The 72,089-nt window shown below is 45.9% G+C and overlaps 1 protein-coding gene across 1 annotated transcript; it reads left to right on the top strand.

The window, feature by feature from the left end:
- The first annotated feature begins 24,950 nt into the window (after nt 1-24,950).
- Nucleotides 24,951-56,858, top strand: LOC143805933 (olfactomedin-4-like). Its single transcript, XM_077285691.1, has 5 exons — nt 24,951-25,023; nt 27,472-27,621; nt 28,533-28,745; nt 30,145-30,310; nt 55,144-56,858. Exons 1-5 carry the CDS (start codon nt 24,967-24,969, stop codon nt 55,938-55,940), a joined length of 1,383 nt encoding a protein of 460 aa, XP_077141806.1. The 5' UTR covers nt 24,951-24,966; the 3' UTR covers nt 55,941-56,858.
- Nucleotides 56,859-72,089: the final 15,231 nt, after the last annotated feature.

The following is a 72,089-nucleotide window of genomic DNA, read 5'->3' on the forward strand; positions in this document are numbered from 1 at the left end:
GTAACTGCAGGTTTGAATAATCTCGCCACGAAGGTACAAAATTTGCAAGATTTTGTTTGTTATGCACCTGTATCTGAGCCGAGAATTCCTTTGCCGGAATTTTTCTCGGGGAATAGATCTGGGTTTCAGAATTTTCGAAATAATTGCAAATTATTTTTGTCCCTGAAATCTCGCTCTGCCGGAGATCCTGCACAGCAGGTCAGGATTGTGATTTCCTTGCTCCGGGGCGACCCTCAAGACTGGGCTTTTTCATTGACACCAGGGGATCCTGTGTTGCTCAATGTGGATGCGTTTTTTCTGGCCTTGGGGTTGCTTTATGACGAACCTCATTTGGAGCTTCAGGCAGAAAAAACTTTGATGTCCCTATCTCAGGGGCAAGATGAAGCGGAAATTTACTGCCAAAGATTCCGTAAATGGTCTGTGCTTACTCAGTGGAATGAGTGCGCCCTGGCGGCGACTTTCAGAGAGGGTCTCTCTGATGCCATTAAGGATGTTATGGTGGGGTTCCCTGTGCCTGCGGGTCTGAATGAGTCCATGACAATGGCTATTCAGATCGATAGGCGTTTGCGGGAGCGCAAACCAGTGCACCATCTGGCGGTGTCCACTGAGAAATCGCCAGAGAGTATGCAGTGTGATGGAGTTCTGTCCCGAAGCGAGCGGCAGAATTTTAGACGGAAAAATGGGTTGTGTTTCTATTGTGGTGATTCTACTCATGTTATATCAGCATGCTCTAAGCGCACTAAGAAGCTTGGTAAATCTGTTTCCATTTGCACCTTACCGTCTAAGTTTATTCTATCTGTGACCCTGATTTGCTCTTTGTCATCTATTACCACGGACGCCTATGTCGACTCTGGCGCCGCTTTGAGTCTTATGGATTGGTCCTTTGCCAAACGCTGTGGGTATGATTTAGAGCCTTTGGAGACTCCTATTCCTCTGAAGGGGATTGACTCCACCCCATTGGCTAATAATAAACCACAATACTGGACACAAGTAACTATGCGTATTAATCCGGATCACCAGGAGATTATTCGCTTTCTGGTGCTGTATAATCTACATGATGATTTGGTGCTAGGATTGCCTTGGCTGCAATCTCACAACCCAGTCCTCGACTGGAGAGCTATGTCTGTGTTGAGCTGGGGATGTAAGGGGGCTCATGGGGATGTACCTGTGGTTTCCATTTCATCATCTATTCCCTCTGAAATTCCTGAGTTCCTGTCTGACTATCGTGACGTCTTTGAAGAATCCAAGCTTGATTCGTTACCTCCGCACCGAGAGTGCGATTGTGCCATAGATTTAATCCCGGGTAGTAAATACCCAAAGGGTCGTTTATTTAATCTGTCTGTGCCTGAACATGCTGCTATGCGTGAATATATAAAGGAGTCCTTGGAAAAGGGACATATTCGTCCATCGTCATCTCCCTTAGGAGCCGGTTTTTTCTTCGTGTCAAAAAAAGACGGCTCTTTGAGACCATGTATTGATTATCGGCTTTTGAATAAAATCACTGTTAAATATCAATACCCATTGCCGTTGCTGACTGATTTGTTTGCTCGCATAAAGGGGGCCAAGTGGTTCTCTAAGATTGACCTTCGTGGGGCGTATAATTTGGTGCGAATCAGGCAGGGGGATGAGTGGAAAACCGCATTTAATACGCCCGAGGGCCACTTTGAGTATTTAGTGATGCCTTTTGGTCTTTCAAATGCTCCGTCAGTTTTCCAGTCCTTTATGCATGATATTTTTCGCGATTATTTGGATAAATTTATGATTGTGCATCTGGATGATATTCTGATTTTTTCGGATGACTGGGACTCTCATGTCCAGCAAGTCAGGAGGGTTTTTCAGGTTTTGCGGTCTAATTCTTTGTGTGTGAAGGGTTCTAAGTGTGTTTTTGGGGTACAGAGGATTTCCTTTTTGGGATATATTTTTTCCCCCTCTTCCATTGAAATGGATCCTGTCAAGGTTCAAGCTATTTGTGATTGGACGCAGCCCTCTTCTCTTAAGAGTCTTCAGAAATTTTTGGGCTTTGCTAACTTTTATCGTCGATTTATTGCTGGTTTTTCGGATATTGCTAAGCCATTGACCGATTTGACTAAGAAGGGTGCTGATGTTGCTGATTGGTCCCCTGATGCTGTGGAGGCCTTTCGGGAGCTTAAGCGCCGTTTTTCCTCTGCCCCTGTGTTGCGTCAGCCTGATGTGGCTCTACCTTTTCAGGTTGAGGTCGACGCTTCTGAGATCGGAGCTTGGGCAGTGTTGTCGCAGAAAAGTTCTGACTGCTCCGTGATGAGGCCTTGTGCCTTCTTTTCCCGTAAATTTTCGCCCGCTGAGCAGAATTATGATGTTGGGAATCGGGAGCTTTTGGCCATGAAGTGGGCTTTTGAGGAGTGGCGCCATTGGCTTGAGGGGGCCAGACATCAGGTGGTGGTATTGACTGACCACAAAAATTTGGTTTATCTTGAGACTGCCAGGCGCCTGAATCCTAGACAGGCGCGCTGGTCATTATTTTTCTCTCGGTTTAATTTTGTGGTGTCATACCTACCGGGTTCTAAGAATGTTAAGGCGGATGCCCTTTCTAGGAGTTTTGAGCCTGACTCGCCTGGTAACTCTGAGCCCACAGGTATCCTTAAGGATGGAGTGGTATTGTCAGCCGTTTCTCCAGACCTGCGGCGGGCCTTGCAGGAGTTTCAGGTGGATAGACCTGATCGTTGCCCACCTGATAAACTGTTTGTTCCTGATGATTGGACCAGTAGAGTCATCTCTGAGGTTCATTCTTCTGCGTTGGCAGGTCATCCTGGCATTTTTGGTACCAGGGATTTGGTGGCAAGGTCCTTCTGGTGGCCTTCCCTGTCACGAGATGTGCGAGGCTTTGTGCAGTCTTGTGACGTTTGTGCTCGGGCCAAGCCTTGTTGTTCTCGGGCTAGTGGATTGTTGTTGCCCTTGCCTATTCCTAAGAGGCCTTGGACGCACATCTCGATGGATTTTATTTCAGATCTGCCTGTTTCTCAGAAGATGTCTGTCATCTGGGTGGTGTGTGACCGTTTCTCTAAGATGGTCCATTTGGTTCCTCTGCCCAAGTTGCCTTCTTCTTCCGAGTTGGTTCCTCTGTTTTTTCAAAATGTTGTTCGTTTGCATGGTATTCCTGAGAATATCGTTTCTGACAGAGGGACCCAATTCGTGTCTAGATTTTGGCGGGCATTCTGTGCTAGGATGGGCATAGATTTATCTTTTTCGTCCGCTTTCCATCCTCAGACGAATGGCCAGACTGAGCGGATTAATCAGACCCTGGAGACATATCTGAGGTGTTTTGTGTCTGCTGACCAGGATGATTGGGTTGCTTTTTTGCCATTGGCGGAGTTCGCTCTCAATAATCGGGCCAGCTCTGCCACTTTGGTGTCCCCGTTTTTCTGTAATTCGGGGTTTCATCCTCGATTTTCCTCTGGTCATGTGGAATCTTCGGATTGTCCTGGAGTGGATGCTGTGGTGGAGAGATTGCATCAGATCTGGGGGCAGGTGGTGGACAATTTGAGGTTGTCCCAGGAGAAGACTCAGCTTTTTGCTAACCGCCGTCGTCGTGTTGGTCCTCGTCTTCATGTTGGGGACTTGGTGTGGTTGTCTTCTCGTTTTGTCCCTATGAGGGTCTCTTCTCCTAAGTTTAAGCCTCGGTTCATCGGCCCGTATAAGATATTGGAGATTCTTAACCCTGTTTCCTTCCGTTTGGACCTCCCTGCATCCTTTTCTATTCATAACGTTTTTCATCGGTCATTATTGCGCAGGTATGAGGTACCGGTTGTGCCTTCCGTTGAGCCTCCTGCTCCGGTGTTGGTTGAGGGTGAGTTGGAGTACGTTGTGGAGAAAATCTTAGACTCTCGTGTTTCCAGACGGAGACTCCAGTATCTGGTCAAGTGGAAGGGATACGGCCAGGAGGATAATTCTTGGGTGAATGCATCTGATGTTCATGCCTCTGATCTGGTTCGTGCCTTTCATAGGGCCCATCCTGATCGCCCTGGTGGTTCGGGTGAGGGTTCGGTGCCCCCTCCTTGAGGGGGGGGTACTGTTGTGAATTTGGATTCTGGGCTCCCCCGGTGGCTACTGGTGGAATTGAACTGGTGTCTTCATCTTCTCTGTTCACCTGTTCCCATCAAGATGTGGGAGTCGCTATATAACCTTGCTGCTCTGTTAGTTGCTTGCCGGTCAACAATGTTATCAGAAGCCTCTCTGTGCTTGTTCCTGCTCCTAGACAACTACTAGATAAGTTGGACTCTTGTCCATGTTTGTTTTTGCATTTTTGTTCCAGTTCACAGCTGTAGTTTCGTTACTGTGTCTGGAAAGCTCTTGTGAACAGGAATTGCCACTCTGGTGTTATGAGTTAATGCCAGAGTTTTAAAGTAATTTCTGGATGGTGTTTTGATAGGGTTTTTAGCTGACCATGAAAGTGTCCTTTCTGTCTTCTGCTATGTAGTAAGTGGACCTCAAATTTGCTAAACCTATTTTCATACTACGTTTGTTATTTCATCTTGATTCACCGCCAATACATGTGGGGGGCCTCTGTCTCCTTTCGGGGTATTTCTCTAGAGGTGAGCTAGGACTAATATTTTCCTCTGCTAGCTTTATTTAGTCCTCCGGCTGGTGCTGGGCATCTAGAATCAACGTAGGCATGCTACCCGGCCACTGCTAGTTGTGCGTTAGGTTTAGTTCATGGTCAGCTCAGTTTCCATCTTCCAAGAGCTAGTTCCTATATATGCTGATGCTATGATCTCTTGCCATTGAGATCATGACAGACATTATAGTCTTTGCGGCTACACTTGAGGAACATCTGCAATGCCTAGAGCAAGTGCTGGCCCGCCTTCAGAAACACGGACTAAAAGTAAAGCCCCAGAAGTGCCATCTGTTCCGCACGCAAATTGAATACTTGGGCCATGTCGCTTCTGCCGAAGGGGTAAAATCCTCCAGAGAGAAGGTCTCCGTGATTCAAGACTGGCCCACTCCGGAGACAGTCAGGTGTTATGATCCCAATGGCAGAGGATCTCTGATATTCCGGCAAGATAGCAAAAATATAAATACTGTTCTAGGGAGGTGGAAACTGGGCTAACCGCATACCTGATCCTGACACAAACAACTAAAAGTAGCCGGTGAACGTGCCTACGTTGGTTCTAGACGTCTCGAGCCAGCCGGAGAACTGACTACCCCTAGAGGGAAAAAATAAGACCTCGCTTGCCTCCAGAGAAATTGACCCCCAAAGATATAGAAAGCCCCCAACAAATAATAACGGTGAGGCAAGAGGAAAACACAAACGTAGAGATGAACTAGATTCAGCAAAGTGAGGCCCAATAGTCTAGATAGCAGAAAATAGATAGTGGACTATGCGGTTAGCAGAAAACCCTACAAAACATCCACGCTGAACATTCAAGAACCCCCACACCGACTGACGGTGTGGAGGGAGAATATCAGCCCCCTAGAGCTTCCAGCGAGTCAAAAATCAAATGTAAAGCAAGCTGGACAAAAACACTGAATAATGCAAACGATCCAAATTGTACAAAACAGACTTAGCTTTTCTTGCATGAGGCAGACTGAAAGGAATCCGGAGGAGACCAAATAGGTCTGGATACAACGATGCCAGGCAAAAGACTGAGTCCAGAGGAGACTCAAATAGGAAACACCCGCTGCTTAACGACACAGCTGGAGCTCAGGCCTGCAACAAGACATACCTAACACAATACCGTTAGTGACCACCAGAGGGAGCCCAGAAACACAGTTCACAACAGTACCCCCCCCCCTTGAGGAGGGGTCACCGAACCCTCACCAAGACCCCCAGGGTGATCAGGATGAGCAGCGTGAAAGGCATGAACCAAATCAGCCGCATGAACATCAGAGGCGACAACCCAGGAATTATCCTCCTGACCATAGCCTTTCCACTTAACTAAATACTGGAGTTTCCGTCTAGAGATACGAGAATCCAGAATCTTCTCCACCACGTACTCCAACTCGCCCTGAACCAAAACCGGGGCAGGAGGCTCAACAGCAGGAACCATAGGCACCACGTACCGCCGCAACAAGGACCTATGGAACACATTATGAATAGCAAAAGATGCTGGAAGGTCCAAGCGAAAAGACACCGGGTTAAGGATTTCCAAAATCTTATAAGGACCGATAAAGCGAGGCTTGAACTTAGGAGAGGAGACTTTCAAAGGAACATGCCGAGAAGACAACCAAACCAAATCCCCAACACGAAGTCGGGGACCCACACCGCGGCGGCGGTTGGCAAACCGCTGGGCCTTGTCTTGTGACAATTTCAAATTGTCCACCACATGGTTCCAAATCCGCTGCAACCTATCCACCACAGAATCAACCCCAGGACAGTCAGAAGGTTCAACCTGACCCGAGGAGAAACGAGGATGAAAACCAGAGTTGCAGAAAAAGGGTGAAACCAAGGTGGCAGAACTAGCCCGATTATTAAGGGCAAACTCGGCCAGTGGCAAAAAGGTAACCCAGTCGTCCTGATCAGCAGAAACAAAACATCTCAAATAAGTCTCTAACGTCTGATTAGTTCGCTCGGTCTGGCCATTAGTCTGAGGATGAAAAGCCGACGAAAAAGACAAATCAATACCCATCTTAGCACAAAAGGATCGCCAGAATCTGGACACAAACTGGGATCCTCTGTCAGATACAATATTCTCAGGGATGCCATGCAAACGAACCACATTCTGAAAGAACAAAGGAACCAAATCAGAGGAGGAAGGCAACTTAGGCAAGGGCACCAAATGGACCATTTTAGAAAAACGATCGCACACCACCCAGATGACAGACATCTTCCGAGACACCGGAAGATCCGAAATGAAATCCATGGAAATGTGCGTCCAAGGCCTCTTTGGGATAGGCAAGGGCAAAAGCAACCCGCTGGCACGAGAACAGCAAGGCTTAGCCCGAGTACAAATCCCACAGGACTGCACAAAAGAACACACATCCCGCGACAAGGAAGGCCACCAAAAGGACCTGGCCACCAAATCTCTGGTACCAAAAATCCCAGGATGTCCCGCCAACACCGAAGAATGAACCTCAGAAATAACTCTGTTGGTCCATCCATCAGGGACAAACAATCTCTCTGGTGGACAACGATCAGGCCTATCAGCCTGAAATTTTTGCAGCCCTCGTCGCAAATCTGGGGAAATGGCAGACAAAATTACTCCCTCTCTGAGAATACCAGCCGGCTCAGAGACTCCCGGAGAATCAGGCACAAAACTCCTAGAAAGTGCATCAGCCTTCACGTTCTTCGAACCAGGCAGGTACGAGACCACAAAGTCAAAACGGGAGAAAAACAACGACCAACGGGCCTGTCTAGGATTCAGGCGCTTGGCAGACTCGAGGTAAATCAGATTTTTATGATCAGTCAAGACCACCACAGGATGTCTAGCTCCCTCGAGCCAATGTCGCCACTCCTCAAATGCCCACTTCATGGCCAACAACTCCCGATTACCAACATCGTAGTTCCGCTCAGCAGGCGAAAATTTCCTTGAAAAGAAGGCGCATGGCTTCATCACGGAGCCATCAGAACTTTTTTGCGACAAAACAGCCCCTGCACCAATTTCAGAAGCATCAACTTCAACCTGGAAGGGAAGAGAGACATCCGGCTGGCACAAGACTGGCGCTGAAGTAAACCGACGCTTCAGCTCCCGAAAGGCCTCCACGGCCGCAGGAGACCAATTCGCAACATCAGAACCCTTCTTGGTCATATCCGTCAAAGGTTTAACCACGCTGGAGAAATTAGCGATAAAACGACGGTAAAAATTAGCAAAGCCCAAGAACTTCTGCAGGCTCTTAACAGACGTGGGCTGAGTCCAGTCATGAATGGCACGGACCTTAACTGGGTCCATCTCCACAGTAGAAGGGGAAAAAATAAAACCCAAAAAAGAAACCTTCTGTACCCCAAAGATACATTTTGAGCCCTTCACAAATAGAGCATTCTCCCGCAAAACCTGAAACACCATCCTGACCTGGTTCACATGGGACTCCCAATCATCAGAAAAAAACAAAATATTATCCAGATAAATAATCATAAATTTATCCAGATATTTCTGGAAGATGTCATGCATGAAGGACTGAAACACAGAAGGAGCATTAGATAATCCGAAAGGCATCACAAGGTACTCAAAATGACCCTCAGGCGTATTAAATGCCGTTTTCCATTCATCTCCCTGCTTTATGCGCACAAGGTTACACGCACCACGAAGATCTATCTTGGTGAACCAACTGGATCCCTTAATCCGAGCAAACAAATCAGACAACAATGGCAAAGGATACTGAAATTTAACAGTGATCTTATTCAGAAGACGATAATCAATACAAGGTCTCAGAGACCCGTCTTTCTTGCCCACAAAAAAGAATCCTGCACCAAGAGGGGACGAGGATGGGCGAATATGTCCCTTCTCCAAAGACTCCTTTATATAACTCCGCATCTCGGCATGCTCTGGCACAGATAAATTAAAGAGTCGTCCCTTAGGAAACTTACTACCAGGAATCAAATCTATAGCACAATCACAGTCCCTATGAGGAGGAAGGGCACTGGACCTGGCCTCATTAAATACATCCTGAAAGTCTGACAAAAACTCAGGGATCTCAGAAGGAGTAGAAGAAGCAATAGACACCAATGGAGAATCGCCATGAATCCCCTGACACCCCCAACTAGACACAGTCATAGCTTTCCAATCTAAAACTGAATTATGGGCCTGTAACCATGGCAGACCCAAAACGACAACATCATGCATTTTATGCAGTACCAAAAAACGAATCACCTCCTGATGTACAGGAGTCATGCACATGGTCACCTGCGTCCAATACTGAGGTTTATTCTCTGCCAATGGCGTAGAATCAATTCCTCTAAGAGGAATAGGATTTTCCAAAGGCTCCAGGACAAAACCGCAGCGCTTGGCAAACGACAAATCCATCAGACTTAAAGCAGCACCAGAATCCACAAAAGCCATAACTGAGTAAGAAGATAATGAACAAATTAAAGTCACAGACAAAATAAACTTAGGCTGAAAAGTACCAATGGCGACAGGATTAACTTTTTTCTTTAAACGTTTAGAGCATGCTGAGATAACATGTGTTGAATCACCACAGTAGAAACACAACCCATTTTGACGTCTATGATTTTGTCGCTCGGCTCTGGTCAGAATTCTGTCACATTGCATAGAATCAGGTGACCGTTCAGACAGCACCGCCAAAGGATTATCAGATTTGCGCTCCCGCAAACGTCGATCAATTTGAATGGCTAGAGCCATTGAATCATTTAGACCTGTAGGGATAGGAAACCCCACCATCACATCTTTAATGGCTTCAGAAAGACCATTTCTGAAATTTGCGGCCAGTGCACACTCATTCCATTGAGTAAGCACGGACCATTTCCGAAATTTTTGGCAATATACCTCAGCTTCGTCCTGACCCTGAGAGATAACCAGCAACATTTTTTCAGCCTGATTTTCAAGATTAGGCTCCTCATAAAGCAAACCAAGTGCCAGAAAAAACGCATCAACATTCACCAATGCAGGATCTCCTGGCGCCAGAGAGAAGGCCCAATCCTGAGGGTCGCCGCGCAAGAAGGAAATAACAATCTGTACTTGCTGAGCGGAATCACCAGAGGAACGAGGTTTCAGAGACAGAAACAATTTACAATTATTCCTAAAATTCAGGAATTTAGATCTATCTCCAAAAAACGGCTCAGGAATAGGTATTTTTGGTTCAGACATAGGGCTATGGATAACAAAATCCTGAATGCTTTGCACCCTAGCAGCAAGCTGATCCACACTAGAAGTCAGAGTCTGGACATTCATATCTGCAGCAGAGTTTCAGCCACTCAGAGAAAAAGGGGATGGAAGAAGCTAGGCAAACTGCAGCAACAAAAAAAAACAAAAAACCTCAGAACTTCTTTTTAATCCCGCTTCTGCGATGCATTAAACATTTTCTTTTGGCCTGGCATTCTGTTATGATCCCAATGGCAGAGGATCTCTGATATTCCGGCAAGATAGCAAAAATATAAATACTGCTCTAGGGAGGTGGAAACTGGGCTAACCGCATACCTGATCCTGACACAAACAACTAAAAGTAGCCGGTGAACGTGCCTACGTTGGTTCTAGACGTCTCGAGCCAGCCGGAGAACTGACTACCCCTAGAGGGAAAAAATAAGACCTCGCTTGCCTCCAGAGAAATTGACCCCCAAAGATATAGAAAGCCCCCAACAAATAATAACGGTGAGGCAAGAGGAAAACACAAACGTAGAGATGAACTAGATTCAGCAAAGTGAGGCCCAATAGTCTAGATAGCAGAAAATAGATAGTGGACTATGCGGTTAGCAGAAAACCCTACAAAACATCCACGCTGAACATTCAAGAACCCCCACACCGACTGACGGTGTGGAGGGAGAATATCAGCCCCCTAGAGCTTCCAGCGAGTCAAAAATCAAATGTAAAGCAAGCTGGACAAAAACACTGAATAATGCAAACGATCCAAATTGTACAAAACAGACTTAGCTTTTCTTGCATGAGGCAGACTGAAAGGAATCCGGAGGAGACCAAATAGGTCTGGATACAATGATGCCAGGCAAGAGACTGAGTCCAGAGGAGACTCAAATAGGAAACACCCGCTGCTTAACGACACAGCTGGAGCTCAGGCCTGCAACAAGACATACCTAACACAATACCGTTAGTGACCAGCAGAGGGAGCCCAGAAACACAGTTCACAACAGTCAGGGATGTGCGGGCATTCCTTGGACTGACCAGTTATTACAGGCGGTTTGTGAAGAACTTTGCTCGATGGGCAAAGCCCTTACAGGAGCTGTTGAAGAAGGTACCCTCGGGAGCCAAGAACTGGAAGATCTACAGGGAGGAATCCCAAGAAGAGGCCTTTCAAGATCTCAAAAAGGCACTCACCGAAGCTCCTATCCTGGCTTATGCAGATTTTTCACAACCGTTCATTCTCCACACCGATGGGAGTCTGCTGGGACTTGGGGCTGCGTTGTCACGGATGCAGGACAGAAGAGAGAGGGTGATTGCTTATGCAAGTCTGTCCCTTCACGATTCCAGATGGTGAACTGGCTTTGTTAAGAAGATGTGTGACTTCTCTGAGACTTCCAAGCTCATCAGAAAGGGGGACCTTGTCCTCGGAGGTGTTGCACGTCCTACGACAGTGGGAACAACTATGGATGAAGAACGGCTTACTATATCGGAATGCACAACTGCGTACTGAGCCAAATGTGACCTGGCAAGTCCTCATTACAACAACGTCATTATTTGAAATTGCTGTCGCTGCACACGAGCAAGGAGCCCACTTTGGTTCAGAAAAAACCTTCCAATGGCTACAGTGGTTCATGTTCCACCCCCAGTTGAAGGCAAAAGTGGATGATGCCTGTAGGAAGTGCTGGGCATGTGAGCTGACTAAGCCGCCAGAACAGAACGCTCCCTGTTCAGTCCATTGTAACCACTGCTCCTCTGGAACTCTTGACAATAGACTATCTAACCATCAGTCCGGCCCATCAAGGCTATGAACATTGCCTGGTAATGGTGGATCACTTCCCAAAATTTGCTGTGGTGACTCCGAGGGATCAGACTGCAGAGTCCGCTGCGTACGCAATATGTAAGAACTTCATTCAACCCTATGGGTGCCTGAAGAGAATTCACTCCAATCAGGGAGCTTGATTCTTGGGAAAAGTAATGGATGAATTGCACCGTCTGTACCAGATTGACAAGTCCCGCACCACACCGTACCACCCTCAAGGAAATGGTGCATGTGAACGATTTAACCATACACTGATTCAGATGTTAAGGACTCTAGAAGAAGATCGGAAGGCCCGGTGGCCAGAGTACATTCCTGAACTGGTGTGGGTATATAATAATCGAATACATCAAACCATGGGATATACACCTTACTCTCTTCTGTTCGGCCGAAAAGGAAAAGCAATCACTGAGTTGGCATTGGACCCGGAGGAGGACTACCCACGGACGGGGGTATCTTCCTGGTTTCGAGAACATCGACACCACCTGCAGACCTTACACCAGTTGGTCCAGACCAGATTACAGTAGCTAGAACATGCGGAGAAGACCTCATCCGGAGCAACAGAGTTTCAAGTAGGAGACAGTGCCTTAGTGTGGGAGAAGCGCCTTTGAGACAAGATGGAAAATCGTTGGGAGAAAGACCCGTATCGGGTGAAGAAAAGAGTTAGTCCAGAGGGACCTGTCTACGAAGTCCAACCTGAGGGAAAAGAAGATGCCCCCAATCGAACTCTTCATCAGAATATGCTCGGACCCTGCATATCTAAGAACCCTATTCGAGTAGAAGAGGAGCCCGAGTGTTGTGAACTGTGTTTCTGGGCTCCCTCTGGTGGTCACTAACGGTATTGTGTTGGGTATGTCTTGTTGCAGGCCTGAGCTCCAGCTGTGTCATTAAGCAGCGGGTGTTTCCTATTTGAGTCTCCTCTGGACTCAGTCTCTTGCCTGGCATCATTGTATCCAGACCTATTTGGTCTCCTCCGGATTCCTTTCAGTCTGCCTCATGCAAGAAAAGCTAAGTCTGTTTTGTACAATTTGGATCGTTTGCATTATTCAGTGTTTTTGTCCAGCTTGCTTTACACTTGATTTTTGACTCGCTGGTAGCTTTAGGGGGCTGATATTCTCCCTCCACACCGTCAGTCGGTGTGGGGGTTCTTGAATGTTCAGCGTGGATGTTTTGTAGGGTTTTCTGCTAACCGCATAGTCCACTATCTATTTTCTGCTATCTAGACTATTGGGCCTCACTTTGCTGAATCTAGTTCATCTCTACGTTTGTGTTTTCCTCTTGCCTCACCGTTATTATTTGTTGGGGGCTTTCTATATCTTTGGGGTTCAATTTCTCTGGAGGCAAGCGAGGTCTTATTTTTTCCCTCTAGGGGTAGTCAGTTCTCCGGCTGGCTCGAGACGTCTAGAACCAACGTAGGCACGTTCACCGGCTACTTTTAGTTGTTTGTGTCAGGATCAGGTATGCGGTTAGCCCAGTTTCCACCTCCCTAGAGCAGTATTTATATTTTTGCTATCTTGCCGGAATATCAGAGATCCTCTGCCATTGGGATCATATCAGAATGCCAGGCCAAAAGAAAATGTTTAATGCATCGCAGAAGCGGGATTAAAAAGAAGTTCTGAGGTTTTTTTTTTTGCTTTTTTTTTGCTGCAGTTTGCCTAGCTTCTTCCATCCCCTTTTTCTCTGAGTGGCTGAAACTCTGCTGCAGATATGAATGTCCAGACTCTGACTTCTAGTGTGGATCAGCTTGCTGCTAGGGTGCAAAGCATTCAGGATTTTGTTATCCATAGCCCTATGTCTGAACCAAAAATACCTATTCCTGAGCCGTTTTTTGGAGATAGATCTAAATTCCTGAATTTTAGGAATAATTGTAAATTGTTTCTGTCTCTGAAACCTCATTCCTCTGGTGATTCCGCTCAGCAAGTACAGATTGTTATTTCCTTCTTGCGCAGCGACCCTCAGGATTGGGCCTTCTCTCTGGCGCCAGGAGATCCTGCATTGGTGAATGTTGATGCGTTTTTTCTGGCACTTGGTTTGCTTTATGAGGAGCCTAATCTTGAAAATCAGGCTGAAAAAATGTTGCTGGTTATCTCTCAGGGTCAGGACGAAGCTGAGGTATATTGCCAAAAATTTCGGAAATGTCCGTGCTTACTCAATGGAATGAGTGTGCACTGGCCGCAAATTTCAGAAATGGTCTTTCTGAAGCCATTAAAGATGTGATGGTGGGGTTTCCTATCCCTACAGGTCTAAATGATTCAATGGCTCTAGCCATTCAAATTGATCGACGTCTGCGGGAGCGCAAATCTGATAATCCTTTGGCGGTGCTGTCTGAACGGTCACCTGATTCTATGCAATGTGACAGAATTCTGACCAGAGCCGAGCGACAAAATCATAGACGTCAAAATGGGTTGTGTTTCTACTGTGGTGATTCAACACATGTTATCTCAGCATGCTCTAAACGTTTAAAGAAAAAAGTTAATCCTGTCGCCATTAGTACTTTTCAGCCTAAGTTTATTTTGTCTGTGACTTTAATTTGTTCATTATCTTCTTACTCAGTTATGGCTTTTGTGGATTCTGGTGCTGCTTTAAGTCTGATGGATTTTTCGTTTGCAAAGCGCTGCGGTTTTGTCCTGGAGCCTTTGGAAAATCCTATTCCTCTTAGAGGAATTGATTCTACGCCATTGGCAGAGAATAAACCTCAGTATTGGACGCAGGTGACCATGTGCATGACTCCTGTACATCAGGACGTGATTCGTTTTCTGGTACTGCATAAAATGCATGATGTTGTCGTTTTGGGTCTGCCATGGTTACAGGCCCATAATCCAGTTTTAGATTGGAAAGCTATGACTGTGTCTAGTTGGGGGTGTCAGGGGATTCATGGCGATTCTCCATTGGTGTCTATTGCTTCTTCTACTCCTTCTGAGATCCCTGAGTTTTTGTCAGACTTTCAGGATGTATTTAATGAGGCCAGGTCCAGTGCCCTTCCTCCTCATAGGGACTGTGATTGTGCTATATTCGCCCATCCTCGTCCCCTCTTGGTGCAGGATTCTTTTTTGTGGGCAAGAAAGACGGGTCTCTGAGACCTTGTATTGATTATCGTCTTCTGAATAAGATCACTGTTAAATTTCAGTATCCTTTGCCATTGTTGTCTGATTTGTTTGCTCGGATTAAGGGATCCAGTTGGTTCACCAAGATAGATCTTCGTGGTGCGTATAACCTTGTGCGCATAAAGCAGGGAGATGAATGGAAAACGGCATTTAATACGCCTGAGGGTCATTTTGAGTACCTGGTGATGCCTTTCGGATTATCTAATGCTCCTTCTGTGTTTCAGTCCTTCATGCATGACATCTTCCGGAAATATCTGGATAAATTTATGATTATTTATCTGGATGATATTTTGTTTTTTTCTGATGATTAGGAGTCCCATGTGAACCAGGTCAGGATGGTGTTTCAGGTTTTGCGGGAGAATGCTCTATTTGTGAAGGGCTCAAAATGTATCTTTGGGGTACAGAAGGTTTCTTTTTTGGGTTTTATTTTTTCCCCTTCTACTGTGGAGATGGACCCAGTTAAGGTCAGTGCCATTCATGACTGGACTCAGCCCACGTCTGTTAAGAGCCTGCAGAAGTTCTTGGGCTTTGCTAATTTTTACCTTCGTTTTATCGCTAATTTCTCCAGCGTGGTTAAACCTTTGACGGATATGACCAAGAAGGGTTCTGATGTTGCGAATTGGTCTCCTGCGGCCGTGGAGGCCTTTCGGGAGCTGAAGCGTCGGTTTACTTCAGCGCCAGTCTTGTGCCAGCCGGATGTCTCTCTTCCCTTCCAGGTTGAAGTTGATGCTTCTGAAATTGGTGCAGGGGCTGTTTTGTCGCAAAAAAGTTCTGATGGCTCCGTGATGAAGCCATGCGCCTTCTTTTCAAGGAAATTTTCGCCTGCTGAGCGGAACTACGATGTTGGTAATCGGGAGTTGTTGACCATGAAGTGGGCATTTGAGGAGTGGCGACATTGGCTCGAGGGAGCTAGACATCGTGTGGTGGTCTTGACTGATCATAAAAATCTGATTTACCTCGAGTCTGCCAAGCGCCTGAATCCTAGACAGGCCCGTTGGTCGTTGTTTTTCTCCCGTTTTGACTTTGTGGTCTCGTACCTGCCTGGTTCGAAGAACGTGAAGGCTGATGCACTTTCTAGGAGTTTTGTGCCTGATTCTCCGGGAGTCTCTGAGCCGGCTGGTATTCTCAGAGAGGGAGTAATTTTGTCTGCCATTTCCCCAGATTTGCGACGAGGGCTGCAAAAATTTCAGGCTGATAGGCCTGATCGTTGTCCACCAGAAAGATTGTTTGTCCCTGATGGATGGACCAACAGAGTTATTTCTGAGGTTCATTCTTCGGTGTTGGCGGGACATCCTGGGATTTTTGGTACCAGAGATTTGGTGGCCAGGTCCTTTTGGTGGCCTTCCTTGTCGCGGGATGTGCGTTCTTTTGTGCAGTCCTGTGGGATTTGTGCTTGGGCTAAGCCTTGCTGTTCTCGTGCCAGCGGGTTGCTTTTGCCCTTGCCTATCCCAAAGAGGCCTTGGACGCACATTTCCATGGATTTCATTTCGGATCTTCCGGTGTCTCGGAAGATGTCTGTCATCTGGGTGGTGTGCGATCGTTTTTCTAAAATGGTCCATTTGGTGCCCTTGCCTAAGTTGCCTTCCTCCTCTGATTTGGTTCCTTTGTTCTTTCAGAATGTGGTTCGTTTGCATGGCATCCCTGAGAATATTGTATCTGACAGAGGATCCCAGTTTGTGTCCAGATTCTGGCGATCCTTTTGTGCTAAGATGGGTATTGATTTGTCTTTTTCATCGGCTTTTCATCCTCAGACTAATGGCCAGACCGAGCGAACTAATCAGACGTTAGAGACTTATTTGAGATGTTTTGTTTCTGCTGATCAGGACGACTGGGTTACCTTTTTGCCACTGGCCGAGTTTGCCCTTAATAATCGGGCTAGTTCTGCCACCTTGGTTTCACCCTTTTTCTGCAACTCTGGTTTTCATCCTCGTTTCTCCTCGGGTCAGGTTGAACCTTCTGACTGTCCTGGGGTTGATTCTGTGGTGGATAGGTTGCAGCGGATTTGGAACCATGTGGTGGACAATTTGAAATTGTCACAAGACAAGGCCCAGCGGTTTGCCAACTGCCGCCGCGGTGTAGGTCCCCGACTTCGTGTTGGGGATTTGGTTTGGTTGTCTTCTCGGCATGTTCCTTTGAAAGTCTCCTCTCCTAAGTTCAAGCCTCGCTTTATCGGTCCTTATAAGATTTTGGAAATCCTTAACCCGGTGTCTTTTCGCTTGGACCTTCCAGCGTCTTTTGCTATTCATAATGTGTTCCATAGGTCCTTGTTGCGGCGGTACGTGGTGCCTATGGTTCCTGCTGTTGAGCCTCCTGCCCCGGTTTTGGTTGAGGGCGAGTTGGAGTACATGGTGGAGAAGATTCTGGATTCTCGTATCTCTAGACGGAAACTCCAGTATTTAGTTAAGTGGAAAGGCTATGGTCAGGAGGATAATTCCTGGGTTGTCGCCTCTGATGTTCATGCGGCTGATTTGGTTCATGCTTTTCACGCTGCTCATCCTGATCGCCCTGGGGGTCTTGGTGAGGGTTCGGTGACCCCTCCTCAAGGGGGGGTGTTGTGAATTTGGACTCTGGGCTCCCCCGGTGGCTACTGGTGGAATTGAACTGGTGTTGTCATCTTCTCTGTTCACCTGTTCCCATCAAGATGTGGGAGTCGCTATATAACCTTGCTGCTCTGTTAGTTGCTTGCCGGTCAACAATGTTATCAGAAGCCTCTCTGTGCTTGTTCCTGCTCCTAGACAACTACTAGATAAGTTGGACTCTTGTCCATGTTTGTTTTTGCATTTTGTTCCAGTTCACAGCTGAAGTTTCGTTACTGTGTCTGGAAAGCTCTTGTGAACAGGAATTGCCACTCTGGTGTTATGAGTTAATGCCAGAGTTTTAAAGTAATTCCTGGATGGTGTTTTTGATAGGGTTTTCAGCTGACCATGAAAGTGTCCTTTCTGTCTTCTGCTATGTAGTAAGTGGACCTCAAATTTGCTAAACCTATTTTCATACTACGTTTGTAATTTCATCTTAATTCACCGCCAATACATGTGGGGGGCCTCTGTCTCCTTTCGGGGTATTTCTCTAGAGGTGAGCTAGGACTAATATTTTCCTCTGCTAGCATTATTTAGTCCTCCGGCTGGTGCTGGGCATCTAGAATCAACGTAGGCATGCTACCCGGCCACTGCTAGTTGTGCGTTAGGTTTAGTTCATGGTCAGCTCAGTTTCCATCTTCCAAGAGCTAGTTCCTATATATGCTGATGCTATGTTCTCTTGCCATTGAGAACATGACAGTTTGACCGGCCCACTAAAGGGTTAATATCCTTGGCTAAGAAAGGAGAGAAATAAGAAGTCTGCTGAGAATTTTTTTTTTTTTTTTTTTTTCTCCTTCTAATCTTTGAATGGCTCTGTGTCCACCTGTTTGTAATGGATCTTCAGAGTGTGACTGCAGGTTTGAATAATCTCGCCACGAAGGTACAAAATTTGCAAGACTTTGTTTGTCATGCACCTGTATCAGAGCCGAGAATTCCTTTGCCGGAATTTTTCTCGGGGAATAGATCTGGGTTTCAGAATTTTCGAAATAATTGCAAATTATTTTTGTCCCTGAAATTTCGCTCTGCCGGAGACCCTGCACAGCAGGTCAGGATTGTGATTTCCTTGCTCCGGGGCGACCCTCAAGACTGGGCTTTTTCATTAACACCAGGGGATCCTGTGTTGCTCAATGTGGATGCGTTTTTTCTGGCCTTGGGGTTGCTTTATGACGAACCTCATTTGGAGCTTCAGGCAGAAAAAACTTTGATGTCCCTATCTCAGGGGCAAGATGAAGCGGAAATTTACTGTCAAAGATTCCGTAAATGGTCTGTGCTTACTCAGTGGAATGAGTGCGCCCTGGCGGCGACTTTCAGAGAGGGTCTCTCTGATGCCATTAAGGATGTTATGGTGGGGTTCCCTGTGCCTGCGGGTCTGAATGAGTCCATGACAATGGCTATTCAGATCAATAGGCGTTTGCGGGAGCGCAAACCAGTGCACCATCTGGCGGTGTCCACTGAGAAGTCGCCAGAGAGTATGCAGTGTGATAGAATTCTGTCCCGAAGCGAGCGGCAGAATTTTAGACGGAAAAATGGGTTGTGTTTCTATTGTGGTGATTCTACTCATGTTATATCAGCATGCTCTAAGCGCACTAAAAAGCTTGATAAATCTGTTTCCATTTGCACCTTACCGTCTAAGTTTATTCTATCTGTGACCCTGATTTGCTCTTTGTCATCTATTACTACGGACGCCTATGTCGACTCTGGCGCCGCTTTGAGTCTTATGGATTGGTCCTTTGCTAAACGCTGTGGGTATGATTTAGAGCCTTTGGAGACTCTTATTCCTCTGAAGGGGATTGACTCCACCCCATTGGCTAATAATAAACCACAATACTGGACCCAAGTAACTATGCGTATTAATCCGGATCACCAGGAGATTATTCGCTTTCTGGTGCTGCATAATCTACATAATGATTTGGTGCTAGGATTGCCTTGGCTGCAATCTCACAACCCAGTCCTCGACTGGAAAGCTATGTCTGTGTTGAGCTGGGGATGTAAGGGGGCTCATGGGGATGTACCTGTGGTTTCCATTTCATCATCTATTCCCTCTGAAATTCCTGAGTTCCTGTCTGACTATCGTGACGTCTTTGAAGAATCCAAGCTTGGTTCATTACCTCCGCACCGAGAGTGCGATTGTGCCATAGATTTAATCCCGGGTAGTAAATACCCAAAGGGTCGTTTATTTAATCTGTCTGTGCCTGAACATGCTGCTATGCGAGAATATATAAAGGAGTCCTTGGAAAAGGGACATATTCGTCCATCGTCATCTCCCTTAGGAGCCGGTTTTTTCTTTGTGTCAAAAAAAGACGGCTCTTTGAGACCATGTATCGATTATCGGCTTTTGAATAAAATCACTGTAAAATATCAATACCCATTGCCGTTGCTGACTGATTTGTTTGCTCGCATAAAGGGGGCCAAGTGGTTCTCTAAGATTGACCTTCGTGGGGCGTATAATTTGGTGCGTATCAGGCAGGGGGATGAGTGGAAAACCGCATTTAATACGCCCGAGGGCCACTTTGAGTATTTAGTGATGCCTTTTGGTCTTTCAAATGCTCCGTCAGTTTTCCAGTCCTTTATGCATGATATTTTTCGCGATTATTTGGATAAATTTATGATTGTGTATCTGGATGATATTCTGATTTTTTCGGATGACTGGGACTCTCATGTCCAGCAAGTCAGGAGGGTTTTCCAGGTTTTGCGGTCTAATTCTTTGTGTGTGAAGGGTTCTAAGTGTGTTTTTGGGGTACAGAGGATTTCCTTTTTGGGATATATTTTTTCTCCCTCTTCCATTGAGATGGATCCTGTCAAGGTTCAAGCTATTTGTGATTGGACGCAGCCCTCTTCTCTTAAGAGTCTTCAGAAATTTTTGGGCTTTGCTAACTTTTATCGTCGATTTATTGCTGGTTTTTCGGATATTGCTAAACCATTGACCGATTTGACTAAGAAGGGTGCTGATGTTGCTGATTGGTCCCCTGACGCTGTGGAGGCCTTTCGGGAGCTTAAGCGCCGTTTTTCCTCTGCCCCTGTGTTGCGTCAGCCTGATGTTGCTCTACCTTTTCAGGTTGAGGTCGACGCTTCTGAGATCGGAGCTGGGGCAGTGTTGTCGCAGAAAAGTTCTGACTGCTCCGTGATGAGGCCTTGTGCCTTCTTTTCCCGTAAATTTTCGCCCGCTGAGCGGAATTATGATGTTGGGAATCGGTAGCTTTTGGCCATGAAGTGGGCTTTTGAGGAGTGGCGCCATTGGCTTGAGGGGGCCAGACATCAGGTGGTGGTATTGACTGACCACAAAAACTTGATTTATCTTGAGACCGCCAGGCGCCTGAATCCTAGACAGGCGCGCTGGTCATTATTTTTCTCTCGGTTTAATTTTGTGGTGTCATACCTACCGGGTTCTAAGAATGTTAAGGCGGATGCCCTTTCTAGGAGTTTTGAGCCTGACTCGCCTGGTAACTCTGAGCCCACAGGTATCCTTAAGGATGGAGTGGTATTGTCAGCCGTTTCTCCAGACCTGCGGCGGGCCTTGCAGGAGTTTCAGGCGGATAGACCGGATCGTTGCCCACCTGATAAACTGTTTGTTCCTGATGATTGGACCAGTAGAGTCATCTCTGAGGTTCATTCTTCTGCGTTGGCAGGTCATCCTGGCATTTTTGGAACCAGGGATTTGGTGGCAAGGTCCTTCTGGTGGCCTTCCCTGTCACGAGATGTGCGAGGCTTTGTGCAGTCTTGTGACGTTTGTGCTCGGGCCAAGCCTTGTTGCTCTCGGGCTAGTGGATTATTGTTGCCCTTGCCTATTCCTAAGAGGCCTTGGACGCACATCTCGATGGATTTTATTTCAGATCTGCCTGTTTCTCAGAAGATGTCTGTCATCTGGGTGGTGTGTGACCGTTTCTCTAAGATGGTCCATTTGGTTCCTCTGCCCAAGTTGCCTTCTTCTTCCGAGTTGGTTCCTCTGTTTTTTCAAAATGTTGTTCGTTTGCATGGTATTCCTGAGAATATCATTTCTGACAGAGGGACCCAGTTCGTGTCTAGATTTTGGCGGGCATTCTGTGCTAGGATGGGCATAGATTTGTCTTTTTCGTCCGCTTTCCATCCTCAGACGAATGGCCAGACCGAGCGGACTAATCAGACCCTGGAGACATATCTGAGGTGTTTTGTGTCTGCTGACCAGGATGATTGGGTTGCTTTTTTGCCATTGGCGGAGTTCGCTCTCAATAATCGGGCCAGCTCTGCCACTTTGGTGTCCCCGTTTTTCTGTAATTCGGGGTTTCATCCTCGATTTTCCTCTGGTCAGGTGGAAACTTCGGATTGTCCTGGAGTGGATGCTGTGGTGGAGAGATTGCATCAGATCTGGGGACAGGTGGTGGACAATTTGAGGTTGTCCCAGGAGAAGACTCAGCTTTTTGCCAACCGCCACCGTCGTGTTGGTCCTCGGCTTTGTGTTGGGGATTTGGTGTGGTTGTCTTCTCGTTTTGTCCCTATGAGGGTCTCTTCTCCTAAGTTTAAGCCTCGGTTCATCGGCCCGTATAAGATATTGGAGATTCTTAACCCTGTTTCCTTCCGTTTGGACCTCCCTGCATCCTTTTCTATTCATAACGTTTTTCATCGGTCATTATTGCGCAGGTATGAGGTACCGGTTGTGCCTTCCGTTGAGCCTCCTGCTCCGGTGTTGGTTGAGGGTGAGTTGGAGTACGTTGTGGAGAAAATCTTAGACTCTCGTGTTTCCAGACGGTGACTCCAGTATCTGGTCAAGTGGAAGGGATACGGCCAGGAGGATAATTCTTGGGTGAATGCATCTGATGTTCATGCCTCTGATCTGGTTCGTGCCTTTCATAGGGCCCATCCTGATCGCCCTGGTGGTTCTGGTGAGGGTTCGGTGCCCCCTCCTTGAGGGGGGGGTACTGTTGTGAATTTGGATTCTGGGCTCCCCCGGTGGCTACTGGTGGAATTGAACTGGTGTTGTCATCTTCTCTGTTCACCTGTTCCCATCAAGATGTGGGAGTCGCTATATAACCTTGCTGCTCTGTTAGTTGCTTGCCGGTCAACAATGTTATCAGAAGCCTCTCTGTGCTTGTTCCTGCTCCTAGACAACTACTAGATAAGTTGGACTCTTGTCCATGTTTGTTTTTGCATTTTGTTCCAGTTCACAGCTGAAGTTTCGTTACTGTGTCTGGAAAGCTCTTGTGAACAGGAATTGCCACTCTGGTGTTATGAGTTAATGCCAGAGTTTTAAAGTAATTCCTGGATGGTGTTTTTGATAGGGTTTTCAGCTGACCATGAAAGTGTCCTTTCTGTCTTCTGCTATGTAGTAAGTGGACCTCAAATTTGCTAAACCTATTTTCATACTACGTTTGTAATTTCATCTTAATTCACCGCCAATACATGTGGGGGGCCTCTGTCTCCTTTCGGGGTATTTCTCTAGAGGTGAGCTAGGACTAATATTTTCCTCTGCTAGCATTATTTAGTCCTCCGGCTGGTGCTGGGCATCTAGAATCAACGTAGGCATGCTACCCGGCCACTGCTAGTTGTGCGTTAGGTTTAGTTCATGGTCAGCTCAGTTTCCATCTTCCAAGAGCTAGTTCCTATATATGCTGATGCTATGTTCTCTTGCCATTGAGAACATGACAGGGGGGGTACTGTTGTGAACTGTGTTTCTGGGCTCCCTCTGGTGGTCACTAACGGTATTGTGTTAGGTATGTCTTGTTGCAGGCCTGAGCTCCAGCTGTGTCGTTAAGCAGCGGGTGTTTCCTATTTGAGTCTCCTCTGGACTCAGTCTTTTGCCTGGCATCGTTGTATCCAGACCTATTTGGTCTCCTCCGGATTCCTTTCAGTCTGCCTCATGCAAGAAAAGCTAAGTCTGTTTTGTACAATTTGGATCGTTTGCATTATTCAGTGTTTTTGTCCAGCTTGCTTTACATTTGATTTTTGACTCGCTGGAAGCTCTAGGGGGCTGATATTCTCCCTCCACACCGTCAGTCGGTGTGGGGGTTCTTGAATGTTCAGCGTGGATGTTTTGTAGGGTTTTCTGCTAACCGCATAGTCCACTATCTATTTTCTGCTATCTAGACTATTGGGCCTCACTTTGCTGAATCTAGTTCATCTCTACGTTTGTGTTTTCCTCTTGCCTCACCGTTATTATTTGTTGGGGGCTTTCTATATCTTTGGGGTTCAATTTCTCTGGAGGCAAGCGAGGTCTTATTTTTTCCCTCTAGGGGTAGTCAGTTCTCCGGCTGGCTCGAGACGTCTAGAACCAACGTAGGCACGTTCACCGGCTACTTTTAGTTGTTTGAGTCAGGATCAGGTATGCGGTTAGCCCAGTTTCCACCTCCCTAGAGCAGTATTTATATTTTTGCTATCTTGCCGGAATATCAGAGATCCTCTGCCATTGGGATCATAACACCCGAGGCTCCTGAGATGGACCATACGCCGGTAGAAGCAGAGGGCGAAGAAGGGGGTGAAGGATCCAGAACCAGTTTGGAACCAGAGGATGCAAGCTCACCCTTGGCTTTCCCCCACAGCCGGATTCGGCCCCACAAGAGAGCTCCACCATTTTTCCTGATCTGAGACACTCTGAACGAACAACAGCTGGCAAGCCCTCCAATCGCTATGACCAAGAAAATTTCATCTGGCAACAATCTGCACAGAAAAAGAGAAGACGGTCACACACTCTCGCCTGTGGAATGGTGAGGAAAAAGAACGGGGGAGTGTAGGGAGGAGAGCCAAGCTAACGGTCTCTCCTGCGTATCTGGGCCAGAACCGTCAAGGCTGTCGCCATTGTTTCAGGGGGAAGAGATTGCTGACCGGAGCAGTTCAGGACACCTGACTGATAGGGGCGGGTCTGACATAAATAGGAGTCTCAGCGGGAAGACGGAATACTTGGCATGGAACGAGCTTGTGAGTAGTGACTTGGTTGACTCTCTCTCAACGGACCCACGCCCGCTCGCTGTGCCTATACCCCCAGCTAGCCAGACTGGCGACACATACCTACGCTCAGCCCAGAAAGACTTCCGCACTGGCTAGTGACCAGGAATGAGTACATGCCTTGGCTCCGCTTACCACCACGGAGGCACCGCTTATTCCCAACATTGCGGTGCCTGCACAGGACCGGCCCATGCCTGTGTCCGCTGGACTGTGTGCTTCTACTGCGGCCTTGTCTACTGAACTTTCTGCTTCTTCTACTGTGCCGCCAACCATCATCTTTACCCCACCGTGTGCCTGGATCAGGAGATCAAGTGTCGAAGGACCCGGAGGATTCGTCATCACCCTTCTGTGGGACCGGATTGGAGACATCACGCGCCGCCTGCGGTGCCGCCGAGGGATCTTCCAGCCACCTTCCTCCACCGCACAGAGACTGATAAGTTAACCTGTCATTATTCCCTTCATTCGACTTTTCCCCCAACCGCAAGTTCACATCTTTACCCCCCTGCTTGTACTATCACTGTTCTGACATAAAAATCCTTGTTAACCCTTGCTCTGCCTCCTGTGTGTCACTGCATCCTACGCACCTGCTAGCATCCTACACCAGCAATAAAAATAATAACTCAATTAAAAATATCCATATTTCAAAATCCATATCTCAGGTAACATTTTTTTCCCATCTGTTTATAACAGCAACATTTATCACAAGTCACAGGATTATTGATTTTATTACACATAAATTAAGGCTATGACCAGTGGAAGAGAGGAAGTATACATGTCATAATTGTGTGTATATATAGTGAGTAACAGAAGCCAGTGGGACAGAAGACAAGGAGGACACCATGTTCGCCATCTTCATTTTACTCCTGGGCATCGGCCAGATTCACGCAGCCAACTTGGTAAGCTCAAATGAAAATTGTACTATTTTTAAAGTATAATATGTCAAAATTCTTTTCACTTGGGTGTAGAAAACTAATTTTGAGCTTTCCTGCAAGAACATTCTGAGTTATTATTATTTTTCGTTTTTATAGCACCAACATTTTAGACAATTATCCCATTCAGGTTTCTCAATTATTAACCATAGCATTCATGGAGTAGCCAAAAACAATATTGTATGGTTTTTAACACCTTCAGAAATATTGCTCAATAGTTAAAGACCTACACCTGAAAGGAAAATATATAAAGCTCTCTAAGGATGTGAGAAGTATAGTCTACAGAGCAGTAATGCAATTTATAACTTATCATTTTATTGTTTGCATACATCTTGGCACACATTGAGCTCAGCTGAGGCATTTTTTGTAAGAATCTAATGCTGTGACTGCAGGTTGCATCTGTTCAAACTTGCTTCATTCTGTTAACCCTGCGTCAGGCACATCTCCGGCACACCAGAGTTTGGGTGCAATGCCGCTGACAGGCATATGTTAGAAAATCACCTATGACAGTGATGGTGAACCAACCAGCAACCCAAAAACCCACTTATTTATCACAAAGTGCCAACATGGCTATTTAACCTGGGGCTGAAGCAGACATCATAGAAGACTTGCAAAATACACATACTGCCCCTCTGCAAAATACACACACACTGCCCCTCAGCAAAGTACACACACTGCCCCTCTGCACAATATAAACACTATCCCACTGAATAAAGCAGCCACCCAACCCCACGCGCTACCTCTGACAAAACCATGCACCCTTTCACAATAACACATTTAATGTTCAGTTCCTCCTGGAGCTCTTACCAGTGCCTGCCCACCTGTGCTGTCTCTGCTCCTGTACGGCCCCGGCGCAGGCAGCAGTATGATGAGGTTAGTAGCATGATGATGTGATCACACTGCTGCACATCAGATTCGGGGCTGACAGGCACTCCTCTGCCCCAGTTCAAATAGATCTGTATATTTTAAATGCAAACACATTTGAACAAGGTAAGGGAGCAGCGTCTGTGCAGTGACGGGCCTGGCGTGCGTACCCATAGAGAGGGCTCTGCATGCCCTATCTGGCGCGCGTGCCTAATGTTCACCACCTATGATATCTAATTATCTCAATTTCAGGGCTCTAAATGTAATTAATGACCTTCATATAGCTATATTAAACAAGAGTATATGAAATTCGATGCAAAAAAAAAAAATAATGACCTTAAAAGTAATAAACTAAAAAGTACCCAAATTTCTCAAGCACTGTCAAATAGCCACCAGTTTTCAGGACATAACTATTACTAAACATTAAAATTAGTTGCACACCCCCTGACGAAGCCTTGGGTGAAACATGCGTTGGGGCTTGTGGACCAGGGATATTTTTGGTATGGTCTTTACCTGTTTAGTGTTGTTTCTAATAAATTTTACACTTTATACATTGAACATGTATACTGCTACCACTTTCGGGAACATTCTCACTTTCTGTGTTACCCTTCGTTCACATCCAACATATACATGGTTATGGTTACTAAATACTGAGTGAAAATAACACTTCCAAAAATTTAAGTACAATACCAAAAAATATCTAGGAAAATAAAATATTTTAGAAGATTATAGAAGAAAAAGTTTTAATACAATAATGCAAAATATTCCCTCAACACTTATGATTTATGCTTAGGTCTGAGTTTTATCTAAAGTCAACTCTTAAAGAGATAAAATATTATTTGATTAGATGAACTTAATCTTTGTGCATCAAACATGTAATCATTTCACACTATCATGCCCCAAATATGCAAATATACCCAGTGTACACCTGAAAGTGTTTAAAATTGATATTCGAAAATAACTTTTTAATGGGTTGGGAACTACTAGCAACAGAAATTAGGCACAGCGATAGGGGCAAAGTTCACCCCTAGGTATGCAAATATTTTTTAAATGATAAAATATAAACATTTTGGGCCAAATTTATTAGGACTGGTATTGAATATGTCAGTCTTAATTCCTTAATAAGTGCATGCTACTTCAGAGAATACAGATATTACCCTTGAATTGAGAAGTTTGAATATAAAAGATCAGTCATGTTGGACAGAGATGTAAATTTCTCTAACATGATATATTAAAAAAATTCTTATTTTCACTTATACTATTCATTTATGTAATAAAAATGTAAATGATGGCTAGTCTTTAACTCTGTCACCACATTGATTAATTTGTTTACAACTTTAAATGTCCCTTTTTATTTCTGTTGTGAAATTGGTGAAATGTCATACAATGGTACCATACAATCCATCTACTGTATAGTCAAAAATCCAATCTGCTGTTTCAAGTGCTTATTAAAATAATTAGATAACTACAAATAAGTAAATTTGTATTATTATAGATTATATTATAACCTAATTCTCACAATTAAACACTAACTTTGTCACTTTTCAACAGATTCACAATTTCAAGGGTTATGTGGATGAGTTAGGGGTCTGTCAATGCTCCATTGTTCTCCCAGATTCTACATTCCCAGCAGATCGATTGGAATACCTGGAAAAAGCCAACCAGAACCTGAGTATCACCGTCCAGCAGGAGATCACAAAGGTATAAGAAGAATTGTTCCTCTACGCTCATTGAATATGAATATTGCTATAAAAAATGTAGAGAACTCAAGTCATTTATTCTAAAACATCATATCCACAAAGTTACAAATCCATAATATTTTGCTTTAAGGGTTTTTGTAAATGGAACACTTTTCTATATGCTCTGCAGGAGTACATGTTCAGTTCAGAGTACAGAATTTCCCCAATGTGGACTGGAGAGCCTCCAACAAAAATATACTCTCCAATTGGCAGACATAGTTCACTCATTTATTTTATAGCTGTTCATTCGATTGTATGGCCCTCCATATCTTCTGTAGCCAGAGCAACATCAGTCAACTGTCCACTAGCTTAGCGGTTGCCATTATAAAACAACCACTTTAACCAAATATATTCTTATTGTTCACATTCAAGTTATAGAGTCATTGGCACTAGATGCAAAGCAAGGCATAAAAATATACAGAGACACAACACATTTTTTTTTACATTTATATCATTTTGCAGCTCAGTAACTTAGATGCACCTAAAACCTGTTCCTACATATGTCTCCAGTAACCGTGCTTTTGATTGCCCTTTTTAACACATAAAATGTTTCAAAATTAGGATTCAGCTATTGAATTGGTAAATTTACTTTCTAGGGGGTTGTAGAAGTAGGTATACAGTTTAAATAGTAGTTGTATCATAGTCATGTTATCAACTGTGCATGGTTTTCTGGACTATAGATATAATTTTTGGATAACTACCCAAGAAAAAAAGTCTAGTATGGTGACTGATATGGCCATCCAATCTCTCCTTGTCTACCTATCCTCTTATAATGATAAAAAAATAACACCAATAGGCACTGTATGCTTATTATTTCACAAAGTTCTTTTGCCACCAATGAACAAACATCTTATAAGTCCTATTACCCTACAGATCAACCACTATGAAAGTGCACTGATTGTCTACAAGGAGCGGCTAATTAATTTGACCAAACGTGTAGAGTTGATGGAGATGGGAGGTCTCTCGTACACCGAGCTGGACTTTGAGTTGGTGAAATTAGAGATTAGAGAAATGGAGGCTCTGATACTGCAACTGAAGACTTCTATGAATGGTACCAATGTTCTGGTAGAAGCTCTCTACTTAGAGGTAAGAGAGATGTGGATAGTAAAAAAGACATAAATAAATGCTCTTTGGTCCCAATGTAAAATATGTACAAGGATCTCTATCTACTATACCATATGCCATGGTCTCTCTATGTCCACAGACCACAGTCCACAGTGCAGTTTAGATGAATGTCCCTTTAGTATTTACGCAAACTACTTTACTAGAGCTAGATGACTATACAAATTTCATAAGCAAGTTGAGAAAGCCCCTATGATAATGTCATGTGTTTTGATTAGAAGAGCCTGGAGAGAGTAGATCAGATGTTGGAGTACACTCATATTAAATATATTGCAACTGCCCAACCAGGTGAATGTCGTAGTCTGCCATCTTGGTCAGTCTTAAGTTGAAATTTAGTCTTAATATATTTTTTAAGTCCTTTGGGAACCAGTTCTATATTAAGTAGTGTTAACAGTCATTTTAGAAAGGGAAATAATATTCTGAAATTTGAAAAGACAGAATGATTTTTTAAGTATTGTTATGAGATTAGGGAAGTATATTATAGGGTTGGTAATAATGAAAGCAAGCCTGCATCAACAAAGTTTGCAACCATATGTTGTCCTACCTTCTTGTTCATTCATTTAACATTCCTTGCTGTGAAAGCTATTTTAATTGGGCAGTCTATTCTACATAGCTACAGATCATGTCTGTGATCAGTACACGACATAAGATTTTTTATGCATTAGAAAGTATGATGATATGATTTTTGCACGCAATGTTTTATATCTGTGAGTTTCGTAGTAACAAATTGGAAAAACGTGGATATTACCCGCGTTGCTGTAATAATGATCCATGCATGTAGATGATAAAAGGTGAGGTTTTATTCTATCAACGCGTTTCAAAGTCCATCAGACTTTTTTCTCAGGAGATGCATACATATACAATATCTCTACAAGCTGTTTAAGTAGATTCAGACATTCAAATCTGGCGCCACGAGGGATCACATGTCACATAATGTCAAAGTTCATGGGTCCGACACATGATACAACAAACGGCAGTACAGATTAAAATACACAATTAGATGGAAAAAAAAATGAATATCCATGTTTTTTCCAATTTGTTACTACAAATCTGTCAGTACTCTGACCTGTGGATCTGCGGCAGCTGTCAACTCTGATGAGTCCTATATGCTCTAACACTGTGGAATATCGGGTGAGTGCAAACTGAATATTAATTTTAAAACTACCATCGGATGAGACCCTATTGGCGCTTTTTCTCCTATAGTGTGTCTCTATATCTGTGAGTTTAAAATTCAATGTTGAGCAGATTGGGAAATTATAGTTAAATCATTTTTTGTATATCTCTTTACAATGGAGCCCATGAGACACCAAGGTGACTACATGTTCTATGTATATTTTTCAGTGTAATGTGTTATCTGTTGCAGATACGTAACATCTCCATCATGGTGAACCAGCTGGAAGTCTATGATAAGAACAATGTTCTCGTGATCAGAAGGGAAATGGCAGCCTTACAAAAACGGCTGGAGGATTGTGAGAAGAACCAGACTACTAGACCAACTCCTAATCCTCCACTTCCTCCAGTGGACTATGGTGAGTCTTCAAAATCATATTACTCGTCCACCCTATGCATGCTACTGTCATTCTACAAGGGTACCATAGCTAGGTAGGTCTGGTAGCTGCTTTTTCCAGACTATCGGCATTCCAAAATCAGACTTGCCTGATCAATATTTTCCCCGACAATAAATTGTTTGTGGCTCCCACACACATTAAACTGTCGATCAAACCTGTTGATTATGATTGTTTCGGCCAATATTAGTCTGAGTATGAAGGACTTAACTGTCATTTCTAGTGAACTTACAGCAGAATGTTTGTGTCTGCCTTTGTCCTACCACTCTGCTCACCGTAGAACTTTATGAACACCAATTACCATCCCTTATTTCAGTAATGTGAAAATCTTTATTCACTGGTGACAGATTTTGCCTGTAAATTGACAATATTGAGAGTAAATGATCTATTCAGGAGAAGAGTGAAGCAGATTTCTCTAATAAGATATATTCAAAGTAGCTTATTTTTATATGTGCTCTTCATTTCTGAAAAAATTCTGAAAATTATTCTTATTATTTATTATTATAGTGCCATTTATTCCACGGCACTTTACACGTGGAAAGGGGTGTACATAACATAGACAAGTACAATAATTTTGAACAAAACGAGTCACTGACTGGTACAGAAAGAGAGAGGACCCAGCCCACAAGGGCTCACAATCTACAGGCTGGGCCATGTACATGGATACACCTAACCTGGGAATGGTTGGTGATATCAACTTCCTGTTTGTGGCACATTAGTATATGGGAGGCGAAAACATTTGTAGATGGGTGGTGACCATGGTGGCCATTTTGAAGTCGGCCATTTTGGATCCAACTTTATTTTTTCCAATGTGAAGAGGGTCATGTTTGTCACATCAAACTTATTGAGAATTTCACAAGAAAAACAATGGTGTGCTTGGTTTTAACGCAACTTTATTCTTTAATGAGTTACTTACAAGTTTCTCTTTGTTTACGGCTATTGACATGTCGCAGAGATTAACACGTGAGGAACGGATAAAAATTGTGTTGGTGTCTGGTGAACACAGTACCCGGGTCATTGCAGCAGATTTCAATGCAAGACACCCTACGCAAGAAAACTGTCACCATTCCCATGTTATTTAGGTGTATCCATATAAATGGCCCACCCAAAAAAGTTTGGCTCATCACTGAACATAACGTTCTGTGTAAACTGAGGGTCCTGTTCCAATTTTTGCTTTGCCCATTCTGCAAATTCAGCGCGCTGATCTGGCATCAGTCGAATATCCGTTCGGCGGATATTAGCTACTCACAAATGGCACCCTTACAAAATCCAGCTGCTGCAGCATCTCATTGAGGATGACACAGATCGGCACACTGAAATTGCAGAATGGGCAAAACAAAAATTGTAACAGGACCCTCAGTTTACAGAGAGCATTATGTTCAGTGATGAGGCAAACTTTTTTTTTTCCCGAGCACGCTTTGGTGGTCTCCGAGTATTTGTAAGTGCTCAGAGATTTAGTTTTTGTTGACGCAGCTGCATAATTTACAGCTGCTATCCAGCCTGAGTACATATGGGGGTTGCTTGGTTGCTAGGGAATCCCCTCATGTATTCAAGCTGTCTAGCAGCTGTAAATCATGCAGCTGCCAGGACGAAAAATAAATCTCCAAGCAGTCACAAATACTCGGAGACACCCAATCAACGAGTATACTCGTTCATCACTAGTCACCACCCATCTTGAAAAGTTTTGCCCCTCCCAAATACTAATGTGCCACAAACAGGAAGTTGATATCACCAACCATTCACATTTTATTTAGGTGTATTCATATACATGGCCCACCCTGTGCAAGGGATGGATGAGGATACAATGGGTGAGGGCAGAGCTGGTCGTGCAGTGGTTTGGTAGATCAGTAGTTACTGCAAGTTGTAGGCTTGTCACAAGAGGTGGGTCTTCAGGTTCCATTTGAAGGTTTCCACAGTAGGCGAAAGTTTGATATGTTGGGTAAATCGTTCCAGAGTAGGGGTGATACACAGAAAAAGGAAGAGGAGATAAGAGGGGAGTAGAAAATTAGATCTTTTGAGGATCGGAGGTTGAGTGCAGGCAAGTAAAATAACAGTTTCTCTTTAACCCCTTTCTGACATCACACGTATTATTCCGTCTATGTGACCCAGGACAATTTAACCATGGACGGAATAGTACATCTGAACGATCGGCCGCGATCACGGGGGAGCGCAGCCAATCGCCGCCGGGTGTCAGTTGATTCTGACAGCTGGCACCTGGCACTAGGTGCCAGGAGCAGTCACCGACCACTCCCGGCATTTTAACCCCCAAAATACTGCGATCGAACACGAATGCAGCATTTCAGAAGCCGACACAGGGCCTGACAGCCCCCCTGCCTTGGGATCGGAGTCCCCACGGCATGACGCGGGCTCCTGATTATTGCCATGGTGACCCGATGTCACCAGAGCTAGGAAATTTGGTGATCATGCGCAGTGCATGATCACCAAGTCTCCCTGTCAGTGCAGCGCTGACAGCTTATATGGCATGCAGATGCTGCTTCATCTGCATGCCGTAGAAGCGATCAGCGTGCAAAAAAATGATTGTCCCATAGTGGGACAAAGTAAAAAGGTTAGAAAAAAGTTTTTTAAAAAAGGTAAATAATTGTAAAAAAAAATTAAAAAAAAAATAAAAAATAATAATAAAAAAATCAATATTTATTCTATCTCTAAATAAATATTTTAATGAAAAAAGAATCTAAACAATAAAAGTACACATATTTGGTATTGCCGCGTCCGCAACGACTCGACCTATTAAACTATACCACTAGTTAACCCCTTTAGTGAACACCATAAAAAAGGCAAAAAACATTGCTTTATCATCATACTGCCAAACAAAAAGTTGAATAACACGCAATCAAAAAGATGGATATAAATAAACATGATACTGCTGAAATCATCATCTTGTCCCGCAAAAAACAAGCTCCCAAACAGCTCCATGAGCAGAAAAATAAAAAAGTTATAGCTCTTAGAATAAAGGGATGCCAAAATAATTATTTTTTATGTAAAATAGTTTTTATTGTATAGAAGCGCCAAAACATGAAAAAAGATATAAATGAGGTATTGCTGTAACCATACTAACCCGAAGAATAAATCTGCCTTATCAATTTTACCACACATGGAACAGTATAAATGCCCCCCCAAAGAAATTCATGGATTGCTGGTTTTTGTTCATTCTGCCTCCCAAAAATTGGAATAGAAAGCGATCAAAAAATGTCAAAATGTCATGTACCCGAAAATGGTACCAATAAAAAATGTCAACTCGTCCCGCAAAAACGAGACCTCACATGACTCTGTCGGCCAAAATATGAAAAAATTATAGCTCTCAAAATATGGTGATGTAAAAACTATTTTTTGCAATAAAAAACATTTTAGGGTATGTGCACACATTGCGGATTTTGCTGCGGATTTTTCCGCAGTGGATTTGGAAAATCCGCAGTGCAAAACCACTGCGGTTTTCACTGCGGATTTTCCTGCGGTTTCTTCTGCGGATTCCTCTGCGGGTTTTCAACTGCACTTTCCTATTGGTGCAGGTTGAAAACCGCTGCGGAATCCGCAGAAAGAAATGACATGCTACTTCTTTTTTTCCGCAGGGAATCCTCGCGGAATTTTCAGCAGCGTGTGCACTGCGGTTTTTGTTTTCCATTGGTTAACATTGTACTGTACACTGCATGGAAAACTGCTGCAGATCCGCAGCGTCAAATCCGCTGCGGATCTGCAGCAAAAACCGCAACGTGTGCACATACCCTTAATGTGTGACAGCTGCCAAACAAAAAAACCCACTATAAGGTCTCTTTCACACATCCTGATATTTTCGGTACCGGAGATGTCAGTGTCCGTGTGTGTAATACTTGCGGCACACATGTGGCATGCGTGTGCCGCATCAGTACCACAAGGACAGGTGCCAGGGAAGAAGTGTTACAGTAAGCGCTTTTCCCCGGCAGCGGATGCTGAACAAGGCTCTCATCATTCTCCCCTGCTCTGCCGGCGATTTGGCGCGAGCAGGGTAGAATGATGAGAGATACATTTAAGTAATAAAAGAGACAGCAGGCGGCGGCTGATGGGACTATTACTCCCATCAGCCTACCCCTGCTGCTGCTAATAACAGTGACAGCAAGAGCGGAGGATGGAAGTATTCATCTGCCGCTACTTCACTGTAAATATGGTAATTAAAATAAAAGGTGTCGGTTCCCCCTATTTTTGATAACCAGCCTGACAAAACTCACAGCTGGGGGCTGCAACCCTCAGCTGTCAGCTTCAGCAAGGTTGGATATCAAGAATAGAGGGGTCCCCACACCATATTTTTTAATTATTTAAATAAATAATTAAAAAAAAAACAGCATGGGGTCCCCCACATTTCTGACAACCAGCCTTGCTAAAGCTCACAGCTGGGAGCTAATATTCTCAGGATGGTAAGGGGTCATGGATATTGAGCCCCCCAGCCTAAAAATAGCAGCCCACAGCTGCCCAGAAAAGGCGCATCTATTAGATGCGCCAATACTGGCGCTTTGCCCCGCTCTTCCCACTTGCCCTGAAGCAGTGGAAAGTGGGGTAATATTTATGGGGTTGATGTCACCGGTGACATCAAACCCATGGCTTAGCAATGGAGAAGCGGCTATAAGGTACCTATCCATTACTAATCCTATAGTTGTATGGTAAATAAAGACACAGCCAGAATAAAGTCCTTTATTTGAAAAAAATGACACAGACTCCTTTAATAATCTTAATTAAACCATACATACAACCTCGCCTAATTCCACAGAAGCCCTCGATGTCCTGTAATAAAAGTAAAATAAAAAACCAACAATATACCATACCTGTCTGTCGTTCTGTCTCATGCAGGAATCCATGTCTGGGGGATAATTAGTTTTCAACCTGGACGGAGCCAAGATGCGATAGTCCCGGCTGAAAACCAATGAGCTGCTGGGAATGCAGCGTCAGTGACTGGGGGTGACATCATAGAGGTGACCTCCGAACACTGAGCTCTGTTCCCAGCTGGGCTAAGCTGCAATAAGATCCGGTGAGATTCCCGCTAGCACAGTGAGCGCTCACAACTCACGGTGCTAGCGGGGATCTGAAAGAAGTGTTTGGGCTCTCCATGCATGCCGTGACACATGCAGCTGCGGTGGTGATCAGCTGTTCAGTAGAGATGAGCCACCTCCCTAGTGTTCGGGTTCGGTTCGTCGAACAGGGACGTGTTCGACGAACTGTTCGTCGAACGTTCGACGAAGACCGTCGAACCCCATTGAAACCAATGGCAGGCAAACACAAACACATGGAAAACACTTAGAAAACACCGTAAAAGGTGTCCAAAAGCTGACAAACTGCTCAGAAGACACAACAAACACATGGAAAAGTCACAACTACATTTAGTCATGCGAAAAGAAAAGAGGTTGAGGAGTTAAAGGAGGAGGAGACACAGATATAGGCATGTCATGCCCTTCTAAAATCAAGAAAGGCTGGAGTAAAAATCTAAACTCACTCTACCAACACCTAGACGTCTTGACAAAAAAAAGAAAAAAAGAAATATCTTTAGGTAGAATGGCGGCGGGTCCATTCAGAACACTTTCCTTAGAAGAGGTAGTGGTACCCCCGTTGGGAGTTGTGCCAAAAAATGAACCCAATACATTCAGACTAATCCACCATTTGTCATATCCAAGGGGTAGGTCAGTAAATGACAACATCGACGCGTAACCTTTGACGAGGCAATCAGGCGGGTCAAGAAGTTGGTAAGGGGCACCCTAATGGCCAAAACAGGTATTCAGGGGCCGTTCCGGTTACTACCTGTGCCTCCGAATAGTGTCCTCCCATTGGGCTGCTTCTGTGAAGGAGCATACTACATAGATCGCTGTTTGCCCATGGGGTGCTCCATATCCTGCTCACTATTTGAGGCGTTTAGTTGCTTCCTCGAATGTGTCATCATGAACATTTGTAAGGCGGCACATATCCATTACCTCGATGACTTCTTATGCCTGGGCCCAAAAGATTCGCCACAGTGTGAAAACATGTGGTAGTCCACCTGTGAGAAGGAGAGAGCTGGAGGGAGAGTGGACACCCCAGAGCCGAGGGGTTAGATTGAGAAAGAAAGCAGTGCAGCTTGCTTCATGGGTGGGATACTCTGCTGAGTAGCAGAAATTGCTACTAGGCCCAAAAGGATTTCCTGGGCCAGATGCCATTACAAAATAGTAGTTAGGTAAACAGGTGGTGTAGCTTGCTTCATAGGTGAAGTACGCTGCTGAGTTGCACCAAATTCTACTAGGCCCAAAAGGATTTCCTGGGCCAGATGCCGTTAAAAATAGTACTTAGGTAAACAGGCGGTGTAGCTTGCTTCATGGGTGGAGTACTGAGCTGAGTAGCACAAAATGCTATTAGGTACAAAACGATTTGCTGGGCTAGATGCAGTTAAAAATTAGTAATTAGATCAACAGGGGGTGTAGCTTGCTTCATGGGTGGGGTACGCTGCTGAGTAGCACTAAATTCTACTAGGCCCAAAAGGATTTCCCGGGCTAGATGCCGTTACAAAATAGTAGTTAGGTAAACAGGCGGTGTAGCTTGCTTCATGGGTGGGGTACGCTGCTGAGTAACACCAAATTCTACTAGGCCCAAAAGGATTTCCTGGGCTAGATGCCGTTAAAAAATAGTACTTAGGTAAACAGGCGGTGTAGCTTGCTTCATGGGTGGGGTACGCTGCTGAGTAGCACTAAATTTTACTAGGCCCAAAAGGATTTCCTGGGCCAGATGCCATTAAAAATAGTACTTAGGTAAACAGGCGGTGTAGCTTGCTTCATGGGTGGGGTACGCTGCTGAGTAGCACCAAATTCTACTAGGCCCAAAAGGATTTCCTGGGCTAGATGCCGTTTAAAATAGTACTTAGGTAAACAGGCGGTGTAGCTTACTTCATGGGTGGGGTACGTTGCTGAGTAGCACTAAATTCTACTAGGCCCAAAAGGATTTCCTGGGCTAGATGCCGTTACAAAATAGTAGTTAGGTAAACAGACGGTGTAGCTTGCTTCATGGGTGGGGTACGCTGCTGAGTAGCACTAAATTCTACTAGGCCCAAAAGGATTTCCCGGGCTAGATGCCATTACAAAATAGTAGTTAGGTAAACAGGCGATGTAGCTTGCTTCATGGGTGGGGTACACTGCTGAGTCGCACCAAATTCTACCAGGCCCAAAAGGATTTCCTGGGTCAGATGCCATTAAAAATAGTACTTAGGTAAACAGGCAGTGGGTGGCTGGGCTACTCTGCTGACTAGCAGACACTGAAGCTTTGGAGCAGACCTCTGAATCCCAGGCCATAGTATGAGTAAACAACTCTGCAGACGACCCCACCCACCTGGAATTGACGATGGCAACGTCATGTAAAACTCAGCAAGGGGACTAAATAAAAGAGTGTCCATTTTTTCAAAAAATTTGGCCACAGACGCCACTTAAGTGGCATCAATTTCGCCAGAGTTTTTTAAAACGGTTGGTGAGGTGATTTTCAAAAATCATCAAGCTTTTAGTCTCCCCAAGATTACACAGGGGTTGAAAAGTCCTTGCGGATCCAGGATTTGTTCATCTTGATGAACGTTAGTCTGTCTACATTTTCACTGGACAGCCGCGTGCGCTTATCTGTCAGCACACCACCAGCAGCGCTGAACACACGTTGAGAAAGAACGCTGGCTGCGGGGCACGACAAGATCACCAAGGCGTGAGTGGCGAGCTCAGGCCATTTTTCAAGATTGGAAGCCCAAAATGAGCGAGGGTCCAGTTCCACAGTCATGGCATCGACGTTAACTTGGAGATACTCTTGTACCATCCTCTCTTGGCGTTGGCTGTGCGTCAGACTTCTTGTCTCCTGTGGCCTTGCAAAGGATGGTCTAAAAAAAATCTTGAAACGATTGGAAAAAATTGCTGTTACCACCAGATACGATGTTACTGTTACGGTTAGAGTGATGACTCGATAGTCCCACGGTAGGCAAGTTAGAACTCAGAGATTGACTACGTGCACCACTGGTGTTTTGTGGAAAAGCAGATGTTAGATTCTGTAACAATCTCTGCTGACACTCCTGCATGCGTGAATCCCTTTCTATGGCAGGAATTATTTCGCCAAATTTGCTTTTGTACCGGGGATCTAAGAGAGTGGCAACCCAGTAGTCGGCATTACTTCGGATTCTGACAATCCGAGGGTCATGTTGCAGGTAGTGCAGCAAGAAGGCACTCATGTGTCTTGCGCATCCAGGAGGACCAAGTCCTTGTTGTCTTGGTGGTGGCGAGGTGAGAATCATGTGCAGCGCCCCCACTGTTGCAGAGCCGAGGGGTACCCGGTACCGGGCCTCTGATTCTCTGTTCTGGGGTTGTCACGGTGGCTAGACCCGGTCCGTGACCCTGCTGAGGGGCGCCCAATAAAAGGTGTGGGTATGGTGATGATGTTATGGTGCGGTGAAGTGCCGGTCGCAGTAAATAATGAGGACACCAGGTTGCAGTCTCTTTACCTCTTTACTGAAGGCTTCAGGGTCCTCAGTCTGGAATACGGTAACCCAGGCTGCGCAAGTCCGGCCGGTCCGATGGCACCTCCAGAGTTCCCTTTGCAGGTGGAAATCTGTGCCTACCGTCTAGCGCTTGTGTGTTGTGGTCCTCCCCTGCTGTGCTCTCGGGATAGTACCCCACAACTGTTGTGTCTGTTTCCATATGCTCCCACCAGGCAATGACCTAGTGTAAGTATCACTGCTCCACCTATTGTACTACCCTGCATACCACTCCGGTCCACTGAGTTATGCACTATTGCTCTCTTTTGCTTCCTCTTGTTGCACTTATTTAGGCACCACACATGACCGGTATACAGACAATTGTAGGTGTCTATACGGCAAAAAGACACAATACGGTATGTGTTTCTCCCGAAATATGTCTCGTCCGCCGTTGATCGTTATTTTTGAGCGGGAATATTGTATATGGTTATGCTCCGATATAAGATTTTTCATTATTTTTCTAAAATGGCTCCTTGGATAAATTGTATATACCTTCTTTTGTTTGAATGTACCCGGCTGTTTATACACTGTATTATATTTTGTTTTTTTTGAATGTTGTAGTGACTGACGAAAGCCTAATTGAGGCTGAAACGTTTCCCCAGTGCTACATCAGCACCAAATAAAATCTGCAAATATACTTAAGTTGAGTGCGAGACTTCTTCTTTCTATGTTTCTCGTGTTCCCTCACAACTCGATTCTGATGTTCTTCCACGTCCCCCAGTTCTTATGGTTAGGACGCACCCGTATGACGGGGAGGCTCGGAGCTCTTCCGGGACTCTAGCGTCGCCCCACTCCTGTTGTTACCCCCCTGTGTCTTCCTAGGTCAATTGGGTGAGACAGACCGCCTCTAACTGACTGTCCTGCCGTAGGTTTGAAGTTTGGCTTGGAGCTCTATACTTCCTCGGCGTTCCGGCCACCGGTTATGCGCCTCAATAGGATGTTGCCTCGTCTTACAGCACGACTCCTACTGGTATTCTCCTTGTTGCGTTGATCTCGTTTCTCACTCAGCACAATAAACCTCGCTTCTTATCCTTTCTTGGGGTACCGCCGCTATATCGTGCAGGCGCGGTCCCGTAACGTTCTTTCTGGTTGCTAGGCCTCTGTCAGGATCCCACCCCTGACAGGGACCCCTCTGAATCTTCCCCTACAACACCCTCTGCCACAAGGTGTTGCCTGGTTCCAGCCCAGTCAGCTTTCTCTCTAACTTCCTGCCTAACCCCCAGTTTTACCAGATTGTGAGGAGTGGCCTAATGAATAGAACCCTTAGCTCCCCCTGGAGGCCAGACTGTGAAGTGTATTGGTGTCTGTGATACCTGGTCAGATGAACTCCTTCAGTGCCATCAGACGTACCATAGCCCCCCTTAGCGGCGGAGCATCAGTACTGCAACGACCAGGACTCTGGGGCGCTGCACTCCCCCCCGGTTAAATCCAGTACTCCTGGACTGGGAAGAAAACAACAATACATGTTAGCAAAAAGACATACAATTTTGAAAATGCAAGTACAAGTAAACTTGAACAGAGCTTCCCTTTATGGGAGGTGAGGACACTTGAACGTTACAAACATAGTTAAATACTTTAAATAACCTTGCTATGAATAACTTTTCTTACCCAACCGGGTATTCTACTAAGTGCAAATTCTTTGAACAATAATTTAACTTTGCCTTCAAGGACGTACTCGCTAAATCCACTAAAGACCTTCTTATAACACATTATAAGGCTAATCAACTTTTATGCATTCTCCTTCTTTATATCTGCAGGACCGCCTGTCCTAACTGCTCCAGGCCTACTGCCTCTCCTTTCTGTTACAGGACCGCCCCTTTCTGCCCGGGCCTACTGTCTTTCTACTACTATACACGGTATAAAACATATCATCCATCTTTCAGTTCAGGATTATTGAGCCATCTCTGTATGGCTCCTAGGAGGACTCACTGACTAACCCCGTACGGGTTCACTTTCTGTCCTCATTCTGCTATCAACATTATTAAACATTTCTTACAATTAACTAGCTCGTTACATTTAACTTTTACATATCAGCATTATTACTTCTTCTTTTAAAGCATCATCATTCCTTAAGTGCTATTGATGAACATCCCCTTTAAGAGGGGACCAAGTCTCTATGAGGTAGTGCAACTTCTCAAGCTGCAAGTCCGTATGCAGCAAGGACTCCGGTACTGCTTCCAGGAACAGTTTCTTCGCAAAGAGTCCTTTCTTTTATAAAACCAGTAGAGAGCACCTTTAAGAAGGTGCAAACTATTTACAACATCAGTTTTTGAATCATTCACCGTCCATGATTCGGCAGTCTCTTGATAACTGGGGCAAAAAGTAGAAAACAAACAAAAGGCAATAGGGATCCCGGGTCAACAAAGGGATCCCTTTAAGAGTTAACCCTGGATGGGTTTTAGCAGCATAACAGCAGAAAACAATGAACTATTTACAATCAATAAAGCATTTTTGCTTACTCATTACTCAGTTTCTGGCATCCCCCACCGAGGCTTTACCTGGCAGGTGGCCCTCTGCGGCCCAGACAGGCTGGACTCCAAGTTTACTCCCACGGCCAGGTGTACCCCATGGGTTCGGGTCTTCTGCACGACCAGGTCGTGCGCTGCGATGAGTGTCTGCGTGGGTCGATGGATGATGCTGGCGGCGGCGGAGGCTGCAGCAGCGGCTTCAGCGGCAAGCTCCTCCCCCTCGGTTCGGGATACCGCTAGAACGGCCGTGCAGCGCTGCATATCCCGGGCCCACCAGCTGCTCCCCTTTAGGTGCCGGCGATACGTTACCACATCCCCCGGCTTCAGGAAGGACTTGGTGCCGTCTCCACACAGGCAGGACTCCACTTCGTCCCGGGTGATGCGGACTCTCAGGGCCGTCCCAATCTCCTGCACGAAGCCCTTCCCTGCCTGGGGCTGGTAAACAATTACGACGCCCCACTTCGGCAGGGAGCCCTCCAGCAGCTCACCACGCACCTCCCGCTCCACTTCTCGCTGGAACTCCTCAATCAGGTGGTTCCTGTATTCTCCCCAAGGGAAGGGCCCCATGTCTGGCCCCCCCGGTTCTTTGGGACCAGGCGGCGGGAATGCTGGGGCACCAGTGGCCGCAGCGGCGGCCGGGTCTGGTGCAGAGGTGGGGCGGTCTCCCTGGGGGTTGCGGCACTCAGTACCCCTACCTGGGGTGACTCCTCCGGCGTCACTCCATTCCCCTGGGGGAGGCACACGGGCTGGGGACAGTGCAGGCGAAGGATGCCCCATCGACAGCTCCCACGGATCCAGATCCTCCAGCGGGGACATATCGGAATAATCCTCTGGAGACTGGGGTCGATGCGGGGCCATCCTTTTCTGCAGGCCTTCTCTGGTCTCCAGTCCCACCTCATCTGAGTCATAGTTTCGTTTCTTCGGTCTCCGCCCGCCATAGAAGATCAGGAGGCGGATCTCCCCTGTTGACGGGCACGTCCTCAGGATGCAACAATATTTAAACTGGGCGGTCATTGTCCTTCGCGCTCTCCAGCTTGTCTACGCCCAGTCCACGCCCTCTTCTTCTCCTGCGCTCTCCTCAGCGCTGTAATGGCGGCTGGTTTTGGCGGCAAATGGCAATCCACAGTCCTTGCAATAAGTCACAGTCCAAGTATAATAAATCACAGTTCCAAGGCACACATGACCCGATTCCTCAGGCTTAAGTAGATCCTGTTCGTGACGCCAAGTTTGCAGCGCCCCCACTGTCGCAGGGCCGAGGGGTACCCGGTACCGGGCCTCTGAGTCTCTGTTCTGGGGTTGTCACGGTGGCTAGACCCGCACCTAGGTTTGCAGCATTGTTGCACACAGCCTTCCCTGGCTGCAGGTTGAGTGGAGACAACTGTTATGACCCCAATGGCGAGGGTCTCAGAGGAACGTGGAAGTCTGCAGAATACAAAAATCCAGCTCATAGGGCAGTGGTAACTGGGTTGACCATATATCTACTCCTAACGCCAACACTAGAAGTAGCCGGGAATCATTCCTACGTTGATTCTAGATGACACGCGCCAGCCGGAGAATCTAGCTACCCCTAGTAGAGGAAAACAAAGACCTTTCTTGCCTCCAGAGAAGGGGACCCCAAAGCTGGATAGAAGCCCCCCACAAATAATGACGGTGAGGTAAGAGGAAATGACAAACACAGAAATGAACCAGGTTTAGCACAGAGAGGCCCGCTTACTGATAGCAGAATAAAGAAAGGTAACTTATATGGTCAACAAAAACCCTATCAAAATCCACACTGGAAATTCAAGAACCCCCGAACCGTCTAACGGTCCGGGGGGAGAACACCAGCCCCCTAGAGCTTCCAGCAAAGGTCAGGATATAGATTTGGAACAAGCTGGACAAAAATACAAAACCAAAACAAATAGCAAAAAGCAAAAGGCAGACTTAGCTGATATAACTGGAACCAGGATCAGTAGACAAGAGCACAGCAGACTAGCTCTGATAACTACGTTGCCAGGCATAGAACTGAAGGTCCAGGGAGCTTATATAGCAACACCCCTAACTAACGACCCAGGTGCGGATAAAAGGAATGACAGAAAAACCAGAGTCAAAAAATTAGTAACCACTAGAGGGAGCAAAAAGCAAATTCACAACAGTACCCCCCCCCTTAGTGAGGGGTCACCGAACCCTCACCACGACCACCAGGGCGATCAGGATGAGCGGCATGAAAGGCACGAACTAAATCGGCCGCATGAACATCAGAGGCGACCACCCAGGAATTATCCTCCTGACCATAGCCCTTCCACTTGACCAGGTACTGAAGCCTCCGCCTGGAGAGGCGAGAATCCAAGATCTTCTCCACCACGTACTCCAACTCGCCCTCAACCAACACCGGAGCAGGAGGCTCAGCAGAAGGAACTACAGGCACAATGTACCGCCGCAACAAGGACCTATGAAATACATTGTGAATAGCAAACGACACAGGAAGATCCAGACGAAAAGATACAGGATTAAGGATTTCCAATATCTTGTAAGGCCCAATAAAACGAGGTTTAAATTTGGGAGAGGAGACCTTCATAGGAACAAAGCGGGAAGAAAGCCACACCAAATCCCCAACACGTAGTCGGGGACCCACACCGCGGCGGCGGTTGGCAAAGCGCTGAGCCTTCTCCTGTGACAACTTCAAGTTGTCCACCACATGATTCCAGATCTGCTGCAACCTATCCACCACAGAATCCACCCCAGGACAGTCAGAAGGCTCCACATGACCCGAAGAAAAGCGAGGATGGAAACCAGAGTTGCAGAAAAAAGGCGAAACCAAGGTGGCGGAACTAGCCCGATTATTAAGGGCAAACTCAGCCAACGGCAAGAATGTCACCCAATCGTCCTGATCAGCAGAGACAAAACACCTCAAATAAGCCTCCAAAGTCTGATTGGTTCGCTCCGTCTGTCCATTAGTCTGAGGATGGAAAGCAGACGAAAACGACAAATCAATGCCCATCCTACTACAAAAGGATCGCCAGAACCTGGAAACGAACTGGGATCCTCTGTCTGACACAATATTCTCAGGGATGCCGTGCAAACGAACCACGTTCTGGAAAAACACAGGAACCAGATCGGAAGAGGAAGGCAGCTTAGGCAAAGGAACCAAATGGACCATCTTGGAGAAGCGATCACATATCACCCAGATAACGGACATGCCCTGAGATAGCGGAAGATCAGAAATGAAATCCATGGAGATATGTGTCCAAGGTCTCTTCGGGACAGGCAAGGGCAAGAGCAAACCGCTGGCACGAGAACAGCAAGGCTTAGCTCGAGCACAAGTCCCACAGGACTGCACAAATGACCGCACATCCCTTGACAAGGAAGGCCACCAAAAGGACCTGGCCACCAGATCTCTGGTGCCAAAAATTCCCGGGTGACCTGCCAACACCGAGGAATGAACCTCGGAAATGACTCTGCTGGTCCACTTATCCGGGACAAACAGTCTGTCAGGTGGACAAGACTCAGGCCTATCAGCCTGAAATCTCTGCAACACACGTCGCAGATCCGGAGAAATAGCTGACAAGATAACTCCATCTTTAAGAATACCAACAGGATCAGCGACTCCAGGAGCATCAGGCACAAAGCTCCTAGAAAGAGCATCGGCCTTCACATTCTTTGAACCTGGTAAATACGAGACAACAAAATCAAAGCGGGAGAAAAACAATGACCAGCGGGCCTGTCTCGGATTAAGGCGTTTAGCAGACTCGAGATACATCAGATTTTTGTGATCAGTCAAGACCACCACACGATGCTTAGCACCCTCGAGCCAATGACGCCACTCCTCAAATGCCCATTTCATGGCCAACAACTCCCGATTGCCCACATCATAATTTCGCTCGGCAGGCGAAAATTTCCTAGAGAAAAAGGCACAAGGCTTCATAACAGAGCAACCAGGGCCTCTCTGCGACAAAACGGCCCCTGCCCCAATCTCCGAAGCATCCACCTCAACCTGAAAGGGAAGTGAGACGTCAGGCTGGCACAAAACAGGCGCCGAAGTAAACCGGCGTTTCAACTCCTGGAAAGCCTCCACGGCAGCAGGAGCCCAGTTAGCTACATCGGAGCCCTTCTTGGTCATATCCGTCAAAGGTTTCACAATGCTAGAAAAATTAGCGATAAAACGACGGTAGAAGTTAGCGAAGCCCAAGAACTTCTGAAGACTCTTAACTGACGAGGGCTGAGTCCAATCAAGAATAGCTCGGACCTTGACTGGGTCCATCTCCACAGCAGAAGGGGAAAAAATGAACCCCAAAAAGGGAACCTTCTGTACACCAAAGAGACACTTTGAGCCCTTGACAAACAAAGAATTTTCACGCAAAATTTTAAAGACCAACCTGACCTGCTCCACATGCGAATCCCAATTATCAGAAAAAACCAAAATATCATCCAGATAAACAATCAAAAATTTATCCAGATACTTCCGGAAAATGTCATGCATAAAGGACTGAAAAACTGAAGGCGCATTGGAGAGCCCAAAAGGCATCACCAAGTACTCAAAATGACCTTCGGGCGTATTGAATGCGGTTTTCCATTCATCACCTTGCTTAATGCGCACAAGGTTGTACGCACCACGAAGGTCTATCTTGGTGAACCACTTGGCACCCTTAATCCGGGCAAACAAGTCAGACAACAGCGGTAAAGGATACTGAAATTTGACAGTGATCTTATTTAAAAGCCGATAATCAATACAAGGTCTCAAAGATCCGTCCTTTTTTGCCACAAAAAAGAATCCCGCACCAAGAGGGGAAGAAGACGGACGAATATGTCCTTTTTCCAGAGACTCCTTGATATATGAACGCATAGCGGTATGTTCAGGTACCGACAGATTAAACAGTCTTCCCTTAGGAAATTTACTGCCTGGGATCAAATCTATAGCACAGTCACAGTCCCTATGAGGAGGCAGTGCACTGGACTCAGACTCACTGAAGACATCCTGATAATCAGACAAATACTCCGGAACTTCCGAAGGCGTAGAAGAAGCAATAGACACAGGCAGGGAATCCTCATGAATACCACGACAGCCCCAACTTGAGACTGACATAGCCTTCCAGTCCAGGACTGGATTATGGGTCTGTAACCATGGCAGCCCTAAAACGACCAAATCATGCATTTTATGTAAAACCAGGAAACGTATCACCTCGCGGTGTTCAGGAGTCATGCACATGGTAACCTGAGTCCAATACTGCGGTTTATTTGCTGCCAATGGTGTAGCATCAATACCCCTAAGAGGAATAGGATTTTCTAATGGTTCAAGAGTAAATCCACAGCGCTTAGCAAATGAGAGATCCATGAGACTCAGGGCAGCACCTGAATCTACAAACGCCATGACAGGATAAGATGACAGTGAGCAAATCAAAGTTACAGACAGAATAAATTTAGGTTGCAAATTACCAACGGTGACAGGACTAACAACCTTAGCTATACGTTTAGAGCATGCTGAGATAACATGTGTAGAATCACCACAGTAGTAGCACAAGCCATTCCGGCGTCTATGAATTTTCCGCTCATTTCTAGTCAGGATTCTATCACATTGCATTAAATCAGGTGTCTGTTCAGACAACACCATGAGGGAATTTGCGGTTTTTCTATCACATTGCACCGAATTAGGTGTCTGTTCAGACAACACCATGAGGGAATTTGCGGTTTTGCGCTCCCGCAACCGCCGGTCAATTTGAATAGCCAGTGCCATAGTATCATTCAGACCTGTGGGAATGGGAAAACCCACCATAACATTCTTAATGGCTTCAGAAAGGCCATTTCTAAAATTAGCGGCCAGTGCACACTCGTTCCAATGTGTCAGCACGGACCATTTCCGAAATTTTTGGCAATACACTTCAGCCTCGTCCTGCCCCTGAGACATAGACAGCAAGGCCTTTTCTGCCTGAATCTCAAGATTGGGTTCCTCATAAAGTAAACCGAGCGCCAGAAAAAACGCATCAAGATCAGCCAATGCCGGATCTCCTGGCGCCAGCGAAAAAGCCCAATCCTGAGGGTCGCCCCGTAAGAACGAAATAACAATTTTTACTTGCTGAGCAGAATCTCCTGATGAACAGGGTCTCAGGGACAAAAACAATTTACAATTATTCACGAAATTCCTAAACTTAAACCTGTCTCCGGAAAACAGTTCAGGAATCGGTATTTTAGGTTCTGACCTAGGATTTCTGATAACATAGTCTTGTATGCCCTGCACACGAGTAGTCAGCTGGTCCACACTTGTAATCAAGGTCTGGACATTCATGTCTGCAGCAAGCATAGCCACTCTGAGGTAAAGGGGAAGGAGAAAAAAAAAAACTCAGAATCTTCTTTCTTATAATCCCTCTTCTGCAATGCATTAAACATTTAATACTGGCCTGGCAAACTGTTATGACCCCAATGGCGAGGGTCTCAGAGGAACGTGGAAGTCTGCAGAATACAAAAATCCAGCTCATAGGGCAGTGGTAACTGGGTTGACCATATATCTACTCCTAACGCCAACACTAGAAGTAGCCGGGAATCATTCCTACGTTGATTCTAGATGACACGCGCCAGCCGGAGAATCTAGCTACCCCTAGTAGAGGAAAACAAAGACCTTTCTTGCCTCCAGAGAAGGGGACCCCAAAGCTGGATAGAAGCCCCCCACAAATAATGACGGTGAGGTAAGAGGAAATGACAAACACAGAAATGAACCAGGTTTAGCACAGAGAGGCCCGCTTACTGATAGCCGAATAAAGAAAGGTAACTTATATGGTCAACAAAAACCCTATCAAAATCCACACTGGAAATTCAAGAACCCCCGAACCGTCTAACGGTCCGGGGGGAGAACACCAGCCCCCTAGAGCTTCCAGCAAAGGTCAGGATATAGATTTGGAACAAGCTGGACAAAAATACAAAACCAAAACAAATAGCAAAACGCAAAAGGCAGACTTAGCTGATATAACTGGAACCAGGATCAGTAGACAAGAGCACAGCAGACTAGCTCTGATAACTACGTTGCCAGGCATAGAACTGAAGGTCCAGGGAGCTTATATAGCAACACCCCTAACTAACGACCCAGGTGCGGATAAAAGGAATGACAGAAAAACCAGAGTCAAAAAACTAGTAACCACTAGAGGGAGCAAAAAGCAAATTCACAACAGACAACCATGGATGGAACTCGGTCTCCAGAGCTGACCACAACTCCTCAGCTGTGCAACTCACATTTCCCAGACATTTCTATGTAAACACTGCCTGATGCCGTTGAGCCCTGGTGACAGCATAGTGAGGAGGTGTGCAGGATTCCTTCTGCGCAGTTACAACGCAGGTGGCATTACCAGACAGGCTTTGGGTGCAGGTGGAAGACCGAGAGGAGGTTGAGGAGGCAGAAGCAGTGGAGGAACTTCTAGATGCAGAGGATCGATGAGCAACTCGTGGGGACGGCAAGACTTGGACAGCAGCCCCTTGTCCTGATGTCGCCGTAGTTAGCCAGTGCCCAGTCACTGACATATAACGCCCCTGTCCATGTCTACTCATCCAAGTGTCTGTGGTGAAATGCACCCTGTCACACACAGAGTTTCTCAAGGAAGCGGTGATGTTGTGTGCGACATGTTGGTGTAGCGCAGGCACAGCTTTCTTTGAGAAGTAGTGGCAACTGGGCATCTGGTACTGTGGCACTGCGACGGACATAAGGTCTCGAAAATCCTCTGTGTCCACCAGGCGAAAAGGCAGCATTTCTGTAGCCAACAGCTTGCAGATGGAGAAATTCAACCTCTTAGCTTTGTCATGGCTAGGAGGAAATGGTCTTTTACTTGTCCACATCTGAGGGACTGAGGGCTGGCTGCCGTGCTTAGACGGAGTTGAGTAGGTTGTCCCCGGCAAACTGCTGGTCTGTGAGGAAGGTGCAGGCGGAGATGTTATGTTGCGTTGATCAAAATGTGATGTCGATGTCGGAGAGCGCTCAACACCAGCAGGTGTTTCCACTTGCAAATGTCCTGACACCTGCTAATCACGCTGTTGTGGGTAAAGAGGTGGAAGGTCTGCATCCAAAACCAAATGCGACTGTTGTCCCCACAGTCACAGAGGATGAAGAGGACGCGGATGCACTTGATGGGGCAGACAGTGGTTGACCTGGCCCACTAGGCCGCATTGTAGCACAGTGAGCTTCCCACTGCAACTTATGCCTCATATCCATGTGGCGGTTCATGCATGAAGTACTCAAGCTAGTGATTTTTTGGCCTCTACTGAGATTTTGTTAACAAATCTTACAGACAACATGAGTTGGGTCATCCTTTGCAATGTCAAAAAATACCCAGGCTATGCAAGGCTTATAGCCCGTGCGACCTGAAGAGCCACCATGACTTCTGGTCTGAGGCACAGTTGGGGTTGAGGATGCAGTTGTTGACGTGCTTCCAGTACTCCGTCTCTGTCCAGGAAGGCGCACCATTACTTCGTCGTCAGACTTGTCACTAGCATCCTCCTCCACCTCCTCTGCTGACCTCATGGACTGGCGGACTGGGGGTTGACAGTAAGTGGGGTCTACAACCTCGTCATCATCATCCTGTGTGTTCTCACACCCGTCATCCTCAGAGCCAACCTCTTCCTGCCCCGACCGAAAAGTCAAGTTTTCATTCCAATCAGGTATCTCAGTCTCATCATCATCTTCCTCATTGCCTCCACCAACAGGAGTTACAGTTTGGGAACGAGGGTCTACATTATGCTCAGAACCTTCTTCATCTGGGCCTGGATCTGACTCACAAAGATTCTGGGCATCAGTGCAGATCATTTCCTCGTCTGGATTCACAGAAGCTCTGGAGCAGACCTCTGATTCCCAGGCTATAGTATGTGTAAACAGCTCTACAGACTCAACCATGTGTGTTACCCCATGCTCAGATGGGCAGCTGGAGACTTGGGAGCTGTGAGGAAGCAAGTGCGATTGGGGTGACAACTCTGCGGACTGGAGTAGTTGTGATGTTGAAGTTGACATGGAGGAGAGCCCACTTGAATGAGCACTTGATATCCGTTCAAGCACCTGCTGTTTTTGTGCCTCATCTGGAATTTTTGGCGATGCTTTTAGCGATGGTCGTAAGAAAGGGATCATATCAGATTGTCCACGAAAAGAAGTAGACATCTTACTTTGGCTGGAAGAAGGTCTTTCTTCTGCAGATGTTACTGTTGCTTTACCACCTACCCCACGGACACAACCTTTTTTTCCCTTTCCAACACACCTATTCCACATTCCACCAGCAGAAGGCCTTTTGCCACTCATTTTAGTGCTTATTGCTTAACTAATTGGCAACTCTGTATCTGTAGTTGTTGGCACAACAACCGATGGATGAAAACCGAGCAGAACTGAGTGGCCAAACTGTGCTCCTAGGCCCTAAACTATTAACTGGATTAGATGCAATGAAAATTGAGATACACAGGCGGTATAGTTTGTTTCACAGGCGGGCTACTCTGCTGTCGTGCAGACACAGCTCCCAGGCCCAAAACTATTAACTGGATTAGATGCAGTGAAAATAGAGATACACAGGCGGTGTAGTTAGTTTCATAGGCGGGCTACTCTGCTGACATGCAGACACTGCTCCTAGGCCCAAAACTGTTAACTGGATTAGATGCAGTGAAAATAGAGATACACAGGCGGTGTAGTTAGTTTCACAGGCGGGCTACTCTGCTGACGTGCAGACACTGCTCCTAGGCCCAAAACTATTGACTGGATTAGATGCAGTGAAAACAGAGATACACAGGCGGTGTAGTTAGTTTCACAGGCGGGCTACTCTATTGACGTGCAGACACTGCTCCTAGGCCCAAAACCCCAAAACGATTTGCTGGGTTAGATGCAGTAAAAATTGAGATACACAGGTGGTGTAGCTAGCTTCACAGGCGAGCTACTCTGCTGACGTGCAGACACTGCTACTAAGCCCAAAACCCCAAAATGATTTACTGGGTTAGATGCAGTAAAAATTGAGATACACAGGCGGGGTAGCTAGCTTCACAGGCCGGCTACTCTGCTGACGTGCAGACACTGCTCCTAGGCCCTAAACTATTAACTGGATTAGATGCAGTGAAAATTGAGATACACAGGCGGTATAGTTTGCTTCACAGGCGGGCTACTCTGCTGACGTGCAGACACTGCTCCTAGGCCCTAAACTATTAACTGGATTAGATGCAGTAAAAATTGAGATACACAGGCGGTATAGTTTGTTTCACAGGTGGGCTACTCTGCTGACGTGCAGACACTGCTCCCAGGCCCAAAACTATTAACTGGATTAGATGCAGTGAAAATTGAGATACACAGGCGGTGTAGTTAGTTTCACAGGCGGCCTACTCTGCTGACGTGCAGACACTGCTCCTAGGCCCAAAACCCCAAAACGATTTACTGGGTTAGATGCAGTAAAAATTGAGATACACAGGCGGTGTAGCTAACTTCACAGGCGGGCTACTCTGCTGACGTGCAGACACTGCTCCTAGGCCCTAAACTATTAACTGGATTAGATGCAGTGAAAATAGAGATACACAGGTGGTGTAGTTAGTTTCACAGGCGGGCTACTCTGCTGACGTAGAAAAAAACCATAGAAAACAGAGTACACGTCCAAACCTTTGTTGTAAAAAAGGATATAAAGATACTTTTTATTGAACACAATTCATATATATGTAACGACAGAGTAACAAAAAATTATAAGTGACAATTCAATAAGGGAAAATTAGAAGCACTGAAAAGGCAGTGATAGCCCAGAGGTACAGCTGCAATTGTATCATATGTAAAGTGCAAAATAGTGCATCACAGACCCAAGGCAAGAGAGGAGCAGCGGGTGCCTATCATAAACCCTATAGTAGGGCCAACATCAAGATAGTAAGCATGTATCGTGCACTAGATACCACCACCCACACCCTCCGATCTTACCCATCGTGCAGAGTACCAGGGATCACTGTCCACGCCCCAACGCGCGTTTCGCGTTAGGCTTCGTCAGGGGGCAGCCGAATTTTAAGCAAATTGTTCGGGTTCGTCGAACGACTCGAACACTGCCCAAAACAGCTCGAATTTGAAATTGGCGAACAGTTCGACTCGAACACCGCTCATCTCTACTGTTCAGCTGTAGCTTATTCGGCAAGCGCTATAGCTTGCCGAATAAGCTGGGAATCAAAGATATTTGCTCTACTCTACTTCTGACATCATCTATTAGAAGACAGTCATAAGACCCAAAAATGTTAGATCTTATTGTTGATGAGCTCTAAATGTGTAATAACAAAGTTATAAAAGTAATTGCAAGTGAGACTGGGATTTAGAAAAGCCATTGAGATGCAAAATCCAGTCTGAAGCCACTTCTGCCTCTGTCCAGCACACCACCACCCCACATCCAGGTTTACTCTTTCTTCAGAACTAAACAGCTTATATGCAAGCTCTGCATAGGTGGAAGGGCATGCCCTCAATGTAAATTCCTTTGGTGACTCCAAGGAACCCAAGTCAGACACCGCACTTCCGTATGCTGTGAATTTTTTTTACAGTTTTCCATGAGTTGTGCCGAGTTTAGAAGTTATCTCCTATTTATACACTACTGACAACTTCCTGATCACTGGGTCCTCACCGTTTACTGATCCAGGGCTCTGAAGATTCCCATGTGAATGGAGCAATGGTCGATCATGAATACTGCAGCTCATTCATTCTCTAAGGCACTGAATGAGATAGCTGAGCACTGAGTTTGGTAGATTTTCATCACTCCCATTAAGAATGGAGCAGAAGTGTATATAATTTACCAATATTCACACAAACACTTCAGAGTTGAGATTCTTGTGATTGGTTGGGGCTGCTAGATGTCAAACTCCCAGCAATCAGGAAGTTATCCCCTACTATCCTATTGAAAGGGAGGGGATAATGTCTAAACTTGGTACATCCTAACCCCTTTAAAGATGGCCATCCTATGATGAAAGCATTGTAAATTGAGAAAGCTCTATTGAAAAAAATTAACCAAAATTTTGTTCGAAAGCACTGAAAATGTGATGCCAAAAAAATAAATAATGAAAATGAAAGTAAAAATGAAGACAAATAAAACAGAGAGCAGAACATTAAATTTAAATGTCAAGAAGATGTGCTTGAAGTCTGTACATTCATTTCCATCTAAAGGACAGCAGCTTCTTCATGGTCCCATATAGTAGACAGTGTGTCAGACAAAAATTAGTAAGTGACGTTAACAAAGAAGTGGCTTGTTCTGGTACAAATAAAGAGCTAGACAGAACATGCAGTACTGTGTTATAAAGAGGAGTCACACACAACCATCAGGACTCTTTCGAGAGCTGGTTGCCCTACCAAACTGAGAGAAGAAAAACCTTAGGTAGAAAGGTGACAAAGAACTAAATGATGACTTTAAGAACTAGAGTTATAGTTAGAGAAGTGACTCTGGAAGGTTCCTAGAGTTCCACAGTGAAGACTAGAGAACCTTTAAAATGGACAATCAAGTCCACCAATTCCAATTGTCATGCCTAGAGGAAGCCAAGCAAACCCAAAGATTCCCAATGAAGCCTGTAAATAGACGTGTAGTACTGGTGAAACTCATAAAACCTGACAAAGATTTGCAGTATTTGTAGATAAAATGTCAATAAAGTTTCCATAGCATCATAGAATGATAGAGTTGGAAGGGACCTCCTGGGTCATCTGATCCAATCCCCTGCTCAAAGCAGGATTCACTAAATCATCCCAGACAGATGTCTGTCCAGCCTCTGTTTGAAAACTTCCATGGAAGAAGAACTCACCACCTCTCGTGGAATCCTGTTCAAATTCAAGTGTGCTAGGTTTATAACTCCATGAAGACCCAATGCTGTAATTGCTGCAAATTGTTCCTCAATAAAAAGTCAGAACACATATATGATATTTCATTTTCTTATTTTTACCATATCTGCATGTAAATTAGTTGGCTTCCCGAATAACAAAATTATCTTACTAGTGCCCCAATCCCCATAGCTATTCTTTATGTCAATATATGAGTTTTTAACAATCTTTGCAAAATGATCAGTAATATATGCAAAGGACATTTACTGGCAGAACACTGACTTATAGAGTATGTATCTAATACAGGTAGCACTAACAAAATAATCTTTCCTCCGAGAGAAATCTAATTTGCATGTTAGTTCCATGGATGATAGTCAATAAGACTCTAAACATGATCGGTCTCCTTAGGCCCCTTTCACACATCAGTTTTTTGCAATCAGTCACAATCTGTTGGCTCGACGGATCGACGGATCCATCGCAGATTGTGAAAAACTGATGCGACGGATTCATTTTTTCGTTGGATCCGACTAGCGGATCTGGCTAATTGGATTGGAGCATGCTCAGTAAAAAAAAAAAACTGAATCTGTCACTGGATTCCGTCATTTGACGGATCCGGCGCCCATAGGCTTCCATCTGAGCAAACGACGGACGATGACAGATCCGTCGCTGTCAGATTTTTCGACAGACACAAAAAACGTTACTTTATCCGTTGTCTCCGGCCACCGGACAAACAATTTTCAACGGATCCGGCGAACGATGGATGAAACGTGAGGCCATCCATCGCAATCCATCGCTAATACAAGTCTATGAGATAAAAAACAGATCCGGTGGCATCAGTCGCCGGATCCGTTTTTTTCAAAATTCGACTGATTGTGACTGATAGCAAAAAACTGATGTGTGAAAGGGGCCTTAAAGAGAGATAGTAATCCTCTCAGATTTTGCTTATTGCAGAATAAAACTGTAACATAAGGGAATGTGAAAAAAAACTGAAAATGTCTGAATTTTATTTGTAGTTTTCAGCGAATAAGTTATTGACTGATGTGTGAATACTTTATGAATTTGTTATATGCAATTTTGTTTCTTTGCTAAGGCAAATGTGGCCATGGAGGAATAGCGAATATCAGCAAACCTTTTGTAGTACAACTGAACTTTTGGGGAACCAGCTACAAATCTGGAGGTTGGGGAAGTGACTCGTTTCTTGGAGCTGATCAAGGAATGCAATTTGTGGCTCCTCTCTATACGGATGTAAGGGAAATGAGGAACATACGCTACTACGAAACCTATGATGATCTCTTGATCTACAAACATAAAGAAGAAAAAAGCACTCCAGTAAGTGGACAAGGAGCTGGGATGATCATGTACAACAAATCACTGTACTATAACTGTCATAACTCCCAGAATCTCTGTAAACTGGACATACCAACCAACACTGTGGAGCACAAGGTTCTCGCTGATGCCGCCTATAACAATCGGTTTTCATACTCATCAACTGCTTGGCAGGACATAGATTTTGCAGGTGATGAGGACGGGCTCTGGGTTATTTACACAACTGAAGCCGATGGAGGAAACATTCGCATTGGTAAAGTTAATGGCACTGCTCTTGACTTGATGCAGACATGGTCTACTACCCAGTACAAACGTGGGGCCACCAACGCTTTCATGGTGTGTGGAGTCTTATATGTCACTAGATCCCTCAGTACAAAGAAAGAGGAGATCTTCTACATGTACGACACTAAAACCAGCAAAGAAGCCTACCTGAGCGTACGATTTGATAAGATGATGGACAATATGCACAGTCTCTCCTACAACCCCAATGATCACAAGCTCTACATGTACAATGATGGTTATCTCCTCACATATGATCTCATTTTTAAAGCTCTTAAATGAAATTTATTTTTCAACTAATTGCATCAATCAATAATTAAAAGTCCTATGATATGTTGATGTTTGATGTTTTAAGGACTTGCCTGAGTCTAGAAAAAGTTTGTCTTTTTTTCAAAAATGGCACGAATCCCACCAACAGCCAAGACTGCATTTAATTATGGCGGTTCTTAGAAAAAGAAGAACCTATTGGTTTCATTGATATTCCATATACCCTAGTGATAGATTTATTCTTTTAACTACACTAAGCACTTAGATTTAAAAAAAAATGGAGAATTTTTAGAATTTTGTATTTGATTCATATTTGTTAGTAATGTAATTTCATGCAAATAAAGCTAAATTATATTGCATATCATATGAACTGAAAAGAATAATTACTAAATCAAATGAGTAACTGAAAAAAAATCGACTGATACTTGGAAATCATCACATAAACAGATAAGGAAATTGTGTGCTATTTAACCCCTTCTTGATATTGCCCATAATGGCACGTGAGTGACTTTTTTTAAGAACATTGAAAAACTTAAAAGTCTATCTGCAATTTTTTTAATAGTTTCAAGGAAATTTACAAAACTTTTATTTTTTAGGTACAAATTCACTTAGTGTATATAGTATATAACATTCATCGCACATTCAATAAAACTGTTAACTAGAGATGATGAAATCGATCGATTTTGAATCAATTTTCATTAAATTTGCAGGTCTTAGTTACATAGTTATATGGTTCTTTTTTTTCTGCCTTTGGCTTGATCTGGAGCCTTGACGACTTGATAGATGAATGCTCTGTAGGAAGATCGATCTTGAGCCTAGATAGGTCCACCAGGATCTCCTCCGCTGTTGTCTTGATCGCATCAAGGCATCGGATTGCTGGTCTTACTCTTTGTCTTGTTCCTTCTATTCCTCTGACCATGATGTTCTTCTCCAGTGATTGCTCTCTTTGTATGATGTGTCAATAAGGTTGAAAAAGACAAATGTCCATCAAGTTCAAGCAGTGGATGGGGAAGAAGAAAGAGAAGAGGCACATGTAAAACCACAATGTCAATGCACCAGCAGATTGGTCTTTTTCTATATGCATCTCCTATATGGACCTCAGTTGTGGCACTACTACCACAGCATTGTGGGTAAGATATTGCTAACCCCGCTCGCCTTGGCAAGCCAAGCCCCAGGTCTTATTTTGTTTTCTATTTACTTTTCCATTCCATGAGGTCCAAGGCTATTAGAATACTCATGTTTGCCTCCTTTTATAGCTATACATGTGTCTTTGCCTACTGCTATCTAGTGCTCACTTGTGTGGTCATCTGACATAGTGTCTTATTCCATTGATTCCATGATTGTTACTCTTGTCACTCTTGTTTTCCATTATTTGGTTGGTTTACATGTGGTTGGCTAGGGTTGGAAGACAGTGCAGCGGGTAGAGTTTAGCCAGAGATACTGGATCCAAGCTACTGTAGGTTTTACAAGATAAAAGACTGGGTGCCAACACCATTTTGACTTTTCAAAGACCAAAACACTTATGATTCCTAGTATTATTCACATGTGAGTCTTATTCTCGGCATTGGCATTTTTGGGTGCATTACTGTCATTGGGGTCAACATTTGTCAACATTTGTCAAATGGTGTATTGTTTTCCGACTGTTTTAAGTGGTTTTAAGTCTTGGTGTTTTTTGTATACTTCAATATAGTTATTTGTAATTCTTACGGTGGTCCCTGTTTACTGGCATATTTCTTTTTCTCCTCCTCTTGCAGCATTTTTTGACATGCCTTAGGTAGACCCTGTTTCTTTCAACAATTTATTTCTGGATGGTGCCCACCTTTTTTGTTTTTACATGTGAGTTGATTAGGAGCGTCTAAATGGTCTGTTGGAGCCAGAACTCTTAATGGCTGGTAGGGAATCAAATACTTATTCCTCACTGCAAGGGTCAATACTCTTTATTGATCCATTTAATAAAATATCTGTAGAGCCACACTTTTTTTTCCCTCACCTGATAAATGATAGTGCAGCTATCAGGCGAGGCTTCCACATGTACATGGATTTATTTTTCTGCATGCAGTGAGCACCCTCTAGCAGTCGATGCCAGTAAATGCTATTATGACAATTCTCAGAAATCTATGCTCCTTTGCCAAAGGGATGTGAAGATAGGTATCCCACAGGTCTTGCATCCTAACATCACACTTTAAGGTGTGTGACCTCAGTGCCAACACCGTACCAGAAATTTCTGAGTCCTTAAAGAGGATCTTTCACCACTTCATTTCATGTTAAACTGACTAACTAACGATAAAGAGGCTGAAGAGATGAGTAAAATATAGTTTTAAGTTGTTGTGTTTTTTTTCTCTTCATGGCAAAGATAATTGGATTTTAAATTTTAGGGAGACTAATATGCTAATTTCTCTTTTTTCATTTTGATGTGGTTAGATTCATGCGTCTAACCTTACCATACTGAGATCTAGCTCCTGGCACTTGGGGCGCAGTCAGACAGCCGCAAATTCAGACCTGTCATTTGAAATCACACAGGCCCATTTTGTCCCCGTCCCCAAGCATCAGATGTGGATATATTACTAATATTACCCTGGATGGAGGAAAGGAAGATTTTCTACAATACCAATATTTCTAATGATACCAATGGCCTGCTGGGGTAAGTGATGGAGTCAGCAACTTTATGATCCATCACAACTCTTAACAGTATGGGTGTCTTGAGAACACCGGTTCTGTAAACAACATAGCAGACAAGGCAGCCCATGACCAGACAGGCCCTTCTGGCATTTGCCAGACTTGCCAGATGGCCAGTCCGGCCCTGGACAGCCGTATAAATTAGAATGAGATCAGAACGCAGTGCATGGACTGATCGATGGCTCTTCTGTGACAGCTTCATGTATTTCTATTTAGCTGTCACAGTCAGGTCTGTAGGGTCCTTGGCCAGTCCGTGTATTGCATTCCTATCTTGTTCCAATCTATAAGACTATCCGACTGTGGGAGTGAGGATGAGAGCTGCCCTATATTTCATTACATACAATGATCTATTCCATGTAACAGGGTACAATGCCGGTTATATGTGACAAATACTTTTCTCATGCTACAGCTCTCTTACGTTGGTGCTGTCATGTCATGTTGCATTTATCACATACGACTCTTAGCAGCTATCCCAGGTATTGAGTATTACTCCCCATTACCCGGGATTACTCCCCATTACCCATTACAGTGTAGTTCTCTTTTCCTAATGATGTAATGACAGTAAGCGCTGACAGTGAGGAGATAAGGTCAGACACATCAGTCTCACCATATCACAGTGAAAAAAATGCTTCTGACCTTTTCTGGCGGTGATTTATTTTTTTACCCCTGTATGATGCTTTCTTCTTATGATTCAGCAACGTCATACTGGGGAAAAAGTAAACACCCCCAGAGAACAATTTCTGCTTAATTGAAGGGGAAATTAGTATTCTAATCACCCTAAAATTTAGAATCTAATATCTCTACTTTGAAGAGGAGAAATGAAAAAATAAAACCTACAATTCAATCATCTTTTCAGCCCTCTTATCACATGGTAGACAGTTTAACCTAAAAAAGTGTGAAAGGTCCTCTACAAAGATTCTTGAACTTCTGTTATTCTGTTGATCCTGAGGTAACACTCTGGCTTAAAAGTATGACCTCAGGAAACTCTGCATTATTTCCATTTTTTTCTCTGCTTTTGGGGCCACTCAGTGATGGAATATGGAATCACCTCTCCATACTCTGATGCCATTTCTGCTACATTCTCTCTGCACACACAAGTGTGTCCAGAAACACACTTCTCTGAATATCCTCACAGGTTCTTCTTCTCTGTGCGTCTTCTGAACAATCATTCCACCCCTCTTTGTTGAGTAATGCAGACATGTATAAAACAAAAAACCTGACCAGTACCTCCATACAGTGTGAACAGGCACCTGCTGCAATGACTACATAACTTGCAAAAAGGAGGAACACAGCAGCACTCTGTAGAAACCAATATCTAGGAGAAAACAACATCTAGTGTAACACCCCAGGTACCTGGTTGTTACAGTGGCATTGCTTTCCTCATGGGGAGAGTGATGTCACGCTTGGAAGCAGGGAAGGATCCATTTAACAGGTAATCAGCACATACAACACCATTCTGACTTCAAGCCAGAAGGGGGAGCTCTACACCCGACTTCAGGGGAGCTGCTCTCTCTGGACAGGAGGAGGAGTCAGTTGGTAGGCAGTTGCAAGGTAGTTAGGAAGAGTTAGTAGTTGGTGAGAGGAGAGCGACGTGTGAGGAAGGAAAGCTGGAGCCGGGCAGACGAGTGATTCTGCAGCTCCTGGGAAGGAAAGACAGAGCAGAGCAACTGATAAAGAGACTGAAAGGGAAAAGAGGCAAAGGCGAAGTTAAGACCAGAGGAGAATAGTTACAATTGAGCTACCTCTTGACAGAGCGCAGATACCGGTGGCCGGAAAACCGAGCTTGTGAGGGGCTCTAAGACTCACAGCAGAAACCGGCAGGACAACTGAACTACAGGTCACTTGCCCACCCTAACACCTGAAGACACAGTGGCGTATAGAGCCCCGGTCATGATAGAGACCCTGTGAAAGGGCTCGAGCCACCTGTCATACAGGTTAGTGTCCCACTTACACAAAAGGACACAAACCCCGTGAGGACCTTGTTGGACAGCTATAAGCAGCAGGGAACTACACCACAGAGCTAGAGGGAAGGCTTCTAACCCCACCTGGTATGAGGGAAATTCCAACTTGCTTCCAAGCCGTCCAGACCAACACCAGCACCTGTAATCCAGTACCCTAGACTGTGGCTGCCTGAATTGCTTCAGTAACAAACTTTCCTTATTTCTACAAATCCCTTTAAAGACTATTCCTTTAACATGGTCGCCCAGGGCCACGGACCGGGTCGCCACCGCCGTGACACATCCCTTTAAGTAACGGATCTGGTACCGAGTACCCCACGGCCCTGACGGGCGACTCACTATCACAATTGCTGAGTACACTGTAATAATAAGTAAAAAAAATTAAACATTACATACAAAAGTGAAGGTTCTTAGCGCATAAATTGGTCAATTCATGTGAGCCCATTAACTGTGACAAGGTGACACTTCTCTGATGGGTCCTATCATCTAAAACATGCCTCTCTTGTGCTATAAGTCTACAATGTGAATGGGCAAACATGCCTCTCCTGGGTTACAAACTTGCAAATTTTAGTAAGCTTCTAAGTACAGAGACTTGTGTTGTGAATCTGCTTTTGGGCTCCCCTGGTGGTTGCTGGTGGTACTGGTGACTTGTGTGTGCTTTACGGTCTCAGTTCACCTGCTCCCATCAGTATTTGGGAGTTTCCTATTTAACCTTGCTCTCCAGTCATTTCCTTGCCGGTCATCATTGTAACTAGAGCCATTCGGTTGCATGTTCCTGCTACTAGTCTGCTGATCAGCTAAGTGGACTCTTAGTCCTTTTCTTTTTGTATCTTTTGTCCAGTTCACAGTTCTGTGATTCTCTGTAGCTGGAAGCTCTTGCGGGCTGAAATTGCCACTCCTGTGTCATGAGTTGACACAGGAGTTTTAAAGTAATTTCAGGATGGTATTTTGAAAGGGTTTTCAGCTGACCGTGAAGTCCCCTTTTGTATCCTTCTGCTATCTAGTAAGTGGACCTCTCTTTGCTAAATCTACTTTCATACTGTGTATGTCTTTTCCTCTGAACTCACCGTTATTATATGTGGGGGGCTTCTATCATCTTTGGGGTATTTCACTAGAGGTAAGCCAGGTCTGTTTCTTCCTCTACCAGGCGTAGTTAGTCCTCCGGCTGGCGCGTGGCATCTAGGGTTAATCATAGGTATGCTCCCTGGCTGCTATTAGTTGTGTGGTAGATTTAGCTCACGGTCAGCTCGAGATTCCATCACCCAAGAGCTCGTCCGTTATTTATATGTTTCTGACGTTCCCTTGCCATTGGGAACCATGACAGTATGACCGGCCGAGTGTTAAAGTTATTGGCAGAAGAAAGGAGTGAAAAAGAAGTCTGTAGATTTTTTTTTTTTTTCCCTATGCTTGCTCCATAGTTGAATCAGTTGTATTTCAGCTCTAATTACAGCCTTTGCCTTTCTCTCCTTCTAATCCTTGAATGGCTCTGATCTCATCTGTTTAAAGATGGATCCTCAGAGTTTGGCTGCAGGTTTAAATAATCTTGCTACTAAGGTTCAAAATTTACAAGATTTTGTTATACATGCTCCTATGTCTGAACCTAAAATTCCTACACCAGAGGTGTTTTCCGGAGATAGATCTCGGTTTCTGAATTTCAAATATAATTGTAAATTGTTCCTTTCTCTCAGACCTCACTCCTCTGGAGATCCCGCCCAGCAGGTTAAGATTGTAATTTCTTTGCTGCGAGGCAGGGTGGATAAAAATCAATGTTTTTTTAAAAAAATCAAAAAAATCGGATTTTTTTGATTTAAATCGGATTTTTTTGATTTAAATCGGATTTTTTTCAATAAACTGCTTTTTGAGGAAAATATTTTACCATCCAAAGGTTCTTCCATCATGAGATAAAGCTGAGTTGTTTAACTCAGTAGAATAAAGGCTGTATATGTGTAACATTCACAATGCCATGCTCTTCCAGAGGTTTCTGTAGGATGCTGACTATCCAACAAGTTTGGGCATGTCAACTGAATGGAAAAAGAAACTAAACCAAAAGTGAAACCAAGCTAGAAGTGTGGAATTAAAGGGGCAGTATGAACAAAATGTGGAGGCTATTAATAGTTTATACAATTAAGACATGCTGCTTTTAAACACCTACCTATTGCCATATAGTAAAACAAAAAAGATTTTTACTTACTTTGGGGTCCCCCCCTCACCCTGGCGTTAGATCGTTGCCCCTAGTTTCGTCCGTGTAACTATGGGCGCACATGCGCACTGCTCTCACTTCTCATTTTAATCGTGATTTATATTAAAAAAAACCTTTTGATTTAAATCAGTGATTTAAATCATGATTAAAATCATGATTTAAATCGATCCGATTTAAATAGAAAAAAATCTTTTGATTTAAATCGTGATTTAAATCATGATTTAAATCGGCGTGATTTAAATCAATCCACCCTGCTGCGAGGTGACCCTCAAAATTGGGCATTTTCATTGACACCAGGGGATCCTGCGTTGCTCAATGTGGATGCGTTTTTTCTGGCTTTAGGGTTGCTTTATGAGGAACCCAATTTGGAGATTCAAGCTGAAAAAGCTTTGATAGCCCTATCTCAAGGGCAAGATGAAGCTGAGATATACTGCCAAAAATTTCGTAAATGGTCTGTGCTTACTCAGTGGAATGAGTGCGCCCTAGCGGCAAATTTCAGAGAGGGCCTCTCTGATGCCATTAAGAATGTTATGGTGGGGTTCCCTGCGCCTATAGGTCTGAACAGTGGCGTAACTACAAAGTTATGGGCCCCGGTGCGAACTTCCAAATGGGGCCCCCCCCCTCCCGCCATAAAATTCAATGTAACCCCCGTAGAATACAATGCAGCCCCCCTCATAGTATAATGCAGCCCCTCCATACAGGGGCAGTGAGAAAGACACGAGCAAATGGTGGGGAGAGGGCACAAGGGGGCAAGGAAGACAGGCACAAGGGGACACATGGGGGCTAGGAGGCAGGGGAGAAGGATACAAGGGGACTAGTGGGCAAGGGAGACTGACACAAGGGGAAAATGGAGACTGACACAAGGGGCACACGGGGACAAGTGAGACTGACACAAAGGGCACACGGGGACTAGTGGACAAGGGAGACTGGCACACGGGGACACAGGGACTAGTGGGCAAGGGAGACTGACACGGGGAATAGTGGGCAAGGGAGACTGATACAAGGGGACTAGTGGGCAATGGAGACTGATACAAGGAGACACACGGGGATAAGGGACAAGCACAAGGGGAAAAGGGAGACAGGCACAAGGGGACACACAGGGACTAGTGGGCAAGAGACTGACACAAGGGGACAAGGGATACAAGCACAAGGGGACACACAGGGACAAGTGGGAAAGGGAGACTGACACACAGGGACTAGTGGGCAAAGGAGACTGACACAAGCACAAGGGGACAAAGGAGACTGACACAAGCACAAGGGGACATAGGAGACAGGCACATGGGGACACACAGTGACTAATGGGCAAGGGAGACTGGCACATGGGGACACAAGCATAAGGGAGACAGGCTGAAGGGGACACACGGCCCCCTGACCTGCCAGAGCCGCTTGCAGCTGCGACCGTGGTAGTTACGCCGCTGCCTCACACACACACATACTACAGATATCACACACACACTACAGATATCACACACACACACACATCATACTACAGATATCACACACACATCAGTTATCACACACACTACAGATATCACACACACTACAGATATCACACACACTACAGATATCACACACACTACAGATATCACACACACTACAGATATCACACACACACACACACACACATACAGATATCACACACATACTACAGATATCTCACACACACACACACACACACACACTACAGATATCACACACATCATATTACAGATATCACACACACACTACAAATATCACACACACACTACAGATATCACACACACACACACAGACATACTACAGATATCACACACACATCATACTACAGTTATCACACACACACTACAGATATCACACACACACATACTACAGATATCACACACACACACCAGAGATACCAGCTCATATACACAACTCACAATCTCCTCTCTGGTACAGGGGTGGCTGATGTAAACCGGCTGCAGCTCCTCAGCTTCTCCTGACTAAAGCGGCTCTGTCCCGCACCTCCCCCCTGCTCTCGCCTTCTGTCCCGGGGTTATTTTGGCTTTCTCTTAAATACGATCTCATTCAGACGTACATGAGATGTATGAGGGGGGAAAAATACAGACTGAGAAGCTGTCTCATCGTGATGACTGGAGCTGCTTCCTGTCTCTCACGTGCCCCGGCTGCCCCCTTCCCCTAGATACGCCTCGGACTGTTGCCGTGCAGGAGGAATCTCCTGCACTGCAACATGGTGTTGGGTGCCAGCACAGCCCGCACAGTGGTCTATCCAGCACAGCCCGCACAGTGGTCTATCCAGCACAGCCCGCCCAGTGGTCTATCCAGCACAGCCCGCCCAGTGGTCTATCCAGCACAGCCCGCCCAGTGGTCTATCCAGCACAGCCCGCCCAGTGGTCTATCCAGCACAGCCCGCACAGTGGTCTATCCAGCACAGCCCGCACAGTGGTCTATCCAGCACAGCCCGCACAGTGGTCTATCCAGCACAGCCCGCCCAGTGGTCTATCCAGCACAGCCCGCCCAGTGGTCTATCCAGCACAGCCCGCACAGTGGTCTATTCAGCACAGCCCGCACAGTGGTCTATCCAGCACAGCCCGCACAGTGGTCTATCCAGCACAGCCCGCACAGTGGTCTATCCAGCACAGCCCGCATCTCTCCTTACCTTTCCTCTTGCCAGCGTTGCTTCCTGCTCCGGTCTCAGGCTCGGCTGCAGTCTGCCCGGGATCGCGCACCCGCAGTGTCAGAGGCAGAGCGCGGAATGATGGGAGAGGGAGCATCTGTAGACGCTCTCTCCTCCGTCATTGCATTCAACTGTACCGGCGTCATAGACGCCGGTATAGTTGAATGCGACGGCAGGGGGGGTGAGTCGTCGGCGGCGGGGGGAGGCGGATCGAGCGGCCCATGACTGGCACCGGCTCTTCTGGCATTTGCCAGAAGTGCCCGATGGCCAGTCCGGCCCTGCTCTGACCTGCTGGCCCCGGGCCCCTGACCTGCTGGGCCCGGTTGCAATGGCGACCACTGCAACCGCGGTAGTTACGCCCCTGTCCATACTGTACAATGGCCACACATAGTGCTCCATACTGTACAATGGCCACACATAGTGCTCCATACTGTACAATGGCCACACATGATATTGCCTACAGTATAATGGCCACACATAGTTACTCCTACACATGCGGCTGAGCTCCGTACACATTGCACATGCGGCTCCCCTCCGTACACCTCTTACACACCCGGCTCCGCTCCGTACACCTTGCACACGGCTCCGCTCCGTATACCTCGTACACACACGGCTCCGCTCCGTACACCTCGTACACACACGGCTCCGCTCCGTACACCTCGTACACACCCGGCTCTGCTCCGTACACCTCATACACACCCGGCTCCGCTCCGTACACCTCGTACACACCCAGCTCCGCTCCGTACACCTCATACACGCGGCTCTGCTCCGTACACCTCGTACACACCCAGCTCCGCTCCGCACACCTTGTACACACCCAGCTCCGCTCCGTACACCTTGTACACACCCAGCTCCGCTCCGTACACCTTGTACACACCCAGCTCCGCTCCGTACACCTTGTACACACCCAGCTCCGCTCCGTACACCTCGTACACACACGGCTCCGCTCCGTACACCTCGTACACACACGGCTCCGCTCCGTACACCTCGTACACACCCGGCTCTGCTCCGTACACCTCATACACACCCGGCTCCGCTCCGTACACCTCGTACACACCCAGCTCCGCTCCGTACACCTCATACACGCGGCTCTGCTCCGTACACCTCGTACACACCCAGCTCCGCTCCGCACACCTCGTACACACCCAGCTCCGCTCCGTACACCTTGTACACACCCAGCTCCGCTCCGTACACCTTGTACACACCCAGCTCCGCTCCGTATACCTCATACACACACGGCTCCGCTCTGCACACCTCATACACACACGGCTCCGCTCCATACACCTCGTACACACACGGCTCCGCTCCGTACACCTCGTACACACATGCTCCACTCTGCACACCTCATACACACACGGCTCCGCTCTGCACACCTCATACACACACGGCTCCGCTCTGCACACCTCATACACACACGGCTCCGCTCTGCACACCTCATACACACACGGCTCCGCTCTGCACACCTCATACACACACGGCTCCGCTCCATACACCTCGTACACACACGGCTCCGCTCCGTACACCTCGTACACACATGCTCCGCTCTGCACACCTCATACACACACGGCTCCGCTCTGCACACCTCATACACACACGGCTCCGCTCTGCACACCTCATACACACACGGCTCCGCTCTGCACACCTCATACACACACGGCTCCGCTCCATACACCTCATACACACACGGCTCCGCTCCGTACATCTCGTACACACATGCTCCGCTCCGTACACCTCGTACACACCCAGCTCCGCTCCGTACACCTTGTACACACCCAGCTCCGCTCCGTACACCTCGTACACACACGGCTCCGCTCCGTACACCTCGTACACACACGGCTCCGCTCCGTACACCTCGTACACACACGGCTCCGCTCCGTACACCTCGTACACACATGGCTCCGCTCCGTACACCTCGTACACACACGGCTCCGCTCCGTACACCTCGTACACACCCGGCTCCGCTCCGTACACCTCATACACACATGGCTCCGCTCCGTACACCTCATACACACACGGCTCCGCTCTGTACACCTCATACAAACACGGCTCCGCTCCGTACACCTCATACACACCCAGCTCTGCCTTGTACACCTCATACACACACGGCTCCGCTCCGTACACCTCATACACACACGGCTCCGCTCCGTACACCTCATACACACACGGCTCCGCTCTGTACACCTCATACACACACGGCTCCGCTCCGTACACCTCATACACACCCAGCTCTGCCTTGTACACCTCATACACACCCGGCTCCGCTCCGTACACCTCATACACACCCAGCTCTGCCTTGTACACCTCATACACACACGGCTCCGCTCCGTACACCTCATACACACACGGCTCCGCTCTGTACACCTCATACACACACTGCTCTGCTACATCCACACAAACCCATCCTGACCTCACACAAAAGCTTACCCTCCTCCAGCAAGATGACGACCAGCACTGCACTACTGTCCTGCACTACACGGAAGCCTTTGATCATGTGACTCCGACTCCTCCCCTCCTGTGACCTCATCACAGGTCCTGCGTGCACAGAGCAGCTGCAGCCATAGTTGTGGACGGTGTGCGGCTCTCTGGGGTGGAGGGGCTCTGCTGCAGGACAAGTGCAGTCCCACCCGTGATCGCGCGTGCACTGAGAGAGTGCACGCGCACTAGGGCCTGTAAAGAAGGTTTATTTAAAGGGCCGGCGGCCCATTTTGTAGCTCAGAGTCGGGGCCCCTAGGCACTGCGGGCCCCGTCGCAATTGCGACCCCTGCGACCGCGGTAGTTACGCCCCTGGGTCTGAATGAGTCCATGACAATGGCTATTCAGATTGATCGGCGTTTGCGGGAGCGCAAGCCTGTGCACCATTTGGCGGTATCTTCTGAAGAGACGCCAGAGAAGATGCAATGTGACAGAATTCTGTCCAGAAGCGAGCGGCAGAATTATAGGCGTAAAAATGGGTTATGCTTCTATTGTGGTGATTCTGCTCATGTTATATCAGCATGCTCTAAACGCACAAAGAAGGTTGACAAGTCTATTTCAATTGGCACTTTACAGTCTAAATTCATTGTCTGTAACCTTGATTTGTTCATTATCAGCTATTACCGTGGATGCCTATGTGGACTCTGGCGCCGCTCTGAGTCTTATGGATTGGTCCTTTGCCAGGCGCTGTGGGTTTAATTTAGAGCCGCTGGAAGTCCCTATACCTCTGAAGGGTATTGACTCTACGCCATTGGCTAGTAATAAACCACAATTCTGGACGCAAGTGACTATGCGTATGACTCCAGACCATAAGGAGGTGATTCGCTTCCTTGTGTTGTACAATTTACATGATGTTTTAGTGCTTGGATTACCATGGTTACAATCTCATAACCCAGTCCTTGACTGGAAAACAATGTCTGTGATAAGCTGGGGATGTCGGGGGGCTCATGGTGATGTACCTTTGGTTTCCATTTCAATTTCCATTTCCAAGTGGACCTCTCTTTGCTAAATCTACTTTCATACTGTGTATGTCTTTTCCTCTGAACTCACCGTTATTATATGTGGGGGGCTTCTATCATCTTTGGGTATTTCACTAGAGGTAAGCCAGGTCTGTTTCTTCCTCTACCAGGCGTAGTTAGTCCTCCGGCTGGCGCGTGGCATCTAGGGTTAATCATAGGTATGCTCCCTGGCTGCTATTAGTTGTGTGGTAGATTTAGCTCACGGTCAGCTCGAGATTCCATCACCCAAGAGCTCGTCCGTTATTTATATGTTTCTGACGTTCCCTTGCCATTGGGAACCATGACAGACTTGGTACCAGAATGTGGTCGGCCAGGGAAACTGGACAAAGGGAAGTCCGGCCTGTTTATGGATTGCAAACTAAGGGCTCATACTCACTTGCAAGAAACTCGGATGAGTCTCGTACGGCAATACACGGCACTGCACCTGACACAGAGGTGCGGAACATACGGCTGCATGTATTCCTATGCGGCCGTATGCTCCGATCTGAGTGCCGGCCGCAGCGCCGGGTATTAACATGCGAGACTCATCCAAGTTTCGCGCAAGTATGTATGAGCCCTAAAGCTGTGTATTGTGTATTTCTAAATGGACTGTGTGAAGTAACACATTAAAGTATGTTTTGTTTCAATTTGCTTGGGTCACTGCCGTTTCACTGTGTACGGTGCTACCGCTGCATCACATACATTACAGACCAAAATTTTGGACACACCTTCTCATTTAAAGATTTTTCTGTATTTTCATGACTATGAAAATTGTAAATTCACACTGAAGGCATCAAAACTATGAATTAACACATGTGGAATTATATACTTAACAAAAAAGGCTTGTTGCCTGTCCTTAGCAGTGGTTTCCTAGCAGCTATTTTACCATGAAGGCCTGCTGCACAAAGTCTCCTCTTAACAGTTGTTGTAGAGATGTGTCTGCTGCTAGAACTCTGTGTGGCATTGACCTGGTCTCTAATCTGAGCTGCTGTTAACCTGCGATTTCTGAGGCTGGTGACTCGGATAAACTTATCCTCAGAAGCAGAGGTGACTCTTGGTCTTCCTTTCCTGGGGCGGTCCTCATGTGAGCCAGTTTCTTTATAGTGCTTGAGGGTTTTTGCAACTGCACTTGGGGACACTTTAAAAGTTTTCCTAATTTTTCAGACTGACTGACCTTCATTTCTTAAAGTAATGATGGCCACTCGTTTTTCTTTACTTAGCTGCTTTTTTCTTGCCATAATACAAATTCTAACATTCTATTCAGTAGGACTATCAGCTGTGTATCCACCAGACTTCGGCTCAACACAACTGATGGTCCCAACCCCATTTATAAGGCAAGAAATCCCACTTATTAAACCTGACAGGGCACACCTGTGAAGTGATAAACCATTTCTGGTGACTATCTCTTGCAGCTCATCAAGAGAATGTCAAGAGTGTGCAAAGCAGTCATCAAAGCAAAAGGTGGCTACTTTGAAGAACCTAGAATATAAGACATATTTTCAGTTGTTTTACACTTTTTTGTTAGTATATAATTCTACATGTGTTGATTCATAGTTTTGATGCGTTCAGTGTGAATTTACAATTTTTATAGTCATGAAAATAAAGAAAAATCTTTAAATGAGAAGGTGTGTCCAAACTTTTGGTCTGTACTGTATGGTGGACAGAATGCGGGCCATGTGAAATAAAGCATACCCCAGAGAGTGCTGCAGATCGTTGTGCAAGTCTGCTGGAGAAATGGAGGAACTTTGGGAGCAGGTTGTGCTCAATCAGCAAAGGCTTCAGCAAGTGACTCTGCAGTTTCAGCAGTCACAGCAAGAGGTTTTGCAGCAGCAGGTGCTGCAGTGGCAGCAGCAGCAGGAGGCGCTGCAGAGGGAGCTAGCAGAGCTTCAGCAATATAAAGCGAAGAACCCCAATGTGAGGGGCGAACAGCAGAGTTCTGAAGAGACACCAAAGGTAAGGGCAATCATTGGGTGTGCCAGTGGTCCTATGTCGAGACTCGGGCTGCCTTGTCTCAAGCAAGGGTGGAAGGGTGGTGGAGGAGTGGCTCCAGCCTGAGTTCTGTTCCCTGTATGAGATGATGGAGAGAATCGTGCCTGACCGGATGGTGAGGGCTCTGCCAGCTGCCATGCAGTGCTGGGTCGGGCTGAGGGACCTAGGCACCCTGGAACTGCTGATAGTTAATCGAGCAGTATAAACCCACTCAGGATTTTGCACCAGAGCCCGGGTATGGGGCAAGTAACTGTTCAATGACATCTAAGTCCATGGACTGTGGGAACAAGGGCCAGGAGTCTATGTGTGCCCAGCCAGTCTTTATCACCACTACGGGCACAGCCGGCAGCGAACCAGAATTGTACCAGGTACTGGTGAATGGGTGCCAAACAGAGGCTCTCCTGGACATGGAGAGTAAAGTGACTCTGGTCCATTGGGACAACCCCAAAGGACAGAAAATGGAGGTGATGGGTATCCACAGGGAAATCTGGGAGTACCCGACCGCGGAGGTAAATTTTTCCACACCGTGTGGGGACATTAAGCATGTGGTGGGAGTGGCAAAGACCCTTCCATATAGGGCTGTGTTGGGGAGAGATTTGCCCCTATTTTGGTCCCTGTGGGATGTCAGGGTCAACCCTCGCATGGAAAAGGGTGTACCGGGTGCAGAACCCAAAGATATTGAGATACCTGCCATAGGGGTCGCCAACCTAGGGACCGAGTGTAATCCCAATAGGCTTCCCCTAGAGGTAATGGCAGGAGAAATTGAAGATGTTGTTTTGGGCGTAGAACCCAAAGATCCTAAGAGGTCTGCCACAGGGGTCGCCAATTTAGGTATAGAGTGTACCCCCCGATAGGCATTGTTGGGAGGCCCTGGCTTGGGTGCGACATAATACAGACATATGGTCGGAGTTGCCGATGCAGTCCACGGCATTTCAGAGTAATATAGTCACCGGGGCACCAGTAAGTGTACGGAGTAAACGGTACCAGGGGCCCGAAAGCAGATACTTAGGTGACAGGATGACCAGTGGGGTTAGTGAACCCAGAATAAACAAGGTCGAGACCACCCAAAACTCTCCCAAATCTGTGGTTAATCAGAAAAGAGGGCTTGGCTTCTACAATGGAGAATGGGGTGGGTGGTCCCATAATGAAATGTGGAGGAGAAACGCAAATGGGAGGGATGCATGCGTTGATCGATGGTTCCGGTCCCTATTTTGG

Source organism: Ranitomeya variabilis, chromosome 2, assembly GCF_051348905.1.
Source record: "Ranitomeya variabilis isolate aRanVar5 chromosome 2, aRanVar5.hap1, whole genome shotgun sequence".
NCBI classification, from domain to species: domain Eukaryota; kingdom Metazoa; phylum Chordata; class Amphibia; order Anura; family Dendrobatidae; genus Ranitomeya; species Ranitomeya variabilis.

Bases quoted from the DNA above. Each gene is read 5' to 3' on its own strand.
- LOC143805933 (XM_077285691.1), top strand. From the start codon at position 24,967: ATGTTCGCCATCTTCATTTTACTCCTGGGCATCGGCCAGATTCACGCA. The intron at 25,024-27,471 runs GTAAGCTCAAAT...ACTTTTCAACAG, and splicing joins AGATTCACGCAGCCAACTTG to ATTCACAATTTCAAGGGTTA. The intron at 30,311-55,143 runs GTGAGTCTTCAA...TTCTTTGCTAAG, and splicing joins ACTTCCTCCAGTGGACTATG to GCAAATGTGGCCATGGAGGA.